Source organism: Populus euphratica, unplaced genomic scaffold, assembly GCF_000495115.2.
Source record: "Populus euphratica unplaced genomic scaffold, PopEup_1.0 scaffold37.1, whole genome shotgun sequence".
Classification (NCBI taxonomy): domain Eukaryota; kingdom Viridiplantae; phylum Streptophyta; class Magnoliopsida; order Malpighiales; family Salicaceae; genus Populus; species Populus euphratica.
The window spans coordinates 353,825-409,022 of NW_011499909.1; the positions used below are offsets into that span (position 1 = coordinate 353,825).

At 30.9% G+C, this 55,198-nt stretch overlaps 5 protein-coding genes and 1 long non-coding RNA gene across 9 annotated transcripts; 3 read left to right on the forward strand and 3 right to left on the reverse strand.

The window, feature by feature from the left end:
- The first annotated feature begins 8,017 nt into the window (after positions 1–8,017).
- LOC105133724 (transcription factor TCP20-like) lies at positions 8,018–9,551 on the forward strand. Of its 2 annotated transcripts, XM_011037815.1 has the most exons (3): positions 8,018–9,085; positions 9,142–9,222; positions 9,341–9,551. In XM_011037815.1, exon 1 carries the CDS (start codon positions 8,162–8,164, stop codon positions 9,068–9,070), a length of 909 nt encoding a protein of 302 aa, XP_011036117.1. In that variant the 5' UTR covers positions 8,018–8,161; the 3' UTR covers positions 9,071–9,085; positions 9,142–9,222; positions 9,341–9,551. The 2 variants fall into 2 exon arrangements, with proteins under 2 accessions (XP_011036117.1, XP_011036116.1); XM_011037814.1 differs by having other exon boundaries at positions 8,019–9,222.
- A 6,764-nt stretch (positions 9,552–16,315) lies between these two features.
- LOC105133725 (uncharacterized) lies at positions 16,316–20,723 on the forward strand. Its single transcript, XM_011037817.1, has 7 exons — positions 16,316–17,330; positions 17,528–17,573; positions 17,661–17,775; positions 17,872–17,939; positions 18,549–19,145; positions 19,428–19,532; positions 19,620–20,723. The coding sequence occupies exons 1-7, from the start codon at positions 17,260–17,262 to the stop codon at positions 19,962–19,964; spliced, it is 1,347 nt and encodes a 448-aa protein (XP_011036119.1). The 5' UTR covers positions 16,316–17,259; the 3' UTR covers positions 19,965–20,723.
- A 10,174-nt stretch (positions 20,724–30,897) lies between these two features.
- On the reverse strand, positions 30,898–34,935 carry LOC105133726 (peptidyl-prolyl cis-trans isomerase CYP20-2, chloroplastic-like). Its single transcript, XM_011037818.1, has 7 exons — positions 34,683–34,935; positions 34,348–34,575; positions 33,813–33,963; positions 33,615–33,703; positions 32,579–32,633; positions 32,259–32,344; positions 30,898–31,307 (listed from the first exon to the last, which is right to left on the reverse strand). Exons 1-7 carry the CDS (start codon positions 34,704–34,706, stop codon positions 31,149–31,151), a joined length of 792 nt encoding a protein of 263 aa, XP_011036120.1. The 5' UTR covers positions 34,707–34,935; the 3' UTR covers positions 30,898–31,148.
- A 609-nt stretch (positions 34,936–35,544) lies between these two features.
- Positions 35,545–41,004, reverse strand: LOC105133728 (uncharacterized protein C1F8.04c-like). Of its 2 annotated transcripts, XM_011037819.1 has the most exons (10): positions 40,675–41,001; positions 40,405–40,577; positions 40,166–40,324; positions 39,270–39,419; positions 38,575–38,718; positions 37,726–37,882; positions 37,075–37,247; positions 36,793–36,848; positions 36,186–36,288; positions 35,545–35,980 (listed from the first exon to the last, which is right to left on the reverse strand). In XM_011037819.1, the coding sequence occupies exons 1-10, from the start codon at positions 40,892–40,894 to the stop codon at positions 35,891–35,893; spliced, it is 1,425 nt and encodes a 474-aa protein (XP_011036121.1). In that variant the 5' UTR covers positions 40,895–41,001; the 3' UTR covers positions 35,545–35,890. The 2 variants fall into 2 exon arrangements, with proteins under 2 accessions (XP_011036121.1, XP_011036122.1); XM_011037820.1 differs by lacking the exons at positions 35,545–35,980; positions 36,186–36,288 and having other exon boundaries at positions 36,796–36,848; positions 37,020–37,247; positions 40,675–41,004.
- Positions 37,244–37,644, forward strand: LOC105133727 (uncharacterized). Its single transcript, XR_843852.1, has 2 exons — positions 37,244–37,495; positions 37,538–37,644. It is a non-coding gene; the product is annotated as an uncharacterized LOC105133727 (long non-coding RNA).
- A 10,572-nt stretch (positions 41,005–51,576) lies between the features above and the next one.
- LOC105133729 (uncharacterized) lies at positions 51,577–52,976 on the reverse strand. Of its 2 annotated transcripts, none has more exons than XM_011037821.1 (2): positions 51,844–52,976; positions 51,577–51,794 (listed from the first exon to the last, which is right to left on the reverse strand). In XM_011037821.1, the coding sequence occupies exon 1, from the start codon at positions 52,597–52,599 to the stop codon at positions 51,910–51,912; it is 690 nt and encodes a 229-aa protein (XP_011036123.1). In that variant the 5' UTR covers positions 52,600–52,976; the 3' UTR covers positions 51,577–51,794; positions 51,844–51,909. The 2 variants fall into 2 exon arrangements, with proteins under 2 accessions (XP_011036123.1, XP_011036124.1); XM_011037822.1 differs by having other exon boundaries at positions 51,577–51,755; positions 51,805–52,976.
- Positions 52,977–55,198: the final 2,222 nt, after the last annotated feature.

The window sequence follows — 55,198 nt, forward strand, 5'->3', positions numbered from 1 at the left end:
CATGCTTTGATGCGGGTTAGCTAGATAATATTTTTTCTCATGAAAAAAAAAATACAAATATTATTAATATATTTTTTGACATCGAGTAAAAAATATAAATATAAATTAAAAAATCAATGCTTGATATAATATAATGAAATGAGGCATTAATAAAATATATGGAACTTTAAGTTAATTTTTAACATAGCAGAAAAATAAAATATTATTGTAAGTGTATTTTATTGTATCATGATTTTTTTTATCAAGAAATGTAAAGATATTATTTATGCAAAATAATATAAATCTAAAAATATATGAAATGATAAGCTGATTAAGATTTGTTGATGGCAATAATATTTTAAAATAAAAAAAATAATTATTTTTATAAAAATAAAGTATAAATAAGTATGACAATTAACCCCAATTTTTGCTTTGAAGCACTTTTTTTTATTGTTAGAGGTCACTATTTATTACCAAGAAAAAAATCATCAAGTCTTGTCCAAGTTTGTTGTTTGGGTCATGGATGGACCCTACACTAATTGGTTTTTTCTGTTACTAGGACGCTAAGATTGTTTGGGTCATGGATGGACCTTACACTAATTGGTTTTTTCTGTTACTAGGACTGCTCCAACTATTTGATACCGGTCGACCCGCCGGCTATTCTAGATTTAATTACAGTGCTAGTAGATATATAGGGTGCAGGTATCGGGTCGCCCCGCCGAGTTATCCTGGGTTCAATTACAGTGCTAGTAGATATATAGGGTGCCTAGAGGGACTAAAAAAATTCAAGCGTCCTCTCAAAACTCAAGACAAATACAAAAGCGAAGGAGAAAGGTAGCCTTTTAATTTGATTTTGATGGAGGGCACCATGCGTTCAGTTTTGGTGTTTGTTTTTGTGGGATTGATTTTCATGGCAGCCGGCCCTAGCACAGTTCAGGCAGAATTTGGCGTTGTTGTAAGCCCAAGCATGTACCCCTGATAAGTGCATCGCTGCTTGCAAAAAATTTCTCAAGGAAGAGTTGCTTAGCGCTGCTTGCTACAAAGGGAAAGGGTGTATTTGTTTTGGCTGAAAATTGAGAGCGCTTTAGCTTTTAGGAAATAACGTTGCTAGGGCAATGAAAAAATAACAATCTCAAAGTTACGTCCTCCTTTTTTTCTTATAATAATTGATCAGTGTTATCCTATACTTCTACTTACGAAATATTCGTGAGGGCTCTTCCTTCCTCTCTTGCATCCATTTACTTGTAGAATCTTCATTTGGATAGTGAAAAATGATTGGATGATTATCATAAAAAAAATAAATCTTTTTTATGTTTTAAAATGCAAAGTACATATTGTTATCAATATATAATTATCTATTAATATTTGATCAAAATATTAAAAATCATTCACTAATCATTTTATTTTTTTATATTTAAAATGCTAGGATTTAGCTATAGATTTTAGCATTGAAAATATAAAACTATATTATAGAGTATATCTTTAGATATTAAAAATATAAAAAATAAATACGATATTAAAATTTAAAATTTAAAACAGTTACAATTTAACCTAATAAAATAGAAATTTTTTCATGAAAAAAGATCTGTCTTGGATCATAGTAAAAGACCAATGAATAAAAATTTAACTTAGAAAAACAATCAAATAACAATATGAATTTGTATTTTTTTTTACACAACTAGTCTCTTATTTACGGATTACTTTAAATAAAATGCATTTTTTTTTTACACAACTAGTCTCTTATTTAAATTCTCACAAACTATAAATTGTTTACAAAGCTTAATATATACTATGTTCTAGGAACTTTAATATAGATGATAATTTATAAATCTTAATAATAATTTTATGTTTATATCTAATTTTTTTTTTTAATAATATTATTTTTCAAGAGATATTTTAGAGTACGATGTGCTGTTCAATATCGCTCGTGACACGGATAATAACAAATAATTGGATGAATGCAAAAGCTTGATAAGCAATTAGGACACGCTTTAAAGTTGTTTTGTTCGCTTCCTCCAATCCAACGTAGATCATATCGATTCTGTTATTATGGTATCGTCCCATATGGAATCATCACGATGGTTGCAATGTCTGAGCCACTTGGGATTAAACGTGAGGTGCTTATAGACGGGTTTTTTTTTTTTTTTATGAGTGTAACATACATGTCTATCTTTAATGCTATATATAATTTGCTTGATAAGGCCGTCTAATTCATTTCAGGAGACAAGTAAAAGAGAGATAAAAATAAGGTGAGTTTAGTTTCTTCCACCACCCCCTTTTCAACGTGCCAACAAAAATCTGAGGTTGTCCTTATAGAGCCTTTACATTTTCCACATACATGACATGGGGACGGAAGAAGTTAAATGATCCATGCCCTTGAACTAATTTCCTTATCCTAAATTCAAGGCTTCTGTAACTAGGAGGTACGAAAGACAACGAGGCTTGATAGATTGCTACTATTTAATTAAAATTTATGTTGTTCTGCACGTGATCTTAAGGCCCTCGCCTAGCTAGGATACACTGAGACCGAAAATAGGGTTCAGCACCGGTAATGAAGACAACGAATTTTAACAAGCTAAGCAAAAAAAATAAGAGGGAGGCCGGGGCGGTCGCTACTTTATTTCTTCTTGTGAATTGGTTGAGGAGGAAGTTGAGATATGTAAATCACAGGGAACTTCAGAGGACCAGCATCAAAGCAAGAAACTTGACTAACAAAAGACCAGCCATCATAGTATCAAGTTTGAGATCTGCTGTGACTTTGTGTCATTAATTAGCAAGAAGTTTTTCTAAAGAGGCGATGGACAAATGGTCAAGGTTTGGTTGGTTTTCTTGGTTCTCAAAAGTGTTTGATTGATTGCACCGTTCTGATTCACAAAGATAAAGCTTTTTTCAAAGGGATTTTAGGGGCTCATGAGTTATGAAAGAAACATCTTGAAACCTACTAAAGTTGAGAGTACTCTAGATAAAAGCTTTGAAGTTAAGTGAATTTGGTGATACGTCGATAGCAAGCTTTTGAAGGCTTGTCCTATATGTTCCCAGTATGGGCAGCAGATATGGTAAAAACACTGCATGCACCAAAACTTTAATCATGGCCTACCCCATTATCATCGATCATCATCTGCTTGCTCTTCTACTTGCGGAAGTCTATCTTACAGCTGCGATGTGATTGACATATGCACTAGCTTTCAAGCGTCAAAATCACGTTGGGAGGCAATTTGAGGAAGGTAAAATAATTTCCCTCACAAATTAAAGCGTGGGCAGGTAATTGAAAGAAATGACACACACACACACACATTCCCCTCTCATTATGATGGGCAATTCTCCATTCCTTAATTACATTTCAAATTGGGAGCTTTTTGCATGCATATCTTAAGATGATACAGTATTTTGTTGGAGTTAAATGATACCTCCCACCAGAAGAATAGCATTCCATATTATTAGGGTAATATAAACTTATGTGTCAAAATACATTCCTTAGTACGTACTAGCTATTTTTATGCATTATTAGATTTTCATATTAATAGGTAATTTAAAATTAAGAGATTTAATTCAGTTAACTTTTTTTTAAATTACCATTTACTTTTAACGTAAATTCATTTTGTAGAATGCAAAATAAAATCTTTTTGTAAGGCCAAAGCAATTACACCGTATTATTAGGGATAATTAATCATGGGTTCTCATGGATTGGATTTCTTGATATTCATATACTAATTATTATTTATCTGGTAAAAAAATTAGATATTTATAAATTATTTATTGGGTTTCGGGTATCTAATGAGTATTTATTATCTATGATTATTTATTAATCAATAAAAAATAAAATAGTTATATATATATATATATGTATATATATTAAATAATAAAACAATAAATATATATTTATGGTGAAGTTTGGGTGGGCTTTGAGTCAAGTTTAACAATATTTATATTTCATTCATTATCTATTAAGTCAAAAAACTTCTTGTTTATTCAGGTTAGGAGATAATGATACAACCGCCAAGGTTGTTAAAATTACAACTTAAAACAACAATTTTACGAGTTAATTTATGTTTAATGTGCGAAATCATTTTAAAAACTCAAAAATAGTTGAAATCGGGTTGAAATCGCATAAAAATATGATTTAAAGACCGTTTTAATGATATCAACAAAAAACATATATTGCAATATATGTTTCCTCCGAGCTCCAACTATCAAGCAGCTATTAGCTATTAGGTAAATATTATGTTTTGTTATCTGTGTATTCATCAATAAAACATTTAGTCATTTATCTTGATCTTTATCTCTTTCTCCATGAACTAGGCATCAACCACTATAAGATCAATGGCTCACGACTTTCTCTTCATTAACAGCGGCAACATTCTCTTTTTTTTCCCATCATCAATGACATCCTCTTCAGTCTTCAGACTCTTCACTCTTTATCAATAGTACTCTCGTCTTCACTCTTCAACAATAACGCTCTCCTCTTTAGTCTTCAACAATGACTTTCTCTTTAGCCTTTATTAACAACGATTTTTTTTTTTTTCATTAAAGACTTTCTCTTTACCGTAAGTTGTTCTATTTATAATGTATATTGAGTCAAAATATGATATTTCCCTGAACAAATGCTGATTTTTCGGGTCTAAATTGTCCATGATTTTGAATAACAATTTTTCTCTTTATAATGTTTTGCTTTAGGGTTTTTGTTATATTTATGGTGATTTTGGTTGTATTTTGAAAGTGATTGCTTGTGATTCATGATATGGATTTGAAGTGTTAACTGCAATTGTACTGATAAATATCGAAAATAAATTTTATTTTTAATCATATAGTTATATAGTTATGTACTTGCAAGTTGTTGTTCTTGGTTGATATTTACTGCTAGTTCATTCATTGATTTTTTGGCTATCCAGAGTAGTCTTCTATGTAATAGCCATAATCCATTGTCCTTCTCTATCTGTCCCTCGATTTTCTTCCAATAAGAGTTGTGATTAAGAATCAGGTCAACAAGTTGAGTTTAAAGAAACATAATTGTGCATTGTATGTCGAGTGCAAATTCATTCTTTTGCATTGATCTTCAACTTTAAGTGCATTTCTATTTGCTGTGCAATATTTTGATAACAATAGTTTATCTCACAAGCAAAGGATTGACTCGGATGCTAAAAGCCTAAAACTGTAGAAATTGCAAGTTACAATACATTGGTGTATGAAAGTATTCATTAATTTCTCTCATCATCTATTGAATTATCTCAAATGGGGGGGAGGGGGGTGGGGGGAGGATATGATCATTTTGCTTTTCCTTCGTGGTGTTCGGAATCAGATACCTGGGAAATCTGCACCATGACAACTATTACTAGATCCAAGTCTATCGTCACCACCCACCCGAATCTGCTGCTCACAAAACTTATATGCTCGAAAATTATTCAACGACCAAGTAACCAATTTTTTTCCATCATCTCTGCTTTAGTTTAGTTGCTGAATGAGAGTATTATAGTTTTGGGAACAACAGATTATAGTTCTGTAGCAGATTCAGTAGACATATGCATATGAATTATGATCTCTATTTTAGTTTTGCGAATTTTTTATGCATGTTTATGAATTATATGGATTGTTATAAATAACACATGTATTATGATATTTTTTTAATAAAAATTTAATTATAATTATAAAATATTTGTATTAATTACATGATTGATTTAAGTTAATTCTTGAATTATTGAATATATAACATCTAAAAAAAATTCTTATGGTAATAGATTTGATTTGAGATGTTAATGAAATGTTATTTAAATTATGTATAAATTTTTATTTTAATTATATATTTTAAAATATTTAAACTATGTATTAATTTTTATTTGAATAATATATTTTAAGGTGCTTGAATTATGTATAAAAAAATATTTATAATTTTACAATTTATTTTTATAATCTAAATTTATTTTATATTTTTCATGCTGTATTAAAAATATATTTTTGATAATCTTCACCACCGCATCTGGATTAAATTTCCATCTATACTTAATTAATATTTCCGCCCTCCTTACTTAGCTGCATCACATGAACATGCGTTGATAATGTCAACAAAATGATTGCATTTGTAATGACATTATTGAACCGAGTTTTATTATTAATTATGGAATGTCAGTATCATTGGGCCACAATGGACTCTAGCATGGTTTTAAAAAGGAACGATGCTATTTTTCGAATGGTTTTTTCAAAATTATTTTTCAATCAATCGGATAAATTAAATTGTTTGTTTTCTCTTCTTTTCTTTAGAAAATGATTTTATAAAACATTTCTATTGAGAATATAGATCATAAATCATCAACTTAAAAACAAAACTCTTATTTCCAGACCTCCTGTATGAACTTCTAAACGGCAGACGAGTCTCCAAGCTCGTTAAGTCGGGCTTGTTGCTTGCAGAATACATGCTTACACGGAGAGGAACAGTCTCTATCTCACGCATACACACTGCATAAGCAATCATGCTGGCTTGTCAGGAAGATGGAACTTTCTGCATAGCCCATGTTTCATGACTGGCTCCTAAAGCTAAAGAATTGAAGGGCCCACTGCAGTTGCTTGATCAAGAGAATTGAACTGTATGCAACTCCTAGATTCAAGTACCCACTCATCATCTCCAATAGAAACTCGGTCATGACAATATCATATCTCATGTCCACGGGACATGAAAACCGTTGTCTTCACTCTTCATTTCTTCTACCAGAAGAGAAAAACTCGGTGCTTTCACACATGCACACAGCCCATAAGTGGACTGGCTAGCAGAAGATTAATTTCTCACATATTCGAGGCACAATTGACGCTCTTATTGTCACAAGCCCAACCATAACATTTTGTCCTCGACAAGAATGCAGGACGTGACGACAATAACACGGTGAAATTGCCAATTCGAGTGAAATCATACTTTGACATTTTTTTTTTTATAAGATATTTCAGATCAGCAGCTTGTATATACTGAAGTAGATCCTAGTATTCTGAACAAGGCTTGCAAAATAAAACTTACATTTTGCGAAGAGTGATCATCAATCAATAATAATGAACAAAAAAAATCAAATTGAAAAACACAAAGAAAGCATACTGCTCCGCATCCATCCCCCCTGACATTCTTTGGCATGCTTCTTTCTTTTTTATTTCCAGTTCATTGCGTAAACTTCATTTGAATACGTTTTGTATTCCTATAAATCGCTGCGTGGTGTACAAAAAGCGTAGCTGCTACGAGAAAGACACGCTTCCTTTACTTTCTTGGAAGCTAACTAGTTTTTCCTTTTCTTCTAAGATAAAATGTTAATTTTATAGAAAAAACTTGACCCATTGAACTCATTGCTAGCTACAGTGGTCACTCTAAGAACTTGGGTCATCCTCATTATAACATCTGTTTTATTTTATTTTTAAAAGATTTTTCACCGAAACTAAATCAATCTTCTCAGTGACTAAAAAGATAAGTCATGCGCATGGAAATTAAGGGATTTACAAGGATTTAATCCTTGCCACTTAACTTTGGGTTTAAACACTTATGTGTTTTGCGTTATTTTTAGGAATTAAAAGTTTTTTTTTATTATAAAATGTTTCGAAGTATTTTTTTAGATTTTTATTTTATTTTTTATGTTAACATATCAAAATTATAAAAAATAATAATTTAATATATTTTTTTAATGTTAAACACACCTAAATACAATTCTAAACTAAAAAACATAAAATAACTTCTAGTGGCTTAATTAAATCTTAACCAACAACAAGAAGCAGATACTTAGTGCCTGCCATGTGCATTGTGTAAAACCAGTGAAATGTAGTCGTATTTAAGTTGACAAGCATAACAACAACCTTATGTACCTTATGTGTATTCAGGTTGAACTCAAATGTTAATTGATTACGAAAATAATGATAACTTTCGGATCATATAACATCTTTCATCCTTAAGAACATAATATTTTAGCTGATGAACATTAAATTTACGGACTAATAAAAGATATGGCTCGGTCAAATGAAAGAGAAAGGCGGTTGCCTTAATCATTCTGTAGTAACTTTAAGCCGAAACTTTTTGACAAAAAAAATTCGATGAGGTTGGAAATTTCAATCTTTGAACATGAAGACAAATATATTGACAGGTGAGATTGGAAGGACAAGAAAGTATATGCCCTTTTGAGGTCACCTTCTTCAATCAAAGAGGCTCCTAGTTTCCTCTGTTCCCATGGAACCTAAGGGCCCAAATCATCATCAACTACAGGTGCCCTCTTTCTTGAATCCTCCACAAAAAGCAAGCATGCCAGAGAAAAACATCAACAACCATAACAAGCAGCCTGCTGAGATCAAAGATTTCCAAATTATGATTGAAAACAGAGATCATAACAAGAAGCAATTAGCACCAAAGAGGAGCTCCAACAAGGACAGGCACAAGAAAGTGGATGGTAGAGGAAGGAGGATAAGGATGCCAGCTCTTTGTGCGGCGAGGATTTTTCAACTGACGAGAGAACTGGGGAATAAGTCTGATGGAGAAACAATTCAGTGGTTGTTGCAACAAGCAGAACCATCGATTATTGCTGCGACTGGTACTGGGACTTTTCCTGCTTCAGCTCTTGCAGTTGCAGGGACCTCTGTTTCAGAACAGGGGAACTCTGTTTCATCAGGATTGCATACAAAAATGGAAGGGTTGGGACCCGCTGTTGTTGGGTCCAGAGATAGGACTAGCTGGACCATGATGAATACTAATTTAGGAAGATCTAATGTGGCAAGTGGGGTCTGGCCCTCTGTTGGCGGGATTGGGTCAGGGTTTGTTCCAAATTCTGGTCAGTCAACATCGAATTTTGGAAATGATAACTCCACTACTTTACCAAAGTATGGGTTCCATGGGGTTGAGTTGCCAAATATTAACATGGGATTAATGAGTTTTTACTCCATGTTTAGTGGCACTAACCAGCAATTTCCAGGATTGGAGCTTGGACTTTCACAGGATGGGCATAGTGGGATGTTCAATCCTCAAGCTTTGAATCCCTTCTGCCAGCAGATGGTGCAGGGCCGTGGTGTCTTAAATTCGTTGAACCAAGAACAGCAGCAAGAGCAACCTCCTGATAAAGATGATTCCCAAGGATCAAGGCAGTAGAAATATGAGATAGAGGAGTTTGTAATGGATGAATATCTATTAGAAATCAGTAGAATTAATGGTAAAGCGTATAGTTCCATATTCTCCTGCCTCTGAGGACAACAAATGAGAGCAAGACTTCATCAGCAGTCTCATCTAAGTTTTGCTAAAAGGTGCTTTTCTGTCTTTCTTTCTGTCTTTAGTTCTGCAAGTGAAGATAGCATATTTACTCCTTTTCTCATTTAGCTGTAACAATAAATAATACCACTACTTCTAATTTGTCATTTGCAGGTTGAAATTTGAAGATTACATTTGAGTTTGTTTCACATAGAGTATTGGGGCAGTGTTGTGTCACAAATATTTTTGCCACTGCATGATCAAAAGAAAAGTACTTTTGCTACTATTAGACCTATATGTTTCTGTATTTTCTTGCCAATCTTCTCAAGTTCTGATATTTCAATGAAGAATACATTTGAATGGTTTATTGCCCTGCTTAACAACAGATACATTTCTTGAGTTTCCGCCATGAACTCTGAAGAATCTTGTTAAATCAAGGTCTCTGGTTTCTTTAGCTCAATATTATTTCTTTCCTGTATTGATCACAACTGAAATGGCGAGACCGAGTGGGCAGCATATAGCTGGTTGGGTGGTATTTTTCCATGCTTGAAACTCCCTTGAGTCATCCCTTCAAGTTATTTTATCTTTAGTGATAAGATAGAGATTTTGGAGCTTCATCGTCAGCAGCATCACATGGCTACGATTTATATATTTCTATTTTGAGCAAGGGGGTGAGTTTCCAATCTTTAGCATAGATCTTTCATGCCGGTACAGTCTTAAATGATTTAATATTCAGGTAGAATGCACATTTTCTTGCAACGCACTTTTTCCCTACAGCAAATCTGCTTCTAATAGAGGCTTTCCATGCATGTTTCTTCTTCTCCAAGGAGAGGAGTTCTCGAAGGTCTTCGCACGTCTTGACAAAGGCGTGCTTAAGTGATTGCTATCTAATTAACTTCAATCCTAAGGAACTCAGACTTGTGGGTATGAAATTGATACTATATTCCTCAGCAAGGTGGACAAGCTCACCTCACAGCTTATGTTTGACAATCGACGCTAATTTCAACCTAAAATGTTTTTTTTTTTTTTTGGGTGCTAGCACCTAGACTTTAGGCTTTTCCACCTTTCAGCCCTCTTACAATTCCATGAATCTGCAGAACAATGAACTAATTCAAAGAAGTCCAATTATATGAGAGGGTAATTTTATAGTCGTACCCCACCCCCCACACCCCCCCCCCCCTTTTTTTTTATATCTTTTAGCTCTACTAATTATTAAAAAATGGTACAAGCTAGTATGCAAGGGAAGAAATTTAAAAAAATGATAAAATAGAGCTTACAAGTTATGAGTTGATTTCAAAATTAGTAGTAATTTGAGTACTTGTATTCATTTTTATTTTTTTTATTAAATGGTTTGAGTAGTTGTTTTTTGATAGTTTTTTTTTAATTATTAAAATACTTATTAGGTTTTTTCTTTTTATTTGAGTACTTGTGCTCGTTTTTTCTTTTTAATATAAAGGGTCGTGGTGCTATTTTTTATATTTTTATTTATTTATAGAAAAACCCTGGTTTATATGAACATTATTTCCACCCCAAGTTTTTTAACTGTATTTATAATGACTTTTAGTTAACTAGCACATTAACCATGGTCAGTGTTGGACACATGGAATTCAATTATGTTGCCATGTGTCAAATTTGAATGTGTTCTTTTCTTATTTTTTTTTAATATTATTGTAATTTGAAAAAAAAATCGAATTCAAATATAGGACTTATGTTTTTTTTTTAAGAAAAAGAATTATTTGATAGTAAAATGAAAATGAAAATAAAAATAAAAAAGTCAAATTCAGATTCAGATTCAGGACTTGTGTTTTTAATTTTTAAATATTTTTTTATTTAATAGTAGAATAAATAAATAAATTCAAATTCAATCCTTTACATGTGAACCTTCTCACATGAATGAAAGTGATGTATTCAATACTAATTATGCGTTTGTGTTACGAGAGGTACAACGCGGTGCCACTTCTAAAAACCGCGTTTTAATAATTGTTAGTGTAGTGTTTAACTGAAGGACGCAATAAGCTAAGAACATATAGCAGAGGGGTATAGTAAATCAAATTGATAGAGTAAAAGGACATTTTCATACTTTAACTTCATCACCCCATATATTTTTCTTCAAAAAAGCCCATATATAAATGGGGATTTTCATGGATTGCAAGGCCCAGTGGGCTTCAACTTGATAATAGTCTTTGTACATGGGTTTGGTTGATGAGCTCGAGGAGTGGTTGATAGATGGTATGAAAAAATATAAAATTTTTAAAAATTTATTTCTGACAATCTTGAATATAGCCATTTGAGTTACTGTCCAAATGGAAACAAGGCAACAAGTGTGTCGCCGTTTGTTTTTTTTTGTTTTTTTTTGAAAAAAAAGAAAACCACATTGGATTCGAATCAAGATCTTCTAAGTAAACTAAATATCAAGTGTTAGCAGCAGGAGTGTGTCCATGGAGACGTCACTGAATTGCACATCAATGAATTCACATGAAGCATAATGAGCGGCTTGGATTCAAGAAGTAAAAGGCATGGCTGAACTGGCGGTGCATGCTTCATGGCATTTTCATGATGTAAACCCTAGAACCAGGAAGCCGACAAACTTTATTACGTTCCAAAGACGACAGAGCCAATCGATGCAAGGGGGCATTTCAACACTGTGAGGTGGCCGCCCAGATAGGCTAGTGGTCCAATTCAAATGGGTTGCTGGACCACTTAAAGATAAACTGAACCCAGTCCATTAAGGATGGTGACGCGTTAACACCTCACTTGCCAAAAATTTCTCTGTTTTTGTTTTTACTCTGCAGGATTCCCACTCCAACCGACAGGTGCTTTTCTCGTGATTTTCAAAATAATTTTTTAATACATATTAAAAAAATTATATATTTTTTTTATTTTTAATATCAAAACATCAAAACCATAAAAATATACTCGTATCAAATATACTTTAAAGAAGCATCTAAAAAAACAGTTTTAAACACGTTCAGACACCCTCTACGCAAGTTACATGGATCTCCCTCTGGAATCCACAATCACACGTATGCTGATTGCTGATTGTGATGTTCTGTTTTTTGTGCTTCCATGGCATTGCCTGTAATGGCATTGATTAGTGACTGGAGCCAAGGAAGCTCTAGCCCAGCGGTCCCTCCATGCCTAGACCACTCATTGGCATTCAAAATGATTGAAATGTTCCTGAAGAGGCTCCATGCTGTGGAATGTTAGTTATCAAAAGGAAAATGCTGTGGAATATTTATGTAATCCACAGATTAAACACAAAAAATCGACTTGGAAAACTTTGATGTTAGCTTCGTTTCAACTCAAATCCCCTAGAATTGCACTTCGCCCCACATGTAATAACTGTGGTGAGTATACGAAATCGAATAAAAGTACAAGATTTTATTTACCTGAAGTGGTGCCTGCGTGCCGGTTCACCGGTGGCTGGTGCAGAGGATTGGCCGGTGGCCACTGAATATTATTGAAGGGAGAAAAGGTACCACCAGCCATTGACCAATTCGCATGTGGGAAAATGGCTAGTCCCCTTCTCTTCAATCATGTAAAGGAAGAGGCAGAGGAGTGCCGTGGCTCCCTTGCTACGGCAGGTGGGCCTTAGACATCCCTTTCCTCCCGGCTTGTTATGGAAATTGTTGTCATCTTTGTGATCCCCTCTTGACTATGCTTTTGGCAAATCCAGGGTAAATAAGGAAGAGTTTGCAGGTGTGTTTGGTGCAATTGGCATGAAGGAAGCGTTGATGTGATGAGACACAACCTAGAGAGGACAAGACTTCCCGAACTAGTATTTAAGTTTAACTTACAACGCGATGGAGTAAAGTTATTGCATCATTATAGAAGGTTTTTCTTGATATATATATCATGATACTTATATTTTATAAAATAAATTTAAAAATTTATGAATCGATAAATAATAATGAAAATTATTAACATTAATTAATTAAAGACTAAAATTAAAAGTTGATATTCATTTTAGCAAATGATACATGTAAATATTTGATTTAGTAACATGAGTGACTTTTTACTTTTTATTTTATTATATGGTAGTAAAAATAAATATTAACAAGAAAGACAATTATCTAAATTCTCTCTTTCTATTCATGTTTTTTTTTTTGGTTGATACAAGATATATCTTTTTTACTAACACTATGGTTTGTTGAATAAAAACTGAAATGGAAATTAGAAAAAAAATCTAATTGATTTGAAATTTAAAAAAAATAAGGTATCTCTCTGGTGAAAAACCTCTTTTCTTATTCATGTGTTTTCTAATTTTTTAACTAAACCATGTGATTTTACTAGGAGTGTTGTTTTTTTAAATTAAAATATATCAAAGTTTTAAAAGCAAATTTCAATAAAAAAAAAATTAAATTGATAATTTCAAAGCAAAATATAAAAAAATATAAGATTTGATAAAAAAACACATATAAAAAATACAATAAAAATAATAAAATAAATATTTTATCTGCATTAAATATCCATGAGGGAAATATGTTTTTTTTTAAATAATCATTTTAGATCTGTATATAATATAATTATTAAAAATAATTGTAGTTTAGGGTTTATACAGAAAATGTTTCCATGCACGTCCAAGTAACCTTTTACATTTAAAAATTATAAATTATATGATAAATTATATTATTACTCTCAATCAAATAAAAAATTACAAAAAAAAACACCAGAAAAAAAGGATGTTAGTGCCTCTATTTTAATTACTTAATTTTGGTTTTTTTACTATTCATAAATATATTGAATAGATAAAAATACCTCCAAACAAATCCATAATGCATAATGTACCATATGCGAAGGAAAAAATATTTTTGGTTTAAAGATAAGTAATTTTGTTTTTTGAAATTAGTATTTCTTATTTATTTATCTTTTTTTATTAAATTATATCAGTATCATGTTTCGGGTCATGGATTCAGTAAGCTCACTAGGTTTGACTTGTTCCTTTTTTCATTGTTTTTTAAATATTTTTAGATCTAGAGTCAATTATCAAAATCTTGGATTTTATCATAATTTTGATATCTTTTTTGCGATAAAAATATTATAAATTTACAGTATTACATGAGCTACCAATCTAATAATAATTATCTACTTGATTCTACTTGTTGACTTTGATAATCTCACTTAATTTTGCTAATGCTTTATTTTTTAATATTATTTTTATTATTTTTTTTGTTCTAATTTTATACTTCTATAAATTTATTCTAGAGGATTAACTATCATTATTTTGTAAGCTCTTTTTTTATGGTTTCAAGTTGTGGATTTTTTTTCCTGTTCTTTAAAATCTTATAATAGCGCTTGAGCATTGTTTTTTAACGTTGTAGAAAAAATTAGCCCGGCTCACAGCGAATTGCAGGTCATTTGTCCAGCCATACACTAAAAAACATGTAAATCAAGCGAACAACAACAAAGAAAGCCATTTCAGCATACCTTGGAAGGTTTTAATTACAATGAAATAAAGTTTGATGCTCAAAATGTAAGAAGCCAAAAAATTCAGGGGCCCTAGAAGAAAAAACTGATTATATATTATAGAGTCACATAAATAATGAAATGAAAGAGGAATTACAGTAGATTAACCATGAAAAACCCAAATCTCTTAATTTAGTTTATAGTTTTATAGATTTCTCAAGTCGAGTAAAGATTCATGAATTCAGCTTTAAAATTAAGGGTGTGGTTTATGAAAACAAAAACAACGCAATATTAATTACTTAATTCTTTTTACAGTATCCACTCGGTAACCTCTAAATGCTACTAGTATAATTCGTTTTGCGAGCTTATTTTATACATATAATATGATCATATAAATGGATCTCTTTAAATAAATATTGAAGGTTGTTTTGAATTTCATTTTAAATGGAGTTTTCTTAAAAATAAAAATAAAAATTTTAATTAAAAAATATTTTTATCCTCATTCACCGTATATTAGAGTTTAAAAATAAGAGCATTAACTCATTCATGTTACATGCCATGCTGCCCTAAATGTGTGGGACAATTAAATGTTCAACGACTCTGAATCTCTCTAAAGTCTAAACCTCCATGAGGACAAGAAACCGGCATGGTTAGTGGCATTAATTGCACGCACCATTGCGGTCTGCTCTCCATGGTGTTTTTATTTTATTTTTTCCTAGAGAAATTTCATGGTGTTTTTCGATTCCTTCCTACATGTTCATGTGTGCATATATTTCTACATCTATTGTCATGTTTGGAAGCTTGTATGTCTCCAATAATATTTAAACATTGTACATTAAAAAAATTATGGTTGGCTAAGACAGTGGGATCAAGTCTGTTTCGACTTGATAAAAAAGAATTATCATATAAATAGAGGAATGTATAGGATTTAATTTAATGATGTGCAAAGAAATCCTCCACGAGTCAATGACAGCTTCATCCCACGATAATTACTTGTATTACTTGACTTGTATTGTTTTTTTATTCAACAGTATATGACAGCTTTGGATGGGTTTGTATGTTAACTAAAATTATTTTTCAAGAAGGAAAAATCTTGAAAATACATTAAAATTAAAAAATTAAAAAAAAACGACCTTAATTATTAAATTTATGTTCAGTGTTATATGACGTATTCCTGCCCCAAGCATACCACTTCCCATGTATAATAATATTATATTCATATCCCCACTCCGAAGGATATCTATAATGATGTTCTCAAAAATTTAAATACCTCAAGAACAAAATCTATATATTTGATAATTGATTTTTTTTTATAATCTAATTTATTTTTCAGCCAAGATGTGGTTGATGATAGAGATTCATAACCTTCTTTTTTAAGGATAATTGAGTCTTTATAACCTATCATTTTATCCTTTATGGAGGGAAGGATTAAAAGGTTTTATTTTATTTTATAGCATCTTATGTGTCAGAGAAAAAAATATCTTTGAACCGTAGAAAAAAATCTCAAACTTTATTGTAAAAAAAGATATATGTGGATCAACAGTTAAAAATAAAACATACTGTTACGTCAATAACCAAATCCTAATATAAAATGGCAACAGTAAATACTTAAAGTAATCGGCACCCACCAAATAAATAAATAAATAATTCATTCCTCGAGACAGTATAGAGGGTCAAAGGAAAAGGTGAATACGATTCTATGTTCCCGCAACTAGCCAGACCAATGAAACCCGGGGACGGTAGATCTAAGAGAAGTTTTCTTTGTTTCTTTAAATGAAGAATCTAAAATAGGACGGCAGCCAGTGGGATTCCAACAGGGTAGAAGAATCCTGCTAAAAAAGGAAAGATAAGGAGAGAGATACGAAGAGGTAGCCATAGAGCCAAAGGGAGGGAGAGACTGAGTAACCCTGAAGCCAAACAAGATCCAAGAAGACATCTAAATAATTAAAAGCACAGCAAGATCTTGCTAGATTTTCAAGGGAGCCTGAGATGGACCAGGAGTTGATTACGGCCCCTCAAAAGAGCGCACCTACACCCCCTACAAGCGAGTCAAAAAGAGATTGGAACACTAGAAAGCCGAAGTGCCGAACCTAGGCGTGTCATGTCTAATGTCTTGTATTGTATTGTGTGCTCCAACAACACTGCCGTCTGAGAGTATAGAGCGTAGACCACAGACAAAACCTATTAACAAAACAGAGCCTCTAAAACAAGGGCAAGGAACAAACATTGAAAACACACTTTGAGCCGCCTTGTGAGAGGAAACTCATCCACAAACCCATAGAAGAGAAGAAGACCAAGTGTTAGGAGGTGGGTAGGCCCCATCCATGTTAGCAAACGGCTGCAAACCTGGTTGACAGTGTCCCGTGCTCTCTCCTCTTTATCTATCTTTGTATATTTTTTTTTCGTAGGGGGGTTATTCGTGCTGATAATGTTTAAGTCCCTCCTAAACTCTTCGTCCAAACCAAGAGCCAGCGCCACCCAACACACACACACCATGACACCACAACATAACTCAGAATCGAGGGGTTCAAAAAAAGGAAGACACTGATGTGAAGAAAGTGCGCCAACAAAACAAAACAAAGCCAGCCTATTTCTCTACCTTTTTGACACCCACACACACCCTCTGCTCTGGTTTGTAAATCTCTCATTTTCCTCTTCTTGTTCTTGTTCTAGTTGTTATAGAGAAAATGGACTGTTGGTCTCCTCTTACAATGAATGATGAGTTCGAGAAGCTTGTAATTCGGATGAACCCTCCAAGGTGAATTTACCTTCCGTTTTTTTAATAAAAAAATCATTTAATGTGTGAGTTTTTGTTTGAATTGAAAAGGGTTGTTATGTTTTCTTGAAATTTTCATTCCTTGAGCCCAAAATTTGGATTTTTTAAGGATTTGGCAATAGGTGTCCGCGCGCGGGCGCGTGTGATATATTGTTTTCAGTTTGTGTTTAATTTTGCAGGGTTACGGTTGATAATGCTTCAAGCAGGAAAGCCACTCTGATTAAGGTGTTTATTTGAATCATTTGGATGTTATTTGTTCGTTTTATGAGGTTAAAGTGTGTAACTTGATTTTGTCTTGTTGATAATGTTCAGGTTGATAGTGCTAATAAGCGTGGTAGTTTGTTAGAGGTGGTTCAGGTCTTGACTGATTTGAATCTTTTAATCACACGAGCTTACATTTCTTCAGATGGAGAATGGTTCATGGATGGTTAGTTTTTGGTTCTTGCTTTACATACAAGTTTTGTGACACTTTAATTCAATTAATTGTGGTTGATTTTCTTGTTTTGAAATGGTTCTTTTGCAGTGTTTTACGTTACAGATCAACATGGGAACAAGTTATCTGAGGATGATGTGGCTGAAAGAATTCAACAGGTAGATTTGCTAAACTGTCCTCGATTTGTTACCAGAATTGGAAATCAAAATCATTTCCACTATACTTTCGTTGTCAATGGGGAATCACAAATGGAGCCGGGATTTGTTTCTCATTATAAGAGACTTTAAAGCATATAACTTTGATTCTGACCGCATTTCTAAATGTGTTATGCCCTAATGGAGCCTTAGCTCCAGCAACTGCCCCTATTTTTTTAGTCTTTTCACTCCTTGTCCTTAATTTTTGACAACAATCAGAGAGCAAGGCTTCATTTTTTGTGCACATTTTTAGTCTAGAGTACCGCTATTCTCTTTTAGTTCCGGTTTTACTTTATAAAAGGAGGTGGAAAAATTTTAAGTTTAGAGAACTGTAAATGTCACAGGTCAAGTTGTATAGAATTCCAGATACAGTGAAGTCACTGTGCACTTCTTCTGTAGATCAAATTCCTTCCAATTAATTATTCTCCTTAGTTTAGCTTAAGAAGATAATGAAAGGAAGAGACCAGGAAGAAATGGTGCTTGTTATTTAGTCTGTACCATAAAGTTTTCCACAATACATTTGGAGCCGTGTGATTTTCATGCCATGCTCATGAATTAATTTACATGTCACAGTCATTGGGACCAAGAGGGCGAAGCTTCCGGTCTTTGAGACGGTCTGTGGGTGTGCAAGCTGCTGCAGAGAACACAACTATTGAATTGACAGGAAGAGACCGACCAGGCTTGCTTTCTGAGATTTTTGCTATTCTTACTGACCTCAAATGTAATGTGGTGGCCTCAGAAGTCTGGACCCACAATTCAAGAATGGCATCTGTTGTTTACATCACTGATGAGGCTACTGGATTGCCAATTGATGATCCTGATAGGCTTACAAAGATCAAACAGCTTCTCCTATATGTTCTAAAGGGTGATAGAGATAAACGAAGTGCCAATACAGCTGTTTCTGTGGATTCCACTCATAAGGAGAGGCGGCTGCATCAGATGATGTATGCTGATCGTGACTATGACATGGATGATGCAGATTTTGGCTCGGCAAGCGGACGCAAACCTTTTGTGACAGTGGAAAATTGTGTAGATAAGGGTTACACTATTGTGAACTTGAGGTGCCCTGACCGGCCGAAGCTACTATTTGATACGGTGTGCACATTAACTGATATGCAATACGTTGTCTATCATGGAACTATCATAGCTGAAGGACCGGAAGCTTGCCAGGTTATCCTTTATTACCTCAAGATGCATTACTAATTTTCAGTTTCACTGGCTTCGACTATGTTTGGCCTGAACCTGAGCTACCAAAAGTCAGATTATATTTTCAATTTTTCTCATTGTCAAACACCTGATCTGTTTGTTGCTGTTGAACTTATTGTTCTCTTATCATCATGGCTGCTTTTCTTTTGGTCAATGGCTTTTCTGTTCTGATTAACCTACCTTTTTCACCAAACAAATGCTTTTGAAAATTGCTACATAGCATCTCATTTGTTTCTTCTTGTACAGGAATATTTTATAAGGCATGTGGATGGGTCCCCTGTTAGTTCCGAAGCAGAGAGGCAAAGAGTAATCAATTGCTTGGAGGCTGCTATTAGAAGGAGAACTTCTGAGGTACAAATATGCTCAAGTTTGATTTTGATGCTAGTTCCAAACTTGTCATCTGACCAGTATTTGATTTATTGAATTGTCTTAATGCAGGGAGTAAGATTGGAACTTTGCAGTGAGGACAGGGTTGGCCTTTTATCGGACGTGACTCGTATTTTTAGGGAAAACGGTCTCTCTGTCACCCGAGCTGAGGTTACAACCAGGGGTTTCCAGGCAGTGAATGTTTTCTATGTCACTGATTCATCTGGATATCCAGTGAAGAATGAAACAATTGAAGCAGTTAGAAAAGAGATTGGCTCGACTATACTTCATGTGAATGATGATGCTCACTCGAAGTCCCCGCCCCAGGAGCGCGGTTTATTCTCTTTGGGTAATATCTTCCGATCCAGGTCAGAGAAGTTCCTTTATAACCTAGGTCTGATAAGGTCATATTCTTAGTAATCCAATAGCTAAACTAGGTTGTCAGCGACGTAAATGGTGGTTTGCTTAGTCACACAGATTGTTCCTTAGACCTTCGGTTCAATTTCTTGTTGATCTTGGATGAGGCATTAAATTTGCAATTAAATTTGAATTTGTAAAGTTTCTTGTTAGTATCTTGTTCCGGCTACCTTGTTCCCATGTGGATATACATTGGAGCATTGAATTTGAGAACGGTGATTTCCATGAGAACGGCCGTGCTTTATTTTGGTGGAATATTTCCTTTGGTCTCTCTCAGCTACTAAGCAGGTGGCTCATCAGCTACGTCATGAATGAGCTATGATACTGTTAGAGGATTCTTCCCCTAAAATCATTATGGAGATGTTTTGGATGAGTACATCCCCCTACAAAGAGTGGACAGAAAAAGGCGTTGTGTAAAGGAACAAGGAACGTTTTAACAACTTCCCTGTATATAATACTAAGTCATCAAGATTGACTTTTGCTGCAATTCTGAATAAAGAAATCACCTAGTGCTTATGACACCATGGAAATATGGTTGTGGTGGTGACATGAGAAATTTTATACCTTGTTTCAGGGCTCCGCTGAAGTTCCACTGAGGCACCACCCAAACGGTAAGCCCCAAACCATTTCCTCTTTCCATGTGGCACTGTGGGAATCAAATCCATTCAAGGCAAACCTGCATTCCTGAATCTGGCATGTTTTTAGAGATTTGTAAACTTTTGCCCATGGTTCAATTAATCTCTAGTATTCGAGGTCTTCTAAGCAACCATTTTTAATTTTATAGAAGTATACTTTTTCTATTTTTTTGGCTAGAAAAGTGCACTAAGCTTTGATATTTAACAATAAAATCCTTGTAAATATATATAGATGTCAACAGATGGGGACATAATGTTTCAATGATACAAGAGAAGGGAATAAAAAAGAAAAGAAAGGGAAAAATAATGAATGAAATAATAAAATAAATATAAAGAAAGAAAGAAAGAAGTGCCCAAATTCAATTCTTAAAAAAACAATTCTTTCGATAAAAAAATATTTAATTCTTATTATAAATAATATCTCAAATATCCACACACAGAGAAAGGAGATTAAGTAGAAGCCCTGTGCAGTAAGGACTCATTAATTAATCCAAATTCTCGTTCCAAACGGCAGGCTTCAGCAATTGTTTTTTTTTTTTAAACAAGTGCACTCACTTGATCACGCTTTCAAAACACCATCTTTACTGAAAATTTAATAATTATTTTATCTCTTTTAAAAATAAAAATATTTAAATATATTGTATTTTTAAAGTATAACAAATTAATATATAGCTTTATTGCCAACTTTTTGGTTGTTTTATATAAAAATTATAATTTTATAAAATTTTTATTTTAAATATGTTTTATAAGTATTAATGATATAGTTAAGTTTATAATAACAATCACTTTTAAGTAATTAGTGTCAATCTACCTCAATTAAAAAATAATTTGTTCAAGACGAATTATATAAATAACTTAACAGATTTATTTATAAACTAGGAGGATACATATTTATTTACAAACTAATAAAACAAGTCCAGATTCACAAGGAAATTTAGCCGTCAAAATAATAATTCAAAATAGTTATAATTTTGTATTCGATCATTGCTTTTAAATTTTTATATAAATTTCTAAAGACTATTTTTTATAGTAATTACTTTATCACTATACATATTATTAAATATCTATATTTCAATCTATATTTCAAGAATATCACTTTGAGACCCTCACTTTGATAGTTTTTATAATTTTTATTGTTATTTTGTAATTGATCAATAAATTTATTTGACTATTATAAACTAATAAATTGATAATTTTAAATCATAATATTAATTATAATTCTATCATGATTGTGAGCCATGATATTAATTATGATTTTATTGTGATTCTTAACAAATGATATTTAATTAAAATTATAGTTAAAAAAATATAATATTTAATTAAATATCGCATTTAAAAACTATAATACCTGAAAATATGCTATTTTAGCATAAATACATCTTGCTGCTATGATAATTCTAATTTATCTTAATGTTAATTGCTAAGGTTAGAAGATTTGTTTGTGGCTCTCATTACTTGTAATGATTTTGTAATTAAGACTTAATTTAAGAAATAATAAAAAACCAAACGGCAGAAAAGTGACCGACAGAATCTCAATGGCGGAGGGAAGATGTCACGCAACTCCACGTCCCTAGCACCACTTAATGTGCCTCTCACACATCTCTTTCTCATTTATATTACTTATTTATGATAGCTTCATCAGCAACGTACACGTGTCAGAATAAAGTCCGCCAAACACCAGCCGCCTCTCTACGTGGGGCCACCTTTCGAAGTGTTGGTGGGACCCAAGCTCGCCGTTTTGAAGCGGGGCGAGGGTCGGATATTTAGATGGACAAAATGGTCCAGCACGTTGGTCACGTGGTTGAGATTCTATAAGATCCTCTTCGAAACACGTGCAAAATTTTCCAGACAAAATCATTATACAATGCCATATGATGTCATGTCATAACAATATTAATTTATTACGTTTATAAGGTAAAAGACGAATGTTGCTTGCCTACTCTGAACAGTACGGAGATGGAGACGTAGCCAAAATACACAGGATTTATTTAAAAAAATTATAATAGTAAATTAAAAGTTTTTGATGACAAATTAGAATAACAAAAAAAGTGAAATGGTATATTTTTGTCTTGTTATATTTTTAAAAGACAATTTATCACGCTTTAAAATACACATTATTTTAAGTGTGATATTATGAGTTAATTAGTCGATTGAATATAATTATATAATTAATTGATTATTTAATATAAAAATCATAATTTTACTTTTTATTTTTATTTAAATATATTTTATAAATAAAAATATATATTTTTATTCAACTTGTAAACCTAAAATCATACTTTAATTAAAATTTTAAATAGTTATTATTCATGCATTAGTTCTTAAATGTGATTTTTAGTAGTTACGTGTGGAATCTTCTATAATTAAATGAGAAATTATCTTAAATAGATTATATAGATAATCCAGTAGAAGTATTTATATATCAATAAGATAGATTCACACCCATAAAAAGATTTTATTATACCAGACTAAAATGAAGACTCAAAAAAATAATAACTTTTTATTCAATAATTGGATCTCACTCAAATTTTTATAGTATTTTTCATAAATTATTTTTTTTATAATAGTTATTATATTATTATAAAGACCATCAAATCTTTAGATTTAAAAAAATATCACCCTAGAATCCAGTTATGATGGTTCGTGATTTTCCTTACAAATCGATCAACCAATTAGTCCTGATTTTAAATAAATATCATGGTTATGAACCATAATATCAATTAGATTTTATCATCATGTTCAATCATAACACTAAGAATATGCTATTTCACCAAAACTTTTTGTTTTTATTCCATTTTGTTAATTGTTAAATTTATCAAAATAAACATGATGGAATTCAAACCAAACTTTATATATATACAAGTTTGGTCTAAAATTCATTTTCATCAATATCTATTTCACTATAAAATTCATTGTTCAAAATAAGCATTTCTTCTTTCTTTTTTAACACCTTTTCAGGTTTTTTCTTTTTCTTTAAGGCATAATATATTTGTTAATATATTTATTATTTTAAGAATTTTTTTATATTTTTGAACTTTTTATTTTTTCATTTTTTTTGAATTTTTTATTTTTAAAATTTTTTTTGTTCACTTTTTTAATTTTTTTTTGTTTATCTTTTTGTAATATTGATATAATTGAAAATTAAATTTTTCTAATTCAATTCATTTTATTTTTCCTTTCTACAGGGTTAAAATGATTTATATACTTGCGGATAACCTAAGTTATTCTAATTTACAAGTTTAATGGATTTTTTTTTAATTGAACTTGATTTTGTTATTATTTATCTATTATAGTTAACAACAACGGCTTTAGAAAAAAACCATTATACATAAAGTTAAGACATATAAAAAAAATATTATAGCTTTCCTCACATGTTATTATGGATTGCTAAAAAAAATTATTTTTTAAAATGTTTTTTGTCAATTTTATTTTTTTAATATTAAATTGGTTAAAATTTTAGATTTGTAATTTTTCTTGTAAAATATTGTAGATTATTATAGTATCTTTCCACATGATTTTTCTATTTTATCATATATAAAGCTAAAACATATAGGGAAAATACTGTAACTTTTCTTAAATGTTAATGTGGATTGTTACAGTATTTTTTTCTATAATAGTTTTTTTCTTTTTTTCCCTTAAAATTGTCATTGCTAATTTTATTTTTTAATATAAAGCTGGTTAAAAATTTAGTTTTATAATGTTTTTTGTAAAATACCGTGAATTGTTACAATGTTTCCTTACATGGTTTTTCTGCATTGTTGATTTTATCTAAAATTGCTAATAATTTGTTCTCCTTTTCCTTTTATATCCTTCCTTTCATGTTCCTAACTATGGTGTCTATAAACAATTCCTACAAATATTTCTAACTTTGGTTTTAATAAATATCGCACAAATCCAAAAAATACGATACTCCTAACTCTTGTATTAATGAATATTTTTGCAAAAAATAAATTTGAAGAAGAAATTTTTAAATGCCATTTTTCTTGTTTATCCTTTATTTTTATTGACCTTTTCAAATGGCAACAAAAAAAAAAACCTTGCGCGATATATTTGCATTTAACAGTAATAGTCTAAAAAAATACTAGCATATAGAAAAAAAATAAAATAAAGTGTGAGGGGCTTACAAATAAATCAAAGAAGACCTCCAAATATTTTTAGAATTTTTTGACATAAAAAAGCAGCTCATTTGGCCAAACATCAACTAAAATGAGTATAAAAATTATGGCAAGACATAAGGATATATTTTGCCAAACACATTTTGGCCTGACTGGTTCTAAAGCCCAAACTTGACCCATTTTTTTTTTTTAGGGCTGGGTATAGCCTTGCCACCATGAACTTAATTGGACTCAATCGGCCTAGCCAGATCACTAGTCTAAGCCAGTAACCCGGTTAGGCAGCAAATACGTGTGGCTTAAACCTCGCGTGTATTGCATAGGGGTGAAGGTAATTAAATTACCTTTGCCTTGCTTTCTTTTGCAATAAATATATAGAAACAAAGAGAAAGGGAAGGCCTTACCTAATGATGATGAAGGTAAACACAATATTAATAGTTCAAGCACTCCTCGAGAATTATCTCTTCTTCCTCCCCCTTTCGACTTCTCTTTTCTTTTGTTTTTTGTTCAGCCTCTCCCTCCTCTGCTTTTGTTTGTTCTCCTTTATTTTCTCTCTCTTTTTTTTCTCTTATTTTTTTGTCATTCTCCTTTTGTCGATTGGTAAGGTATTTATAGGAACCAATCTTCCTCTCCCTCCACGTAACATCTCTCTTTCTGATAAGCATGGTCTGAGGGATGAGTACTGTTTTGAGGGAGTCAATCTTTGCTAGGACTCAGATGCAAAGTGTTTCATTGATCTTCATGAGGATAGGGATCTGTTTTTGTGTTTAAACATGCCTGAGATGCTAGCATGTCACTGTCTTTCTCTTCCTTATAGGTGGGTTTCCAACGACAGAGGAAGAAGAAGAAGAAATCTATGAATGTCCAAAACAGTGTCGTTTTGGATTGAAATTTTCCCATTTCTTAATTTGGTTCTTGCAATTTTCAAATTTCACATTTAACCCCAAATCTTTTCAATTTCAAAATTTAACCCCTTTATCATTAAATTAAAAAAAAAGGGTTCAAATTTGAGTGACAACAATTATAATACGTAGGGAAATCACTATAGCTTTCCTTGCAAATTACTATGGATAGCTAAAATATTTTTTTCCACATATTTTTTTTAAAATTTATTTATCAATTTTATTTTTTTAACTATTGAGCTAGTTAAAAATTACAATTATAAGTAATGCTAAATCATGTGGGGAAAACATTGTAGTTTTTTACACAAAATACTATGGATTGCTAAAGTTTTTTCTCTCATAGTTTTTTTCCAATTTCTTTTGTGTTTTTTTGTAATATTTTTTTATAAATTTATCTTTGTTGATTTTTTTAATATTGAACTGGTTAGAATTTAACTTTATAATAACTTGATTATATAGAGAAAGCACTGTAACTTTCCTTAAAAAATAATGTGGATTGCTACAGTATTTCTCTATATAGTTTTTTTCTTATGATTTTTTTAAAAATATCTATCAATTTTATTTTTTTAATATTGAGATAGTTGAAAATTTGAATTATAAGTAATTACAAATAAGGCTAAATTATGTTGAGAAAACATTGTAACTTTGATCACAAAACACTGTAAATTGCTACAGTATTTCCAATATGATTTTTTTCGTTGTTTTTTTGTTATGTTTCTTTTTCTAAAATTTTCTCTATTGATTTTTTTTAATATTAAGTTGATTGAAAATTTAGTTTTGTAATGTTTTTCTTTGAAACACTGTGAATTAATGTAGTGTTTTTCCATGTGATTTTTTTCAAAATTATCTATGTCAACTTTATTTTTAAAAATATTGAGTTGGTTAAAAATTATAATTAAAATAAAGGTAAATTATTTAGGAAAAACATTGTAGTTTTCCTTACAAAACATTGTAAATTGCACAATATTTTACTAAATAGTTTTTTATGATTTTTTTCTAAAATTATCACTGTCAATTTTATTAGTGAATTACTACAACGCTTTTTTTCATGGGATTTTTTTCTTTTAAAATTATTTTTATTGATTTTTTTTAATATTAAGTTAGTAGAAAATTTAGTTTTGTAAATTTTTTTATTAATAAAAAAGCTAAATTATAAGGAGAAAATATTTTATTTTTTCTCATAAAACACTATAAATTATTATAAATTAGTTTATTTAATTTCTATATTTTTTATCACCAACATAATTTTTTTTTTATAAAATATTATCTCAATTATAATTTTAGTTTTTATTATTTATCTAACACATATTCATAATTTCATGACAGGGTACAGGCATCTTATCTCATTAATTTTCAAAAGCATCATTGTAGATAATGACAAGGTCGAGTGGTGGTTCCATTGCGTAACTTGAATAGTTGCTGGATCTATAAAGATAAAACTACATTGAACATTTTATTCTCATTGTTTAAAATATAGATTTTTTACTGGGTTTAGATTATTAAGTTATTTTCTTATATATTGTTAAAACTTATCATAACTAATTAATGTGGTATATGAAAAATCAAATTGTTTTTTCATTTAAGTGATACGACATCCCCATAACATCACAATTATAATGTACATATAATTTTAAATATGACTCCTACGTATTTAAGAAGTGACAGTCACTCGTTTCAGGGGTGTAAAACATTTGTTCAACATAGCATTTAAAAAGTTCCCACACTAACTAAATTCGTCTTTTGATATCGTTTAACCTGAACGATTTACCTAAAGATGGAGTACTATATAGGTTTAATTTATTATCCTCTTCGACTAAACTATATTCATTACTGTAAATAAATCATTGGATCCCTGTATCTGATTTTGATTCCTCTTAATCTTGAGATTTGTAGCATCAAATCATTTTCTCTATAAATGTGTGACATTCCAATCATGCAAAAATCGTGGTCCATGATTGAGTCTCGAACGAAATTAAAGCATGCAAAAGCAAAGAATAACAAAATTTGTTATAAACCAAAAAAACACTATAATTATAAAGAAAAATTCAATATATTTATTTTTTATTCATCAAGGTCTCTACTTGTCAAAAATTATTACAACTATTTTTATAGAAAAACTTAAAAATCCTATTAATATTGAATAAAAAAATAAAAATAAAAAATTTATTCACTCCATTATGGGTCTCATTATCATAATTTTTAATAACAACAATCGACATTAATAAAAATAACATATTAGTTATTAGATGTTTTTTTTTCTATATGGGAACCTTTTTTTTTATCTTACATAAATATATCATGTCCTGCAACATCTTCTAGTTATTATTGTCCAATAACATATAATAATCAACCACCAAAAATCTTTAAACTTTAACACGCGTGCTCTATTATCTCTAACCAAAACCATAAAGATTTGTTAGGTTTTAATATCAATTGATATATATAATAATAAATAATAATAAATTTTATTATAAACTAAAACCCCCAAACATCAAAAACATTATAATTATTAGAAGAAAGTATTTAATTTTTATTCTTTCAAGTCTTTACTTGCCAAACTATTACAATCATTTATATAAAAAAAAAACTAAAAAAGAAACTATTAATATCGAATAAAAAAATTATTCTCTTTAAATAGAAAAAAATTAGAAAATCCTAATAATACTGAATATAAAAATAAAAATAAATTAACTAAAAAAATATTTATTTAAAAAATAATTATGGATCAATAATAAAATTTAAGAACTGGACCGTAGTATTTAGAATTTTTATCACACATGTCATGTAGTCCTCCGGCACCATTCTCTCATTCCTTCATATTGATCAAGTATGAGGCTCGATATGCATAACCTGAACAATTATTGGACCTGCAAGCACGACATTGAGATTATTTTCCTCACTATTTAAAATAAACTTTTTAATAAGTATGTGCTTAGTATATTGATGGATGATTTAAAAAAAAACACCTTTTATTTAAAAATTTATTATTTTTTTACTTTTAAAAATTTATTAAATATTTTTTTTTACTTTTGGTATTAACCTATTGAAATTATCAAAAACTAAAAAAAAACATATTTAACTAGGCAGCTTGTATCCTCAACCAAATCTTCTTTGTAATATGTTATTCAAACGCCTCCTGGGCTATCCAAATAACAAATGAAGCACTTAAATACATAAATTCAACAAAAATGGATGCAATTGATAAGATAAGACACACCTCATTATAAAAGTGAAAAAAGATCATAAAAATTTCAAGGAATATAGTTAGTTCAATTGGTTAAATTTTAAAATTGCTTTCTAAAAATTACTGATTTGAATCTTATAAATTTTAAAATCATTAAAGATTTATATAATTATTAACTTCAAGTTCATGAAATTAGTTAAGATTTACACAAACTGACCAGATATTCATATTAATAATAATTAAAAAACTTCAAGTTCGTGAAATTAGTTAAGATTTGCACAAACTGAACAGATATTCATATTAATAATAATTAAAAAAAATATCATATATGTAGCCATGAGCCTAGAATTGAAAAACTATATACCTTGTCAGCACCAAAATAAACTTTGAACCATATGTGAAGAAGGTTGTGAAATACAAGTGCTAGCAATCTACGGCCTTCATGCCTATTCCACATACAACTTTTTTTTTTTAGCCCACTCCAGCATCCTTAAATCGCTGTATATCTCTTTAGAACATACATTGATTCAAGTAACTTATTTAAGAATTAACTACCAGGCCAACTGTGGGAAAAACTCTTTTAAAATATGAACAATCTGTTCCTGAAATTCGAAAATGCTGCAGCTCTTTTAAATTAGTCCCATTTATAAATTTGAAAGTACATTTTCATTCAAAATACATATACTTTTTTAAACAACTCTTTTATGATTTTCTCAACAGATATGTTTATTTTTTAACAAATATGAATTAGTTTTAATATATATTCTTTTTAATAAGTCTATTTCATTAATAGTTTCTGTTCAATACAATCTTCTATGATTTTTTTCATTAAAAAATATATTTTAATAAGGCAATGTTTTGATTACATAGATTTATCAAAATCTCAAATAGACACCACAATATTTAACTAGCTCTTAATTTTATAACGGATGTTTTTCTCATCATATAGCTAAATAAAAAATTATTAAAAAAATTATTAAACCCAATTAAATCTTATAATTTAGATCGCAAATTTAATTTATTAATTTCATGAGTTTCTATTTTTTTTATTACATGGTTAAATAAAAATTATTAAAAAATTTATAAGATTTAATTGAACATATAACCTGAATTACAAGTTTAAACGATTAACTTTGATTGATTAAGAATTAAATTTTTTATTTTTTTTACTTTTAAAGTTATAGTTAAGATTTTTTTTTATGTTAAAAAAAAGTATGAAATGCCATCATGTTTAATTTTTTATGCTAAAAAAAATTACCTAGCCCGTGATAGATAAAGCAAAAGTCAAGTAGCTAGTTTCCAACTATTGCTCGACTATTGGGATATTTGTTGTTTTCTTTTTTCTTTTTTCTTTTTTGAGTTGAGGGTAAAAAGAATTGTTTAACTTCATTTGTTGGTGGTCATCGGGAAAATAACCACAGCTATTGGAGGATAAAAATACGGCTATGATTGTCAGAACCTATATACTTTTTATTAACGTGGAAGTTCAGGCCGTTGATCAGATTCTCCTCGACCTCCATATTAGAATTTTAACCACAGGTGTATCAAGCTACTATTATGATAACTCTTCGAATAATCACCGGGATCAGACACAACAGGCTTCCCTGTTGTTCGGTAGGAGCACTGACACTGGTAAATTAGGATCATGCCTGATTTCAATCTAGGTTTTCTGGGAGATTTTAGCATGTTTCATTGACATTACATTTTTAAACGCCATTGGGAGATTCTACGAGAGTCATGATACGTAATAATTGAGTTTCAATAATTGAATACTGAAATTTCATTTATTTTTATATAATAACCTACGTTTTCTGGGTGCAGTTCAGTACTATTTAGTGGGCCCTTTCCAATGCCTCTCACTTTTTAGAAGTAGGGGTGTTAAGATAAACTGAATCAATCTATCATCCCTAGGCCCAGTGAGTGGTTTTCTGGTGGCCTCATAGAACCCATGTATCCTAAGGCCATACTCGGGCTCAAGTCCATCCTAATCAAGCTAACCCACTACAGATCCGGGTCGCAAGTAAATGTCGAAGTAGGCCGCCTGTGATCCCTTGGAATAACTGATAGCATTATGAAGATAATCATCGTCCTGCCATCATGAGTAAGATAACAACGAAGTCCATTGTGGAAGTTTGGATCAAAAGTTGAAAATGATATGCCTTAACAACCACCCGATAAAAATTTTCCTATCCGAGGAACAACTCTTTTAGCTGAAGCTTTCTAATGGATACAAGTGAGCAAAGAAACTGTCAGAGATTGATTCCATACTCATTTAGACAAAAGCCCTCCAAGAGGGGTAGACTTCTCTCAGGTTCGATGTCGAGGAGAATAGAATAGATGGATAGAATTGATCACGCCTCAGTCATGGGAAGCTCGCCACTTTCAAGGATCACAACTCTCTTTGTGGGACGGTCTCCTCTGTCTGTCTCTTGTGACTCGATCAATTTAACAATGTCCATGCCTTCCAAAACTTGCCCAAACACAACATGCCTTTGATCTAGCCATGGAGTCTTCCATTTCCCGTGAACAGACAAACAAAACGAAAGTGTGTCAAGTTATATAAATGTAACATAAATCTGCAAAGATTTGACCACTGAACTAGAAGGAATTGATCAACAGATCACATAAGAAGCATTTGCAGAAAATAACCTGTCTCCATTAGTGACTACTAAAAATCACGCTAGCTATAAGAAATAGGTACAAAGCCGACAGAAAGATGAAAGCAGCCTACTGTAAGAGAATGGAACTTCATTGGTAAAACTTAAGTTGATACAGACCATATCAGTTAGCACAAACTAAAAGAGTACCAAATGGATTTGGATTGTCAGAGTGGATTCCAATTTTCAAGCACCTACATAGACCATCTACACACAAGCATGATCAACAAGCAGTGGTTTTCAATACATCGCAATTTTGCCTTCTTTATAATGGCCTCATCACATGCATAAAACAGTCCGACAGGAAAAATCACCTGCATAGTTTCCAGAAGGGGATAGCCCAGAAAATAACCACCTGAAAATTTTATTCCATTCCTTCACCCCTCTTGGGAGGTACAAAGTTAAACCCCATTTAATTACAACTAAGATTTTGTACATTCCAAAAGCTGTGTTAGAGTTGGCTTCAGAAACAATGACCTATTTTCCAAGTTCCCTTGATCTCTTCCCCATTATACCTCAAATCAAGTAACCATGCAATTTATTATGTTAAACATATTTCAAGTTCTTGACTTCACAAAGAGAGAACCCCTAGGGAAATTTCTAGTAGATATAGGAATCATTTTCCTTCTTTAATCTCTCTATTTGAAATCCTGCTCCATATATATTCGAAAAAACACTAATGATAAAAACTCTCGGGTATTGTTACAATAGGATATGATGTGTTTGTATGTACACCCTCATATGTGCATGTCTCCACGCACATGCATGAGGAACATGTATCTAAATGGAAAGACAATTATTTACCTTAACAGTGCAGATAAAAAATTGGCTTCCATTGGTGTTGGGCCCTGCATTTGCCATACTAAGAACTCCTGGTCCAATATGTGACACTGCAAAACATTTGATTGAGATTTCATAATTAGGCATCCGGTGGCAAAAACTCATTATTAAAATACAGGAAAATTTCTGTTTAGGGACCGCGCAAGCTTAAAACAGGATGAGAGTGAGTTATGGAGAAGGGATCATCTATCTTCAACCAAAGAAACTTCCTAGGTGGGATTTTCATGTTTACTGAACATGGACTCCAACCTAGAGCAATAGTTACATGAGAAGTACAGACTTACACTTGAAGTTTTCATCTTTGAATGTGCGGCCATATATGCTCTTACCTCCAGTGCCCTGCAAGTATTTCCAAATACTGACAATTAGAATACATTACTAATTTAAAACACTTTAGAATGCCTTAAGTACAAAGCTTAGAATATCATGGACAATGTTTCATTTCTTAACAAACACTCACGGAAACAAGGGAAACAAAAGCATAGAAATTGAATAAAGAGAAAATTTCAAGGGTTTTAGAAACTGAACTGAGCATCTATTTTCAAAATAAATCCATAAACCCTAAACTTAAATGGAGATCCCATCCCAACTAAGATATCCTTTTCAAAATAAATGTTGCCAAGCACACTAGACAAATCATGTAAACTTTCTAACTAAACCCACAAGAGTGCAGAGATTCCCATTCATTTGACCCTTAACTTGACCTGTAAAGTGCACATATCCTTGTTCAACTAAAGAAAATATTTACACACGGGCCATTTAAAGCATTAGGTCAACCCCCTCACACATCTCAATCACAAGTTCGCAACTTGAATAGTGATAAATCCTATATATTTGCAGCACAGCCAACTTATTCAATGAATCAAATTTCACAAACTATAAGTTTGACAAGAAAGCACCTTGTGTTTCTGAAATGCATTTAAATACTGGTGCAGCTCTGATATATCAGACCAAGTGATGAAAAACTTCAAAGTGATCTCTTATTTCATAAATAGTGAAATATTTCTTAGAATAAAGAACACCACATTGTTCAATAGGAACTTGAAAGGTGAAATTGTTTAGGAGGTAAGAAAATTAGGGTGGAAACGAGATATTCAAGTTCCCATAGCATGCAACCAAAATTCTTGCTCTTTATCAGATTTTAAGCAAATATTACAATTTCTAGTGAGACAATAAAGGGAGGCGAAGAGATCCTTTAACAATAACAAAAGGCCACTAGCACTGCAAATTAATTGATATCTTTAGTGGTATGTATAATTATGAAACAGGGATTCAAAACTTGCTAACTAACAAGACAATATATTGCAAGAGGGCACTCACATTCCCTTTGTCAAAGTCCCCTCCTTGAATCATGAAATCTTTGATGACACGGTGGAAAGCAGAATTTTTGTAGCCGAAGCCCTTCTCTCCTGATCAAAATACATAATTGAAAGCAAATTATAAAAAATTCAAAGCGTTGATGCTAAGGAAAGAAAAGAGCTAATGGATAGTATAGATCCAAAGTTCATATGACACAACCTGTACATAATGCACGGAAGTTCTCTGCTGTTTGTGGCACATCATCACCATATAACCCAATGACAATTCTCCCAACAAGCTTCCCTACTGGATTCCCAATCCCTATATCAAAATACACTTTGTTGGTCACCTTTGACTGCAACTCCGCAACCTGAAAATTTTAACAAACAAAAGGAAAATCAAGACACCGATATAAAAAAAAAAAACCACATACAATTCAAACTTCATTCATCCACAAAACTAATTCCACATCAAAACCATCACAAAACAAACTCTAATAAGTATTTCAAACAGCAATTCAAATTTTCTGATCCCAAATTGGTTTCTTAAACTTTACAAAAAGCTGCATATAATCGACAGAGTTCAAGAAAAAAAAAAAAAAAAACAGCTCACTAAAATCTAAAGGGAATACAATATCCAGGTCTCAAGCAAACAATACCCTCAATCAATTGAACCGATAAAATCTACATAATAAACTAGATACACAGAATAACCGGAAAAAAATAGAAAAGAAAACCCCTGCAAAACCCCTTACCTCTGCACTCGCTCGAACGGAGCTTAGAACACGGGATTTCTTCGGAGACGAGGTTGTAAGAGAAGCAAAACGAAGCGAGCCCGAGAAGAACAAGCTCGATGAAGACGAGGAAACATTAGACGGCAACAAATTTCTGCTGGGAAACTTCACTGCATTAAACGCAGTGGAGCTTCCCGATTTTACCCGCGACATGGTATTTATGGGGCTGAATAGTGAGCCCACATTCGGCTGCAAAGAATAAAACACAAAGTTCATGCTGGATTAGTAAAAAAGAAGAACAGTAAAGTAGGGGTGTGCCTGACCAGTGAGAGAATGAAAAGGAAAAAAGGGAGTACCAGAGTTGTAAGAGAAGCCGCCATTGGTGGGGATAGGGATTGTCTATGCAAGTGATAGAGATAGAGAAAGGGAGAAGGTGTTTGGTGTGGAAGCTTTTGCTGGAGAGATGATGATGATGAAGATGAAATTTACAGATATTGTGTTTGGTGTTAACAAAATGACAAATGTGTCCTCTAAGAATCACCAGGGGTCAGGTGTGTTGAAAATCCATAACCAAACCATCAACCCTTTAGCGGCCACCGTAACCCCAAAAAACCCTACCCTTCACCTCCCCTGCTGAAAACAAAAGGTCAACGGAAACAACAAAGATTGTATTATCATCACTATTCAAGTTATTGGTAATTTCGACTTAACCATAAAATTAACACCTTACATTATGCATTTATTTCGTTATTTTAACATTAACAATTAATTAACAAAACAATTAAATCACGTGTGTTAGTTTCACTGTTTATATAAAAAATAATGATATGAGTGGGTCTCACCTTTTCCCCTTCTAATTTAACCTTTTTATGTTATTAGCTTCCATATTATCATAAGAATATAAAAGTTAAAAAATTAAGAACCGGAGACTAAAACATCTAGATATCAAATTTATAATATTTTTTTATTCTAAAAGTTCATTTAATTTATTTTTAATAAATAAATAAATTATCAGTTGAATTATTTTTTAATAAGTTTCTAATGTAAATAAGTTTAATGGTGATAGTTGTTTTCTTTAAACATCCATGAGAAAGAATACTAAACATTTTTTATTTCACAGAATTATAATGCCAGCTTTTAGCCTCCTTTTTTCAGTTCTTCGAGAAATGATACTTTTAAATATGATTTGCCTGTACGTACAATACAATGATCAACAGCTGACTAAACTACTTTCAATTTCATCAAATCAAAGCCGTTTGATCTGTACAAGAATCCATCTTCATGTCAATTTAATCTCAATTTGGAGAGACAATTTTCGTGTCCAAGGCTCTTTCACTTATTATCAGTTTTCTGAACTCGTTCTGCAAGCGTTTCACCAAGATTACAAGCATTGCTTCACAATTGGAAGACAGAAGAAACAGGACTTGAAGGGAAGTTTTAGTGTGTTGTCCCTACACATTTAAGTTGATGGCTGTGCAGAGGACATTCATTCCGTGTCGCCATCAGAATGCAACATCCTTTCCAGGAACAACTGCAAGCATGGAGAACCTTCAGAGGAAACAAATCAGAGGACATTCATTCTGTTGGGTATGTTGATACCAGCCCTCTTCAAAATCTTGCTAGAAGCTTCCTTTGCCGCTAACATAACCTCTCCCTATTTTACAACAATTTGCAATCATAAGCATAGCACAAAACCCCATCGGTCATTGGGGAAAGAGAAGATTGATAAACAAAATGATGTGCATTACAAAGTACCTCATCCACATTCACAACTTGCAATCATAAGCATAGCACGAAACCCCATCGGTCATTGGGGAAAGAGATGATTGATAAACAAAATGATGTCCATTACAAAGTACCTCATCCACATTCACAATCTTCTTGTCCTTCATAATCCACTTGCCATTGCACATTACGGAGACAACATTCTCAGTCCTCATACTGTACACAAGGCTTGAAATGCTGCAGAACAGTAAAACAAACATCAATCCATTGAACCAAGTACATTTATAGGCTGTTACACACAAATCTAATAGAACAAATGCTGCACTTCAGTTCTGAACAGTTCCAGTGGAAAAGAAGAAAATTAGACAGAAGAACTGTGCTGCAATTTCTGATGGCTGATGGCCATGTAGAACACATGACCATGGTTACCAGGAACATGGGACATTTCGGTTGTGGTACAAGATTCAGGACCAGGTACACACTTAGTCAATTTGTGGCACGTAGGGGGTAAGCTTAGCAGGCACATAACTTGACAGTTGTTTACAATTCAGATAAACCTCAAAAGCCCTAAATGAGAATTTTGATAAATGCATTTACATGTGGTTAATCAAAAAGCATACGTTGAGAAGAAGCTGGAGAAACTTCTTTACCCTAAATGGTTGAGTTGACATATATTTAAGGCACTGAGAACATGAGATGAAGAGCTATTATGTTGCAAAAACTTCAAAGCTACTTTCATACCAGTCATGAACAGGAACCATGGACCATGAGTTGGGATGGACCACAGTGATGTCAGCCTACCAAATCATGAAAACAAAGATTAATCAGATTCAAATGCCTGAAAAGACATTAAAAAACCAAGCACTTGTAGTTAAAAGAAGCTAAATCTCTAATTGCAAGTTAAAACGTGAGAGAGGAGGGAGAGGAGAGGAGGGCAGGTGGGGAGGGAGAAGAGCAAGTGATCTAACTTAGAATCCATTTGGGACTGCAACACAGTCCTAATTGGAGCTTTAACAGTCCGACCTTTTTCCCAATTTCAAGGGATCCTATTTCATTATCCCAGAGCACTGTTTTTGCACCATTTATGGTCCCCATTCTGAGAATTGTTTCAGCTGGGAGAGCTGTTGGATCAGTTGTTCCCTTCGCATAAACTTCCCGTCCTTTGTTGATCAAAGAAGCTAGATACATCTCATCAACTACAAAGACAAAAATACCACATAAATTTGCAGTCACCAAGGACCAAGGACATTTTGACCTTAGTGTAAGTATTGACAAAAATTGCTTGAAGGATGAGCTTCGAAATATTATTTTTTCTCCTTAATCTATATTATAGTGCAAAGGAAAATTATCTGACCATGTCTCCAACACAACCCGGGCCCGGACATTTTTATAATGGTACGGGGTGAAAATCTTGTGTTTTAATAGCTACTCTCATTATTTATACATGTAAATCTTGTGTTTTAATAGCTACTCTGATTATTTATACATGTAAGCATGTGTGACGAGGAAGTATTCCCTGTTTCTTTCTTTTTAAAGGTCTGTCTAGGGTTCAATAAAAGGGAAACCAGAAACTGAACACGGCCAAACTTGCATAAAAAACACCACAATAACAGGAAACTACTGAACATCAAAGAAATGTGAGAATGGAAACAAAAAATCATAAATCAAACAAACCGATGCTCATTCTATTATTTGATGGTGCCCCATCTGTTCCCAAGGAAACACAAATGCCAGAATCAAGCATCTCCCTAATAGGTGCAAAACCAAGCATTCTCATTGCAGCAGCAGGACAGTGAGATACTTTGACACCAGCTCTTGAAAGAAAACCTATCTGAAGGAGAAATGATGACAGTCAGATCACTGAGAACATGATCTTAGAATTAGCTAGAGACAAAAGCGCGGATCACAGATGGTAAATGAGGAACAAGCAACCATCAGACAACTAAGAAGCAAATATAACAACATATGTTAGAAAGTCAAAATTTACAACAGCAATTTGAGGGGGGAAGGTGAGTGGAAAGAATTACAAAAAGAATACAATCTGTAAACATCAAGCCACTTTCTACATTTCCCACTACACGCATCAAAATGAAAAATTTCTCTGATGCCAATGGGAAAAAATTGAAAAATAAAATAGTTGGGAGTCAGACTAATCATAGCCAAGGAAGCATGCCATATATGAAAATCCATCTCGCATAATCTTCCTTGAAATCCAACTAGAAAGTGTCATCTTGTTATAATTAGTATAACATGTCCAGTTTCAGAAAATAAATTATTACTTGGATTTAAAAATGTCTCAAATAAGAACCAAAAATAAAAAAAAAAACCCATGGAGATAGAGTAAGCATAAAGAACAGGTTTATATCAAAAAAGTATTACAAACAATCTCAACTATCCACTAATAAAAGAAAAATTCACCTATTTGCAAATTTATTGGACCTTATTTATCTACTTTTTCATGCAAGGATGGTAAACTGATTTATTTCCAAGGCGTCTAGCAGAGAATTAGCAGGAGCAATTCACCTCAGTGTCGTCGACCCAAACTGTATGAGCTGAAAGTAAGTTGTTTTGAAGAAAGTTTATCTTCTCCAAGTGTGTAACAGTCCCGTGTTCAACTTTCCGATTACCCTTCACGAATTGATTCTCATAAGGTATCTCTGCAACATGCTAACAATTGGAAAGATTAGCACAACCTATTTCAACATCTTCTTTCTTTGGCAGGACTTTCAACTTCTGAACCAAGTAAAGTTTATCATGATGGAAAAGGAATTAAAAATATTTTTCATTGCCTTTAATTTATCATTATTATTATTATTTTGGAAGGAAGGAAGGAGAAACATTGTCATCATTGTTTAAGTCCATTTCAAACAGATCATTCTCCTTGCAGTTGACAGCTGACTTGAGTGTTGCATCCTAATTTGGATGGGATATATCCACAGTATCACTATTATGAGGACAAGCTACATGCAGAAACTGAGATTCGTGTCCCTATATAATCAAATTGAATTATGGCATAACATCAAAGAGTCTTGTCACGCGAAAAAATGCTGTTTATTTGGCAAATTCCAGTGCATCTATACTTCCAACCCAAAACAAAAACGTTTTAACAGTTTTCTAATAATAAAACATTTCAATGCACATCAATATTCACCAGATAATAAATCCGCATGTGATTTACAATATAGATGTAACTCTGAGGTAAAGAGAAAGTTCAGTACCATGTGAATTCCAGTTTTCAGTTCCTGAGCTGTATTTCTAGTTTCAAGAAGTAGGCGATCAGTTGAATTCATAATTTGCCTAATTCCAAACCATACTCTAATGCGTCCATCTGCAGTATTATGATGCTTCTCATAAAGCTCCATTTGAGACTGCCCTTGAAGTGAGAAATTTGGCTTCAGTCGATGATATAATTGTCATTTAAAGTAACTAGTACAACAATTGTGGATATAAAAGGGGAAAAATGATACTAAACAACAGAGGATAAGGATGAAATATCTTTGCATAGAGACTTGAACAAAAATGCAACAACAATGTGATAGTGTGTGCCTGAAAACGAAAAGGGCGTAAGATTCACAAACTGGATATGCCTCAAGGGATTTTGAAGCACAACTTTGATCCTAGCTCACACGCAATGACAAGCCTGAGCATTACCTATTTTAAAATAGTTCATGATCACACATATCAGCATAAATGCTTGTCTTTGAGTGGGGAAATAATGGACACAAAGACACTCATCAAGATTCTAAAGTACGATTACAGTTGACACAATCCAAGCTCACTAACAGCCTGAGCATTACTTATGTTACAGTGGTTCATGATCGCGTATATCAGCATAAATGTTCATCTTTGTGGGAAAATCGAGGACACGAAGACACTTAGTAAGATTACACATAGTAAGATTCCAAAGGAAGAAAATTGTAATATCATTCAAAAATGCAAAACACCAAAGCCCGTCATATATTCATCAATGGTTTGCATTTTTCACCACTCAATCAACTCAACAAGCAAGATTGTTCAGAAATTAGTGCCGTAATATAAGCACACGTCAACATATCGAAGAAAAGCATGGTAATGAAAACCACAATATCAACTAAAATCCAGTATAATCCTCAACCTGAATACAGTCATCCGTAGTTCGCATAGCCCAAGATGTAGGCAAACCCTCGCCAGTATCCATAATTGACTCAGTTAAGCAGGCGCGCAAGCCCAATTCTTCAACAGCACGAGCCATTCCAGACACATACTGGCCCCCAGCTTCAGCAAAGCAAGTAACCTATATAAAATAATGATAGTAGTAATAATCCCAAACATCAAACTGAATTCCAATTTAAAGAGAAAAATAAAAGGACTTACACCAGAGTGAATGAGTTCAATTCCACAAAGTAAAGTAGAAAGATAAGAATCATCCTCAGTCATATTAGATTCATAAGGCCAAATACGATGATGCAACCATGTCATCAGATCAACATCATCAGCTATCCCTCTCGCTAGCTGTTGCGATGTGTGCACGTGCGTGTTTATAAATCCTAATGTATTATGATCAGTGGATTCGATTGGAGTATATCTATCAATACAAATAAATAAGCAACAAAAGAGTGACGGAGGGAGGGAGGGATGGAGTACCAGGAAGTAAGATATGACTTTGAAGGTCGATGATTTGGAGATGGTGAGCGAGAGAGGAGAATTGAGAAAGAATATCGGCAGATTGACCTATGGCTTTGATCTTATCTTGTTCGATAGCAATCCCTCCGTTCTTAAAGACACGACTCTCGGGGTCCATGGTGACGATCATGGCATTGTGGATTATCGTCACTGAATTGCTGCTGCTGCTCTTCGTCTCCATTTCTCTCGCACTCTATGCAGTGCTAGTGCTACGCTCTCAGAGTTTGACTTCCCAGAATAGAGTAGAGTGAACTGCTTCGATTTCTAACGGCGTAAACTGGTAATTAAGATTTAAGGCATAGACCGCACCGTTTTGCATATATGCAAGCGTTTAAAAGTGGATTTCGTCCCTCTACTCCAGATTTATTCTCAACTTCATCCCTATACAAATTATTGTCGGATGATGTTTATGTTGAAACTCAAAAAATAAAACCCAGCAGCAGCAGCAGCAGCAATAATGATAACAGTCCCTCTGCTCCAGGTTTATTTTCAATTTCATCCCTGTACAAATTATTGTCGGATGATGCTTATGTTGAAACTCAAAAAATAAAAGCCATGAGCAGCAGCAGCAGCAGCAATAATGATAACTTAGGATTGTTTGTCATTGCTGTTCGAAAGCATTTTTAATTTTTTTAGTTTTAAATTAATTTTTTTTAGTTATTTTTGTTGTTCTAGTGTGCTAATGTCAAATTAAAAAAAATATAATTTTAATATATTTTAATGTCAAATTAAAAAATATATAATTTTAATATATTTATAAATAAAAAATACTTTAAAAATAATTTTTATTATGTTTTTAAATATGCTTTAAATCAATAGGAAAAAAAAAAAGAAGCTTAGTTTCAGAAACAAAATAAGATTCTAATTCTATTGATACCGAGTCATATTTGTTTAATTCAATATGGCTCCGCAATTTAATATATGAGAATTATGTAATTCATAATTTAATATTGGTCATGTTTTAGATTAAATAGGCTTAGTTTCAGAAACAAAATAAGATGCTAATTCTATTGATACCGAGTCATATTTGTTTAATTCAATATGGCTCCGCAATTTAATATATGAGAATTATGTAATTCATAATTTAATATTGGTCATGTTTTAGATTAAATAGAAAATGACATTGTAATAGTAAAACGTAATTAACTTAATAAGTTTTGAGGTAGGTTTCTAAATTTGAATTTAAAATTGAAATAAACAATCAAGTGAAGGAAAGGAATAATAATTGTAATTTAGATGGTTTGATAAGCATATTTGAGATCAAGTTAAAAGTATATTTGAAAAATTACTCAACTAAATATAAAAATTGTAAATGAGAAAGTATTTTTTACTTGAATTGTAGTATTTTTTTTAAATAAAAAATAATTCATGATAATTTTAAAGTGATAAGCTCCCAGATAAAATTTAAAATCAAAATCTATATTAAAAAAATAATTATTATTTTAATAAAAATAATTAATGAAAATTGATATAATAACACGGGAGTTGACCAGATAATTATAAAAACCAAATTCTTTTTCGGTTTGTCGTGTTTGACCATTCTAGTCCCCAGCATCTCATCTTTTATAATGATCACGACCAGCAATTCCATGATCTCAACTTTTATCATTAACCACTAGTGCTCTTTCTAAATAAATAAACAATCCACTGTTTTCCTATACATGCAACTCAAGGCAGCTGATGGAGTGACCAAACTAACCTTTACACATATATATATTTGTTCTCATAGAGGTTTATATAAATATTAAAACTTGAAATTAAATAAAATAAAGTAAATATTAACTTTAAAAAACCATATATGGAATTTAATGCCATTGATCATTCTCTCATATTTATTTATTTATAATTTAGTTAGATAATTTATTTATGCTTTTTTATATAATTATTGTGTATGTACTAGTGTTATCATAGGACACTACTATTTATTAATTAATAAGATTCTTATTTAACCTCTTGATAATTTTTATTTTATTTAAAATATTTTTTAATAAAACATTGTGCTTGATTTAAGATTATTTTGAAACTTCAATTTATTTTATTTTTTTAAAGGAACATTGTAATTGTCATTCCATGTAAAAATAACTAAAAAAAAGGGTACTAATAGCACCACCTCCCTAAAATTTACCCCCCCCATTAAGTATTTGGATAATTGTTTTATATTATATCAGAAATTATTTTTTAAAATGAAAAATATATTATTTTAAAAGTAATCACTATCATTTTAAGTAATACAATTTTTCTTTATGAGGAAACTAGGATATCGAAAGATTGTACCCTTACAATTCACATCATTTATCACTTCAATTCCAAAAAATTAATTTGTTAAAGCTTTACCCTTATAACTACTCGATTATTATAACAGTTTGGTTCAGAAATTTAGTAGCAAAAACCGTAGACATGGCACATGCATATAACCCAAAAATTAGCCTTTTATGTTACCTGAATAATTAACTTCTCACCTACCTGTGTGTGTATTGAGTGAATGCTCTTGTTTTTGCTGTTTCTTGTTTAAAAAAATATTTTTATATTTTTTTTATATAATTTTGATATATTGATGTTAAATATGTGTGTGTGTGTTAATTAAAAATCAATCAGCACAATTCAAAGGAATTATTTGTTACATTTGGGTCTTTAAAGTTTAAACCACTCCTCGCATGTCATTGAAATTCCTTATAGGTCAGTAGCTAATATGGGATATGCATAACAGACCCTCTTCGTGGACCTTTGTAACAAGAAAAAGAGAATTAGGAATACAAGTCTTGCAGGCAGCCTCTTCATGCATAACATTTGAAGATGTGTCATATAAGAATAACAGCATGCTTAATGCTGGAGATGGATCTATGTAATTGGTTTAACACCGATTTCTCAAGTGTCCTGACGAATGGAGATTGGAAATGATCAGTTGTATGATCCAGCCAAAAGTGATGATGGAACAGGTCCTGTTTAATGATTATTAACTGTCCACAATATAGATTAGCAGAAGACCTTACAGAATTAGCAGAAGCCAGCTCCATGCATGTTTGCTATGATCTTTCCAGGAACGAGACCTGGAAACGAAAAGGTTGATAATTCTCCGTCAATCCAATCGTTTGAATGTTTTCTTGTGGAAATGGTATAAATGTATCCATGTTTGGTGGCTGATCGATCGGCAATATTTGACATGAGATAGATGAGGTGAGACATCTGCGGTAAGATTTTTCTTACTTACTGATGGATCTGGCTCAGTGGGTTTTAGAATCTCCAATCTGTGGTTTTTATGACATGGTGGGTACCATAATTAACCTATCTATATATGTCTCGTTTAACTCAATTTCTGGAGATTGTGACGTGTTCTTGAATTGCCATGCTTCACCAATATTCCACATATCGAAATAAACTATCATACGAAAAGGCTAGGGATATAATCTTTCCATATATGAGCCCAAGTATTCTATTAATTTACAATAATTATATTGGTAAAAAAATAAAAACCTGGTAAAATCAAATAAAAACCTAACCTAACTTAACCTAACTCTATTGGAAGATGTTGGATATCCAGTAAATCTGGTCAAATTGTCATCCCATAGGCTACTATATATCATTCTCATGCTATATTCAGAGAAAAAATAACAATAAAAATTGTTTGTTATTTAAGAAAATACAGACGAAAGATAATCTTCTATGAAACAACTGATCCCTTCAATTAGTATGAACAACAAATGAAACTCTTTGAAATCTCTAGATGTGACATGCTAATGAAGAGACTTATTACTGGTAGGTAATATGGATATGTTTTGTGATTGTAACTCGAATACTATGTTTTGAAGATCATGGTGACCTAATCTCTTGCAAATTTAATTTATACGAAGAATTTCATCACCAAATGCTTGCAATATCTTTTACAGCTTTGAATCAAAGTTCTTATAGGATGTTAATGACTTTTTCATGAAGGTTACTATCAACAAATTGTTATTAAATAGCTTGACTTTTTCATAAAGGTTACTATCAACAAATTGTTATAAAATAGCTTCTATATTAGATATTAGATAGATAAATAAACAGAATTTCATCCCCTTAAAGTGTTTTGTTATACTTTATAATATAAAAAATACCAAATTAATAGATTTAGATGAGAAGGATAGATTGGAAGGGAAAACCAATAAAATAATAATAATTATTTTAAAAATTAATTAATTTTCAGAATTAATTAATTGTGCATGACACAAGTTAATTAATTAATTTATTTAAAAAATTGACTTTTAAATTTTATAAACATACTAGTATGAAGAGGAGTGGTTTCAAATTTTACAAACATATTGACTTGAAAAATATATTATTTTTCTTATAAATATCACTTTGATATTTGCATAAATCAACTAAAAAATAATTTTCTTCTCTTTTTATTTTTTTCTATAAGCTCTCTATTTACGTTTAGCAGTACCAAACTATAAATTTTCATGAAAAATTATAAAAAATATTGTTTATAAATTTAAGATTTTATTAAATCCTAAAATTATATTACTTTACCTCCACAATAAATATAATAAAATATATTAATTTAACTCTACAATTGAAACACTTAAAAATAATAATCTTCACGCTCCAAAATCTTTTTACACCTTTTATCATAACACAAGTACATACCTTCACTCTCAGTTGCCATTGTATGGTGCTTATACTCCTCATGTTTTCTTTATTAATTGAAGATGCAGAGCAAACTTGGATGCAGTAATACACACACACATATTCTCGTGCAGCTGTATTGAATAGCTCTTGAATCTGAAATTTAGTACATTATTTCCTACTTTTCATCAGTCAATTAATAGGGAATGGATCGCGGAACGACAAGATGATATTAATAGATCATCTAATCTCAATCTTTTCTATTCTTTTCTATTTAAGTTCTGTATATTTTTAAAGGATAAAAATCTCGATAAACCAACAAAAAGAAACTAATTCCAAATTCAAGACTTAGATATGAAAATAAAGAAAAAGGAGTTGCCGTCGTGATTTGACTTGTTTTGGTTGGTGAGTTGGCTAAGGGAGAGGCAATTAGGTTTTGATTTTATTTTTAAGAGAATCTTATTGTCCCTGTACTTCTTGCTTGCGTGTAAATGAGTAAAATCATCCTAGCTGTATTTGTAATTATTTTTTAATATATTTTTTATTTAAAAATATATTAAAATAATAATTTTTATTATTATTAAAAATAATTTTAAATATCAACGTATTAAAAAAATATAAAAACACTAAAACAATATTAAATTAAAATAAAACATAAAAATATTTAAAAATATTTTTAAAACACGAAAATAAACCAAAACTAAAAATAAATTATTAATTTAAAAAACATCTAATTTGGTTAAATAAAACTTTTGAATTTGGATTTTTTTCATTTCCATGGAGAGAAAAGGAATCGAGGGTGATAGAACAATGTATTATACATGGGAGTCATAATATTATTTAATATGGTTTCAAATTCTAGTTTGATTAGAGATGTAAAATGTAATATTTTAGAGAATAAAAGTAAGGCAAATAATGAATTAAATTATAAGATGGTTGATGTAAGTGAATACAAAGTCAACTTTGATAACATGGCATGCGTGGTGGTGACATTCTGAAACATCCTTGGCTGGCAACCTGCTTCTCGAAATGGTCCATTGTTGATAATAATTGTTCACTTTTTTTAATTTAGAATCTTCCTGTAAACTCTAAGTTTAATCAAATAATCGGATAAGTAATTATAATTATTTTGAATCGTTGTTCATTTAGATAACTTCTTAAATTGTTTCTATTTATCAATCTTATCCTTAAAACTATAATTGTTCCACGTCAGTAATAAGAGGCTAGAGAGCATATAATAATTTACGTTGACTAAACAACTCTTTAGTCAATACAAAAAAAAAACTTCAAATTAGTTGTGAAGAAGAGCATGAGTGATGCAAACATGGCATGCCTTACTGATCACTCCAACGGAAGGAAATATTTGTGTATATTCCTTCTGGATATGGCATAGCAATCAACTAAGTGCCAACTACAACTAGCTGACAGGTGTTTACATGTGATATCATTTCCATCAGAAGTCAAATTCATGATTTGAGCACCGGGTAAATTCAACTTGCCCCTTGGATTTTGTAGCTGGCTTAATCATCCGATTAATTAATTATAAGCTGCGTCGATCGCATGATTGCTGAGTTCTCCTTGATTGTCTTTTCTAAGAGAACGAATACTTTGTTGCAGGTCTTAGTCCATCGATGGGAGAATCTAATAAGATTTGAATTACTTATCCTGTCCTCGATAATCCAAATTTTACATCATTTGATGCTGCGCTTCCCCGCGATAAGGATAAAAAAAGAATATATTTGCATTAAAAAATCTCACATAATTATTTTTTTTATTTGCATGCAATAAAATATTTGAAATAATAATTAAAAATTTAATTAATTTATCAGAATAAATTAATCAATCACTATAAATATTAATAAATAAAAAAATCAAGATATTAAAATAAAAAAATAATAATAAATTGTATTAACTCGGATTAACACATAAAATTGTATAATATGTTTTTTTTCTTTTCTTAATTGGATCTTGATTGGATTTTAATTAATCACATATCGGATTAAATCTAAAAATAAATAAATAAAATTTTAAAACTAATTGATAAAAAATAATAAAACTGTATTTTTTTAATTTTAAATTTAATAAGAAAAACTAATGATAACAAAGAATTAAACAGTATGTGTTTTTTTTATTTAATTTAGAGGAGGAAAATGCATTAAAAAAAGCCTAAGTTTCAGAAGTTGTGTTATAACAGTTGAATTAGCAATCCATATCAAAAATTCAACCGAGTTTAATAAAAAAAAATTATTAAATTCATGTTACATCTCAATAAATAATAAAAAGAATTTTTAGAAAAATCTCCAAAAAAAACCCAGATGTGCAGGCTGGAGGCCTATTGTGTTTGAGCCTGTTAAAAAAAGTGTTCAGGTATGCGGGTCTAATGGTCCAAATTTGCACGATTGAGCCTTATATTTTTTTTTAATATTTTTAAAGAGTGGACCTTTTAAAAAAATAAATCACGCAATATATCATTTATTAAAATAAACAACATATCGTTTGTTTATCTAAAAACTAGCCATCACATTAATGCCTATAAAATTAGGATGAAAGTATTTTTATTTAAAAATCCTTTTTTTTAAATTAATTTTAACTAAAGGCACTTTATAAACATCCTCTCAACATCTAAAAATTAATTTATCAACCTATAAAACTTCAAAAATAACCTCAAAACACAAAATCAAATCTTGTTAATTTTTTTCCTTGACTTTAATCTACTATTTTGGTAACATTAAAATTTGAAACACTTACCATAAAACTCTTTTCATTGAAAGAAACTCATGGATACTAAAATAAAAAACTCATGAACACCAACATCAACTAATTTAGTAGCTATAATATGTGAAATCAACTAACTTAGTGGCTATAATATGTGAAAACAATGACTTTCTCTCTCTATTAATGAAATATGACAAAAAATTTCTCTTTCCTTAAAAATTTAGGAATTTCAAAATAATCAAAATAAAAATAATCAAAATAAATTTTATAAAAATAATCAAAATAAATTTAGGAACTTAAAAATAATAAAAATAAATTTGTGTATCAAAATTGAATTTAAAAAAAAAAACATAAGGAACCGAAAAGGTTTAATTTTATAAATTGGGGGATTAAAGTATATTTGTTAAGCCAAATTTAAACACACCACCTATTTTTGATACATTTTCAAAGTTGATTTTTTGTCTTTTAATTTTGTCCCTATCTTAATATTGAAAGCAGTGCTAATTTTATATTTAAAGGACATAATAAAAAAAAAGTTAAAGAATCAAAGTGAAAAAAAATTCTAGTTTGATTAGAGATGTAAAATGTAATATTTTAGAGAATAAAAGTAAGGCAAATAATGAATTAAATTATAAGATGGTTGATGTAAGTGAATACAAAGTCAACTTTGATAACATGGCATGCGTGGTGGTGACATTCTGAAACATCCTTGGCTGGCAACCTGCTTCTCGAAATGGTCCATTGTTGATAATAATTGTTCACTTTTTTTAATTTAGAATCTTCCTGTAAACTCTAAGTTTAATCAAATAATCGGATAAATAATTATAATTATTTTGAATCGTTGTCCATTTAGATAACTTCTTAAATTGTTTCTATTTATCAATCTTATCCTTAAAACTATAATTGTTCCACGTCAGTAATAAGAGGCTAGAGAGCATATAATAATTTACGTTGACTAAACAACTCTCTAGTCAATACAAAAAAAAAAACTTCAAATTAGTTGTGAAGAAGAGCATGAGTGATGCAAACATGGCATGCCTTACTGATCACTCCAACGGAAGGAAATATTTGTGTATATTCCTTCTGGATATGGCATAGCAATCAACTAAGTGCCAACTACAACTAGCTGACAGGTGTTTACATGTGATATCATTTCCATCAGAAGTCAAATTCATGATTTGAGCACCGGGTAAATTCAACTTGCCCCTTGGATTTTGTAGCTGGCTTAATCATCCGATTAATTAATTATAAGCTGCGTCGATCGCATGATTGCTGAGTTCTCCTTGATTATCTTTTCTAAGAGAACGAATACTTTGTTGCAGGTCTTAGTCCATCGATGGGAGAATCTAATAAGATTTGAATTACTTATCCTGTCCTCGATAATCCAAATTTTACATCATTTGATGCTGCGCTTCCCCGCGATAAGGATAAAAAAAGAATATAATTGCATTAAAAAATCTCACATTATTATTATTATTATTTTTATTTGCATGCAATAAAATATTTTAAATATTAAAAATTTAATTAGTTTATCAGAATAAATAATCAACCACCTTAAATATTAATAAATAAAAAAATCAAGATATTAAAATAAAAAAATAATAATAAACTGTATTAACTCAGGTTAATACATAAAATTTATAACTCGAGTAATAAATACGATCATAAAATTTATAACTCGAGTAATAAATACGATCATAATGACTTAACTCAACTAGATAATTTGTTTTTTTTTTATCCTCTTGGTTGGATCTTCATTGGATTTTAATTAATCATAGATTGGATTAAATCTAAAAATAAATAAAAAAATATTTAAAACTAATTAATAAAAAATGATAAAATTGTATTTTTTTAATTTTAAGTTTAATAAAAAAGAAACCAATGATAACAAAGGATTAAATTGTATGTGTTTTTTTTTTAATTTAATTTAGAGGGGGGAAATACATTAAAAAACATCTAAGTTTTAGAAATTGTGTTATAATCGTTGAATTAGCAATCCGCGTTAAGAACTCAACCGAGTCTAATAATTTTTTTATTGAATTCATGTTACATCTAAATAAATAATGAAAAGAATTTTTAGAAAAAATCTTTACAAAAGAGCCTAGATGTGCAGGCTGGAGACCTATTGTGTTTGAGCTTGTTAAAAAAAATGTCCAAGTATGTGGGTCTAATAGTCCAAGCCCACGCAATTGAACTTTATATTTTTTTTAATATTTTTAAGGAGGAGACCTTTTAAAAAAATAAATCACGCAACATATCATTTACAAAGTAGACAACATATCGCTTGTTTATCTAGAAACAGGCCACCACATTAATGCCTAGAAAATTAAAATGGAGGTAATTTTGCCTAAAAATCTTTATTTTTAACCAATCTTAACTAAAGACACTTTATAAACATCCTTCCAATATCTAAAAATTAATTTATCAACCTATAAAACTCCAAAAATAGCCTCAAAACACAAAATTAAATCGTGTTAATTTTTTTCCTTGACTTTAATCTACTATTTTGATAACATTAAAATTTAAAACACTTACCTATTTTTGGTGCATTTTCAAAGTTGAATTTAAAAAAAATAAGCCAAATTTAAACACTTACCTCTTTTCTTAAAAATCTAGGAACTTAAAAATAATAAAAATAAATTTGTGTATCAAAATTGAATTTAAAAAAAAATAAGGAACCAAAAATGTTTAATTTTATAAATTGGGGGATTAAAGTATATTTGTTAAGCCAAATTTAAACAAAGCACCTATTTTTGGTGCATTTTCAAAGTTGATCCTTTGTCTTTTAATTTTGTCCCTATCCAAATATTGAAAGCAATTGGGTGCTAATTTTATATTTAAAGGACACAATAAAAAAAAGTTAAAGAATCAAAGTGAAAAAAAAAAAAACATTGCTCTTGTTTATAGTATATTATGAGTGTGTGAATAATATTTTTTTCATTGTTCACCTTTTCACTTTAATTTATTTTGTTATACGAATATGATATTTGTCCTTTTATTTTCTTATATTTAGATAAATGCTTGAATTAATTTATATATTAATCAAGATTACATTTGTTTTCTCCTAATGATTTTAAAAACACACATTCTATATCATTATATTGCATTAAGAGGAATTCAATAAGTTATTTTGAATTTTAACTTTAAATTTGAATCTAAAAATCTAAGAAATGAAAACATCTCTTTAACAATTAGACCAATTTTTAAAGATAAAAGATAATATATATATATATATATATGCAAAATACTATATACATTTTCAACTAAATTACTCTTTTTTTATAAAGGAATAAAGATTCATATGTTTTTTTATTTATAGTTGAGTAATTTTGGAAAAGTAGGGTTCAAAAACTGGCAACTTCCTCCACTGCTTTGATCAGGCACAAGTCACGACCAATTAGTTGGCATACTTAACGTATATGTAAATTGTTTGTATAATTAGTTTTTGTTTTCTTTTCCCTTATAATATACTAATATTCAGTAGAATAGTTTCCAGTAAAGATTTATATTTCACAAGTCAAAATCAAGCAAAAGTAGGCTCATGAGAAGACATCAATATTCATTAGACAGCTTGATTAAACATAAATTCACATAACAGCAGGAAATCTTACAGAGGTAACCTGGATATACTTTCCGAGTCCTCTGCTCATCCTCTGATACCGTACATGATTTCATATTGGAGAAGACATGACTTACACACCCTTAAGGCTTAAATCAAAGCTCACCTTAACACACGCACTTGGAAGAGCTAATTAAAGTACAAAATAAGCTCACCTTAACACACGCACTTGGAAGTGCCAAGTAAAGCACAAATTATGAAGATCGAAACAACAACAAAAGACTCCATATATAATCCTAATTAGAAGTAATTCAAAGCAGTCATCTAGAAGGGCTAAGAAGGTGATAAGATCCGTAGTTCTTGGCAAAGCCACATCCTAGATGAATCTTGTCGTCAATATTAGCGTCCTCCACGGCCATCAACACTTTGTAGAAGATATCAACGTCGCAAGGTAGTGTAAGAGGGCCCTCTGAGGTGTAACCATACTCAGATTCCACTTCTTCAAGCAGCATCTTGAATAGTGGGTGGTTTGCATACTCTGCCTTGATCACAAACCTTTGTTTCTGGGGTCCAACATAGACAGAGAAGCAACCTTCAGGGGCTATGCGTCGTTGCCTAGAATGTTTTCGATCATTGTCGTCTTCGAGTGAAACATTAATGTGTGGATATGAATTGCTATTTGGTGTTAAAGAACCTACCAGTCTTGGTGTTCTCTTGCTTCCCCTGCCAATAGATTTGCATCTCTCCCATGTCTTGATGATCAGATTACCTTCGGTCTTTTCTTTGCCCTTACTCATATCCATTAAAGAAGCAGTTAAGTAGCAAAAGAAAAGTAAGAATATTTTGGACTTAATAACAACCAGACATACCACCTCCTTATAATTACTAACCAGGAGAATGAACTGATAATCTGGTATGAAGTTATTAATCAGAAAGATAAGGAGAAAGAATGCTTTGATAAAAAGTTGATTAGATAAATAGTGGATTTTCAGGTGGTTAACCTCTATCATAAACCAAATACAGCATAACCTTCACCCTTGGTATCGTTGTGTTACCCATATCTACTAAGCAAGGAGAAGTTGTGATCGTGCAAACTAAAGGAAACCCAGAAAAGGAAAACAAGCCGCAAGAGATTCTTTTGACTATAAAGTGACACCAAAAGACGATTCAAGGTGCAGTGGTGCCCATAAATGGAGTGTATTTCAAGAATTGGAGAAGGGATGGAGGAGCTGATGGATAAAAAGCGCAAATTAAGGAACAAGAAGAGAGCGGCTCACAAGATATGCTCTCACTTGCGTCTTCAAGGGGGCAATCTCGGCATGGAACGATTGTTACCAGCTCTAGCTCAGTTCATATATAAAGCCCACAAATGGACATTAAATAGAGGCCCCCTTGTCAACTCAAGAATGGTCTTTTTCTGTTATGTTATACCGTCTTATGTTTGGCCTTTATTTATTTATTTTGAGAAATTTGGCTTTCATGATCCTTTCAATGACATGAGGTGGCTAGTTTATGTAAATCGAGAAATTTTCAGACAAGTGGACGCTCAGATTTTACTCTTTTTTTTTTTAATTATGGCTACAAAATAATGTTATTTGTATAGAATTTGTCTTAAATCACCGGCTATCACGTAATGTTTTTGGATCTAAGCTACTAGTGGTCTATATATTATGATATATAATTGCAGAATAATAATAAAAAATTCTTGTTTTTTGGTCAACAAGGAATTGGTCCCTCGCTAGCTAAATATTGCTGGTAAATTCGTGGCGGATGGTGAAACCCAATAGAGAGATGAATACGCTGAAATGATGAAGCCTGCATCCGTGTATAAAATCTATTGTTCGAAATTGCGTATTAAAGCTAATAACTCATGAATTTCGAAGGGATTATTTTATATAAAAATAGCTAACAAAATTATTTTAATAAATTTATAAATTTTAAAGGTTTTTTTAATTGAGAATTTTGGAGGGAGACTGGCGGCCATCCACCAGTCCCTAGCTCTCCCTCTATTCAAACCTTTTCTTATAAGATTTGTTTGAAATTAAAATATATTAAAATAAAATTATTTTATTTTTAAAAAATTATGTTGATATTAATACATTAAAACAATTTAAAAATATAAATTCTTTTTATTTTAAGTAAAAAAAATATAAATCAGATTTTCAATCACACAATCCGGGTGAAGGTTGGACTAAAAGACATCCTAGACGCTCGACTTAAACTAGGCTCATTGAATCCTAATTCCATGGAGCTATACCGGGTTCCTGTGTATTTCGATAATTTGAGTTTTGCTTTGCACAAGAAATAGGAGGAAAGAGCGAGGAAAAAACTTCGATTATTATATATATATATATATATATATATATATATATATTAAATAGCGCAGAAAAAACAATTTCCACTTCCTAATCCGACCGTTATAAATTTATGGTCAAATTAATTACCATGTACTACCTAACGCAGGCCGACAATCACTGAAAAAAAAAAAAACCTTCAACGATGAATTATTATATGCATGTGGCCGTCATTTAGAATTAAGATAGTTTTTATACATTATTATATTTGTCCGTATTATTTTATGACGTGTACATTATTAGTAATTTTATTGTGTAATTATGATTTTGCCATTTATTGTGAAATAACTTATGCATAATCTAAGCGTGATTTACTAAATAAATAAATGAATGATGTAGACAAATTTAATTATTTGTAATAGTTGTATTAGTTTAGTTTAATTAGATATGTCATGAGTTATTGGTTTAAGTAATAATTCAAATAATATGAAAAAAAAATTTGATAAGAAAACAACAAAAAAATAAAAAAGAATCATATTTGAATTCTAATTATAAAACAACTCACAATTAACATAATAAAAAGAAAACAATAAAAAAAGAGTAAAATCTTAATAAAAAATATCAACTTTAAAAAGGAAAAAAAAACACAAGAAAACTCATATAAATCTTTTAAACCTACCTTAATTTTAAAAACTTACAACTCGTTAAATTTTAAATTTAAGTTCAATCAAGAAGTTTGATTGTTAACTAATTTAATTTTTAATAATAAAATAATTTAAAGATATTAATAAAAAAACTTGTAAAATAAAAATAAAGCCATTAAAAATAACGATAAAATTTGAAAAAAAAATTAAAATAATCCAAAAAATAAATAACAATTAAAAAATAAGTACCAAATTTGAAAGATTAAAAAGTCATAAGGAATGAAATTAAAAAATATTGATAATTTGATAAATTATTTATAAATTAAAAAATAAAAGATAAAATTAAAAAATTTATAAAAAACCAACCCATGGAATCAAGCTCAAAATATAAGAAAACAAAACAAAAAAAGATTAAAAAATAAAAAAAACTTGAACAAATTTCTTTAACCTAATCTAATATCTAAAATTTATAATTTTTAAAATCTTGAATTTGAATTCAATTAAAATACTTAAGTCTCAACAAATTTAAAAAATTTAATTTAGGAGGATGAATCACAGAAAAGATACTTATTAAAAACAGCTAAAAGAGCATTATTTTACTATTTCAATGTACATTGCTTTGATGGTATTAATTTTTCTTAATTTTAATTTAGTGTTTGTTAAATGAATTG

What these genes read in the sequence shown, in the direction of transcription:
- LOC105133725 (XM_011037817.1), top strand. Translation starts at nt 17,260, where the DNA reads ATGGACTGTTGGTCTCCTCTTACAATGAATGATGAGTTCGAGAAGCTT. An exon ending in TGGCTGAAAGAATTCAACAG is followed by an intron (nt 17,940 to 18,548) that starts GTAGATTTGCTA and finishes TACATGTCACAG; the next exon opens with TCATTGGGACCAAGAGGGCG. An exon ending in TTAGAAGGAGAACTTCTGAG is followed by an intron (nt 19,533 to 19,619) that starts GTACAAATATGC and finishes GTCTTAATGCAG; the next exon opens with GGAGTAAGATTGGAACTTTG.
- LOC105133726 (XM_011037818.1), bottom strand. Translation starts at nt 34,706, where the DNA reads ATGGCGGCTTCTCTTACAACTCTG. An exon ending in CTTCCGTGCATTATGTACAG is followed by an intron (nt 33,704 to 33,812) that starts GTTGTGTCATAT and finishes TATTTTGATCAG; the next exon opens with GAGAGAAGGGCTTCGGCTAC. An exon ending in TTTTTATCTGCACTGTTAAG is followed by an intron (nt 31,308 to 32,258) that starts GTAAATAATTGT and finishes GGGAAATGGAAG; the next exon opens with ACTCCATGGCTAGATCAAAG.
- LOC105133728 (XM_011037819.1), bottom strand. Translation starts at nt 40,894, where the DNA reads ATGGAGACGAAGAGCAGCAGCAGCAATTCAGTGACGATAATCCACAAT. An exon ending in AAGTCATATCTTACTTCCTG is followed by an intron (nt 40,578 to 40,674) that starts GTACTCCATCCC and finishes ATAATACATTAG; the next exon opens with GATTTATAAACACGCACGTG. An exon ending in AGATTGTGAATGTGGATGAG is followed by an intron (nt 35,981 to 36,185) that starts GTACTTTGTAAT and finishes GTTGTAAAATAG; the next exon opens with GGAGAGGTTATGTTAGCGGC.
- LOC105133729 (XM_011037821.1), bottom strand. Translation starts at nt 52,599, where the DNA reads ATGATAGAGGTTAACCACCTGAAAATCCACTATTTATCTAATCAACTT.
- LOC105133724 (XM_011037815.1), top strand. Translation starts at nt 8,162, where the DNA reads ATGGAACCTAAGGGCCCAAATCATCATCAACTACAGGTGCCCTCTTTC.